This window comes from Bidens hawaiensis, unplaced genomic scaffold, assembly GCF_021521415.1.
Source record: "Bidens hawaiensis isolate Kalapana, Puna unplaced genomic scaffold, B.hawaiensis_p1.1 tig00022316_1, whole genome shotgun sequence".
NCBI classification, from domain to species: Eukaryota; Viridiplantae; Streptophyta; class Magnoliopsida; order Asterales; family Asteraceae; genus Bidens; species Bidens hawaiensis.
In genome coordinates, this window is record NW_027493470.1 from 290282 (window position 1) to 362370 (window position 72089).

The following is a 72089-nucleotide window of genomic DNA, read 5'->3' on the forward strand; positions in this document are numbered from 1 at the left end:
AAGATACACACTTTCAAAATACAATATGTCAATATATTCTTCTAAATGTTTTTGTCAATCTTATATTCAACTGACTAAACTTGCAGGTATCCAATCTACCGAATTCCCGCAGGAACGATGCTAGATGACCTGGAAGTGTGTTTTCTGACCATACATAGTATATCAACTCAAACCGGAAGTACTACTCGTTCTTTTATCTTTCGTTCATACACACACGTAGATTATTATCTAACGAGCCGTTGATGTTCAAACAGGCTTCAGTGATCCAAAGGTGGAAAACGACATGGTTAAGGTTCGCTTACCGGCAATTGGAATGGTGCCATACAAGCTAAGAGGTTCAAGAATAGCTCCGGTTGGCAACTATGAAATCGGGCAAGAAGCTGCTCTTTTTAGGTCTGCTTGCAACTGGATCAACCGTGTGAGGGCTTCTCTCCCAGATCATACCTTTTTTTTGGGCAGGCGCTGACCATGAAGACAAGTATGCGTTAAACTAATCGAACCGTTAAGGTTCGATGCGTTTTCATGACTTTTTTTTAACTTTTAGATGAACTGAAATAAGCTGCTGCTGCTACTGCTGTTGTTGTTCTAAACTTATCGATGCACCTTTTTAATTTAACTAGTACTTTTTATGTGGTATGATAATTATGGTGTTGTTTATATAGTAGTAATATAGAAATATGCTAGAAGTGAACGTTCGGTTCTATATCATCGTAAACAACTACATTGCTAACATATGACCAAACTGGTTACATTGTGTTGCAAACATGATGTGGTCCGTGTTTGGATTGGTATGTTACAAAATGTCGGTGATAATGGTGGATAATAATATCGTCTGGATGAAGTCGGATTTCTAAGCCTTCGCTTCATGGTCTTCGCAATCAGAGAAATTACTAGCTGAGATGCCACTGCGAACCGATAAAAAGAAAATTGCAACCAAAAAAGGTAACATAAGATGTGCCATTTTAATTACGGGTTTGGGTCACGGCTCAACACGAACACGACCCATTGGACCCAAATGCAAACTTTTTATCAAAACCCAAAACAAATTATTTTGATACTTTTTCATATTAATAAATGATCATTTCATTTTTATTAAAGAAAACAAATTAAAACTACAATATGATTATCGTAGTTAGTTTTAAAAATTAGAGTTTTTCCGTTTGAATGAACTGTTTTATTACCAAAGTTTTTGTTTTTATTTTAACCAAAAATGTATGCAAAAATTTTGAACAAAGAAAAATTAAAAACTTTGATGATAAATCAATTCAGTCTAGAAAAGAAAATGAAAAGTTTTGGTAATAAATCAATTCCTTTATGGTAAGCAAAATACTTATTAGAGTCATTATAGAAAGATAAATTAAAATAAAGTAACTTTTAAAACCTAAAAAGGTTAACGGATCAACCCGAACATGACATGTTTTTTAAACAGTTTCTAGTTGAAACCCAAAACCTGATTAATTTTGTATTGTGTCAGAAATTACCGCCCCTAAATTTAAACAATGTATATAACTCGGATAACAAAAAACATTCAATAAACATTCAGAAGGTTGCATGCACATTCCGAATCAGTTTTATGTGCCTTTCAACTTGTTTGACTCGTTTCCAGTTCGACTATCTTTTAGTTGTCCCGATAAAGAGAAGAACCCAACCCAAACGGACCCGATAGTTTCTGAACTGGTTGAAGATGTTACAGAAGTTGATTCCTTTTGAAGAGAGCATGAATGTTATTGCAGTTTCTTCCTTAATAATAATATTATGGTAAAAGATTCATCTTCATGAAGCTTTCTCTTGCAAAGACCTTACTCTTTTTAGTCAAAGAATTTAAATTGATCAAGCAGTCTATATAATTAACATCAATTTTCATTTCAATATGACCAAACAGTCTCGTGATTTTCTACTTAAAATTGGTTTTGTAATGAGCGTGTGGAAGTGTGAATGAGACAAACTGAGTTAACCTCGACTAGGCTTGAGCTCAGCTTGTTTTGACTTACAGGAGCTTGAATTCGGCTCGTCTATAGATCTTTTACTATAGCTCGTGATTGACTCGTGAGTTTTTTTTCAAGCGTGAGCTAGGGCTCGGCTTGTTTGTTATTTATTAGTTTATATACATTTTTTTATTAATTTTATATATTTTGAGAAAGACATTAAACAAGCCTAAGTTTGGGTGTGTAGTGTGAAACTCATACACAGAAATCCAAAATAGTTAAAACTTAATAATACACAAGGCTCGAGCTCAGACTAGATAAGTAAGCGAGCTTTATTTGAGGCTCGAGTTCAGCTCAGGACCGATAAAGCTCGACTTGTTTTAAGCCTTTCATTGATCCGATCTCGAGCAGCAGCTCGCGATCACGATCACGATCACGATCAGCTCTATGAATCTAATAGTAAAATTAGCAAATTCATGTATGGAACATTGCAAACAAATGAATAAAACAAGATCATTATTAGCTGAAACAAACGAATAAGCTTAAAAGGGATATTTTTATATAGGACACTTTCATGTTGAATGATTAAGTGGGAAATCATGTTTCTATTAGCTTGTTTTATATTAGGCATGCAAACAAATTGAACGAACACGAACAAGAGCATGTTCATATTCGTTCATTTAACTTTAACCGAACACGAACATACAATCTAACAAATATTTTTGTTCTAGTTTGTTCATTAAGAAAATGGGCATGCTCGTGTTCGTTCATTTAATTAAAACCTAAACAAACACTTCATGAACGTAAAAGAAAATAATTGAACAAACATAAACGAAAACATTCACGGACATAAATGAACGAACAAAACATTTGTTCATTTTCGTTCTTTTATCAAATGAATGAAATTAGACGAACTTCTCACCTAACAACTTATGAATGATATTGTATTATTGTTAACAAACAATAATTAAATAATAATGACACCCGAAATTCCAAACCCGAATCATCATCATCTTCCTCATCTTCACAATCCTCAAGATCTTCGATGTAACGATCAACTAACCAATCACAAATTACTAATAAAGTTAAAAGCAACATTACAACATACCCAACAATCAATTAGAACATAAACTGAAACCTGTAAGACGATTTAAAACTCGAACCTCGAACGAATCATCAGCGTCGTTGATTGAATTCCGCATGACGATTAATTTAACAGCTGATATTTACAGTTAGTTAGGATTCTTAAAACTTGAGGGATTCCCGTGTAATTTTAATATTCTGTTTATAACGACCACGACGACTTTGTTAATTTTGATAAGTGGCCTTATACTGTGCCAGATCTCGCCTAAGCTCGAGCTTAACTTGTTTAACTTGTAAGACAGTGTAAATGGTCGTTTACTATTTATTTTTAAAGTAGGAATTTACCCGGCGCGCTGCGCCAGACAGGTTGTAAAATCTGGATGGTGGTAAAACTCAAGCGTTATCGGTCTCGAGCGTTGAGACGATAAGTCAACGTGAATTAAGTCGGTTTTCTTATGATACCAGAACTAAAACAATAATGGCAGTTGGTCGGTTTTCGTTACGGTGGTACTGAAACTAAAACAAAAGGCAATGACTTTACACGAATCCCTCAATACCAGGTAGAGTTAGGCTAAGGGTATGGGGTGGCATAAAGGTGGACGAAGTGCCCAAGACCGCTAGGCAGGGGCGGACCTACATAGTAGCCGTCGGGGTCCCGGGACACCAATGTTTTTTAAAATTTATTTAGAAGCGATATAGAAAATTTTTGAAGGACCCCATATAAATTATCACTTGGACCCCATAACAATGTTACAGATCTGCTCTGCTGGGAAAGATCCTTGTTTTGGGTGTGGAATGTCCCAGGTTCAAGTCTCATCCACAATCCGTTTTTTCTATTTTCTTTTTTAGTCAAATAGTCAATATAATAATTAGGGTTTTTTAAGTTTATAACATCAACCAGAACAGATCTGAACGTTGTTGCTCAACCTCAACTCCTCAACACTGCTCAAGCCTCCGCAAGACCGCCACCAACCCACCACCTGCCGCCGCCGCCCTTCTCAGCCACCATCCATCCCTTTGGCGCTCCTCTGTCTTCATTGATTTCTGATTTTGCCACAACTTTCAGGTAATTTTAAACACTTACTCCATAAAATAAAGATATCCAATTGATTGATTTTATGCAATTATTTACTTAGATTAGTAACTGTATGTTGTATATTATTGTTAGATTACGACTTTGTTATGTCAAAAACTTAATTTTAAGGTTAGTTATGCAATAATCATTGAAAAGAATGGGGAAAGGGTTTGAAGATGGGGTATTGTTATATATATATATATACACATATATATATTATAGATTTAGAGAAGAGCCATGCTATGGAGTTAGGGTTTGAGGAGAGTAGCACGGTTTAGATCGTGCAAAAACGGTTCATTTAAGAGTGTTTCAATTTGGCTCGGGTCAAAACGATTCTTTTTTCAAAATTTTAATTTTGTTTAGGTCGAAACTGGCTTTGACCACTAGACTCTTGTTGAATAGAGTTGTAACATAATAAGTTAATTAAGCATAACTTAGATGGTCTAGCTATTTACGAGTATGAGGAATTTTGTGAGAAATGCGGTAAATATCTAAAATGGGTTTAGTCATGTTAAATTAGTAGCAAAAGAAATATTTGGAGCCCGTATTTATTTACTTTCTATTTCGTAATGGCAAAGCTTTGATTTTGCAGATGGAAGCATGTAACTTGTTCATATCATGATTGTAATGTTTTCTCTTATCGTTTCGAATGACATCGTATTGTGTGTGTTTTATTATAATGATATTGTTTTCTATTATGTTTCTCCACTCGACTCGACCCGACCCGACCCGACCCGACCCAAACAACGACCGACCCAAAAATTTGAACGCCGAAAATAACGGGACCCCGTTGTCAAAAAATCCTGGGTCCGCCACTGCCGCTAGGGGCTCCGTCCGTCCGGACTCGAGGCCGGCTCGGGTTACCTTTAGCCAATGGAGGCCGCGTACAAAGTACCTGACGTTACTTAGTTGGTCGTTCCAAAAAAAACATTAAAGGTTTGGAAGTATACATGTTTTAATATTACAAAAGTTTTTTTTAAATGCAATTATTTTATGATTATTAAACTTATTTAAATTTGAGTTAAAAAAATATAATGTATTTACATATTCATTGATAATTTGACTTATAAAAAAAGTTAGATATCTAAATGTTCTTGTATTTATCACTTACAATTTAATTAGTTTATGAATATAACAAAAAAAAATTAACATTTAGAACGAGACAAAAATAAAAAATAAAAAACTTAACCCTGTCCACACCATTCTGTCATTCAATGTTATTCACCGCATACGAGTCATCTACATATGACTTTGGACAACGCCGAAAATAGATGTCTAACACATCATTTGTTTGTGGTTTTAGGTTGTGGTCTGTGGGTAAGGGGGGGGGGGGGGGGGTGAAGGGAGGGGCGCGGTCCAGGTGGCGGGTGAGGTGGCTCGCAAACATCACTACACCTCTCAAGTGAGCAAGGGCGCGGATGAGCCCCGTGGACGGGACCGTGGAGCTTGAACGAGGTTTAAGCAAGGATTTAAATAAATTAACAATTATTTTTGAGGGTGGATCAATTAAGCCCACTACACCCTATGGGGCTTGATCCGGGGACTTGGTCACGAGCCACGTCAGCGCCTACGTGTCGTAAATGTATTGGATGACTTGGGGCTCAACCAAGGCCCATTACCCTTAGCCTTATAGCGACGTCTATTGTGAATGATTTAGTGATGGACGAAACTAAAAGTTTTTTATTTATTGATTATTTAGAGTTTACTGTAGTAAATATCATTTAACAAGTAAACGAACCTAAAAAAACTAATGATTGATTAATTAATAGTTTTAATATCACTAATAATAATAACTATAATAAAAAGAGTTGCTCCAAGGTGAGTAAATTTTTCCTCTTTTTTTTCTAAAAAAATTTATGACATACAATGTGACTAGACAAATCATTTTCTATATATAACAAATTGGATCTTAAAATTAGTATGTCTATCTGAAATTTTTAAAGGTTAATGGTTATTCGAAGTTCATCAAACAAAGTTCCGTGTTCTTTCTCCTAAAAATTAATTAATTTTCAGCTCATATGTTAGCTATAACGTAAATCTTTCCATTCACGTTCATTATCTTTTACATTTATTTTTCTAACTTATTTAGATAACAAATTTTTTCTTTTTATATTGAATGATTAAGATTAATTAATTAAAATTTCAGTAGTCTAATAGTGTTTTTAGTATAACATTTAAACTTTCAATTTTGTAAATGTTCAAATGCTTAAAAATTTTAAAACACATAACATGTATATATTTATTAAACTTATTTACTTTTAAAGTAATAACATAAGAGTATTTATAAATATAGTGTTATATGTTTTATAAAAATTTTAAATAATATATAAAGTACATTTACATTTGTAACTTATAATTTAATATTTTAACAAAAATATAAATAAGTATAAATTTACTAATTTCAGAAACTTTTAAAACGGAATATAAAAAACCCTCAAATTAAGCCCATGACACCTTAGGCTTAGTATATAGTGATTTTTCTAGTTGTAAATTAGGCTTAAAACAACTCTTATCAACCAATAGTATTTTCAACATTACAGATTGAATCTTATATGTAATGGGGCTACAATTTAGGTGATTTTGGGCGCGAAGGGGCGCGAACACCACCCCCGGGCGATTTTTGGGCGAAAAGAGACGGGGTGAGTTCTTCTCGTCGCCTGGAAGAAGAGGCGAATTTCAGGTGGTGGGGCCGGCATGCATGGATATGTGTGTGTGTTATATTGTTATATATACATATATATATATATATATATATTATATTACTGTTTGTAGCCCCTACACCATTACACTCTAAAAACAAATTCTCACCCATTGCTGACTGGGCGCCACACGGCGCAAAACGCCCCAATTTGTAGCCCCTCCACTACGCATAGCCTTATAATTTAATAGGTTGTGTTTAATGCAATGTTGTAAAAGTAGGATTACAAGACCGAGTACTCGCTACAAGGTATGTCACCGAGGCGAGTTTCAGTAAATCTGCCTAGTTACTAAAATCGGTCAAATGTGGTCAACATCAGTCAGAATCACATCTTATCGGGGAACATGGACCGATTTTGACTCAAAAAAATAAAACATAATTGTTATTTCAATAATATTAAAGAACAAATATCATTTTTTTTAATTAATGGTTAGTAATTTTTAGAATATTTTATATTTAAAAATGTATTTCTTTTATTTATATTGATATTCACCTATTTTGTTATAAATATTAGTAAACTTAAGATATTTGACATATATATAATAACCAAATATTAATTTTCTTTATATTTACCATGTCCGAGTACTCCCCGAGTACTCCGAGTACTCCCTCCAAGAGGGTCGGCCGCCTAGGAACCGCCTAGCGACTTTTGCAACATTGGTTTAATTGGTTTAATGCTTTAAGTTTAATGATTATTTCAGCTTTTAAGACTTGTTACACAGACTTCCTGTTCATTTACTGATAAATTCAATTCCGAACCTATCAATCATCTCTCACGTTTATCTTTCCATTTTATTCACATTACTCTCATACGTTATATTTGTTTTTTTTATAATTAACTAACTTATTTGTATAATAAATTATTTGTTTTTTAATACATATAAAACTTGTCAAACAAACTTCTTTACTGGTAAATTCAATTCCCAACCAATCATTCATCTTTCACGTGTATCTTTTCATTTTTTTTTCACATTACTCTCATACGTTACGTTTGTTTTTTTATAACTAACTTATTTGTATAATAAATTGTTTGTTTTTTAATATCAATTATTAAGTTCGTTTGATTCAATATTATAATTTTTCACTAACAATGTTATAAAATTAATTTAACTTATTATACAAGTTAAAATTTTAATATTATAAATCATGGTAGAAACATAGATATTACATCAACATAGCAGGTAGGCGGGCAACAAGCTGCGCCGCCACCCCTTTCTGAATTGCAAACCCTAACCTGCTAAAGACATACCCCTGCCCCTTTGGAGTCGACACATTGCTATGCACAACCCGTTGGACCCTGGTTAGGAAACGGATAGCTTCCGGTGCCAAGGAGCCAAAGGTATCAAAAGCCAGAGGGACAAAAACATGTTGGTTCTCTTCACAGGCTTTAGCATGTTTCTCCACCTTCTTCGTTTCAGCCCTTTTCATTGCTTGCCCAGCTACAAACCCATTATCCCTCAAACCAGTTAAAGGAGATACCCCTGTGAGGTCAACACAAGCGTGTTTTCCCCCGGCCCAACCAAAGACGAGCAAATCTGCCGGTCGTAGAGTGGATCTCCCTTCCGTGGGGTCTGTAAGGAAGTTTACGGGGGCTTCCTTTTTAGCTGATATCCCAGCTCGCCTTAAGATGTCCCAAAGAACGTCCCGCACCCAATCATGTCGGTATTTGAACCCAGGCATCTCCTTGCAATGAACCGCATGCTCTCCGAATTTATCCATGCAAGCCTTACGGCATATCGGACATGTTTCGTCTTCTGGGTACATTGTGACCTTCAAACGGTACTTAAGAATGGCCCTATACTCGACCGCAGACATGCTTTGGCCCAAGCCATCAATCGGGATAACGGTCAGAAAATCTTGGGCATGAGGACCTTGTAAGCATTAACATTTGTTTATTTATTAAAAAAAATACTAACATTTAAATTATTTAAATTAAGAATATATATTTATTGATAAATTGTTTTTTATAGGTGATGATTATATACATGATTTTACATTTACATTTCCAAATTAATAAGTTAAAAATATAATAATTTTTATAAATAAAAGAACAAAAATCTAAACTCAACCTTGTCACACACCATCATGCCCTTCATATCTTTCTACTAAAAAAAACACTTTTCAAATTAATTTTAAATAATTCCTTTTTAAATCAAGAATAATACAAAATTTATGAAAGTAAATAGATTATTTCTTCCAAAAATGAGTTTTTACAACAAATAATATGATCATGTAAATCTTATGCCATATATTACAAAAGTGATATCTTTGAATTTATATCTAACATATCCTTGTTAATTAGTATATATGTTTGATGACCATTTCTTAGTTCTGTCAACCAAACTTCAGCCACCCTGATCAATCATTATGAATCCATCATCTGAAGTATCTTTCATTCCCATTGTTATCACTATTCTGGTGGTATATCACGACATCAACATGCTTGTTCAGATATCGAACATGCTTCAACGTCACCATTATCAAGGTTCTTTTTATTATCCTTAAACATTTAGATGCATTACGATTATTAATTTGAATGTGTTTTTGATTTATGCAGTTACACTATGCAAGAGACCAACTGAAGCATTAAAGATAATCCGAGATGGTGAGATCAAGTTATGGTGATATCAGAAGTCAATTTCTCACATGACGATATGGCTGGACTCAAGTTCATTCAGATTGTTCAACACTAAACCAATCTACCGGTCGTTGGTAAGTCGTTTAATTTCTTTATATATGCTAACGAAATATTCATAGTTTCAATCAATGTTTTTATAAACGAACAGGACATGGAACCGGTGGCCTTACATGTTCTGTAACACTCTAGGCGAATCCCACTTAACCAAATGACTTTGTAAAAAATATAAAAAATAAAAATTATACATACATATTTAATACAAAATAAAAAGATGAACTACATTTATTTATTTATTTTTGTGTGAATTTACAATTTTAATAAAACTATCAAGACTTGAATAAATAAAAAAGTTTCGAGTAATATATGGATCATAAAACGAAATTTAAAAGGGAAAACAATTTAAAAAATTGAAACATGGTCCGTGAAAACAATGGTTTCAATGTTACTTACATCGGTTCGGTTATCAGTCATGTCAGCAGCAGAAGGCGACACTAAAGTGTTGATGGAGCATGTAACAAAGAGTCCGCGTGCTCGCTTACTAAAACCAAACCAGGTGGATGATGCAAACTTGTTACAACAACATGTTGATCGCGTAAAAATGTTGTGTTCCGAACTTCTAGTAAAAAGTGAGCCGAATCCAAGTAAGTCCAAGGTAGAAAAAGAGCGTTGTGGAAGATCAAATGAAGCTTCGATTGAAGGCGAGCAACATAAGGTCCAAGGTTTTAAGCATCGGTTGCGATGGACTCGTGAACTTCACAAAAAAATTGTGGATGCTGTGAAAGAACTTGGAAGCAAAGGTATGAACTTTTTATGAGACTATTATTGTTATATTTTATCACAAACGGGTTACGTCTGTTTTCGTTTTTCAGTATTAGATCTGTTAAATGGTTTTTTTCAATCAAACCTAATACACACATTTTGACTAGCACTAAAAAGACTTGTTTCAACATGGACTCGTTTGTTTTGTTATCCAACCTCTCAGTAGGGGTGCTAAAACGGGTCATATAGACCCGAATACAGCATAGATATTCATGAGTTAACACCAACACAACCCATTTAACCCGAATTTTTTTAATCACGTATAATACTTCAAACTTATAACCTTACAACCAAAAATGCAAATGTGTATTCAACAATAATATTTTAATTAAAAAATTTTATGTCAATTTTCTTTTTAAGCTTTAAATTTTGACATAAAACACCCAACAAGTTTAATTTATGGCATAAAACATGCTATTAAAAAATAAAATAAAAAATATATGGGTCCAACAATCAACCCGTAAACCCATCAGGTTGACCTGAACTCGCTTACGCTAAACCTAAATCCACGAAATTCGTATTAGGTTCATTTGTGTTATAAATTCGCACCCCTACATGTTGGTCATCACCGTATCACTTACAATCTCACTATATTTGAACTTGTTTGTGTGTTACTATAGATGCAGTCCCTAGAAGGATTAAGGAGTTGATGAATGTTCCCGGGCTCACTAGAGAAAACATTGCGAGCCATCTACAGGTTCTAATCACACTCCATTTTTTATGTGTGTCTTGATACTAATGGTTACGCCCATTTGTTTCGGCCACAAGATGGTTACGCCCATTTGTTTCGAGACACAACATTTTGGGGTATCCGATGTTGTCCGTGTTATATTGCAAACCACTTGCCAATTAGCAACTGCTGTTGAGCCGGCAGTAAGCCCGCTTGGATTCGGTAATCGAGTCGGGGTACCCCGTAAAGGTGGCCCACATTAGTAACTAGGGTTCATAGTCCCATTGATTCTCTAATTTTGAGGTGGGATGAGTTGAGTGCGATTTAGGTCTGGTGGCATCTTGAAAACTTGCATTGTGAAAGCCGAGACGGACTTGCTAGGGTCCGTCGATGGTGGTAACAGGGTCCCGTTCCTACAACAGAACAGGACCAATCCCAACTGTGTGTCATTTGTCTTGTCGAGCGGAAGGTCAACAATAGTCGACCTTCGTTCGTAATTCAAAGCCTTTGAAAAATCAAGTTCTTAATAAAACTCGCCTTGTCGGCCAAATATGCACTCGTTTGTGTCGACAACCGACGGGTAAGCACCCTTCATGGAGTAAATGAATTCATCGCGTGTCCAATCCCAACTTAACAGCCAATAATCGAGGCGGCCAAGAGGGTCGTGATTTGAAATTGTGACTTGTGCCATGTATTCGGTTTCTTGTGAACTGACTACATCGTGCATAATAACGACATTGCCCTCTTGTGCCATTTATTCGGTTTCTTGTGAAATAGTTGGGGGTTAAAACATAGTGCAAATCCAAATAAAAGTTCATGAAAAATATAAAATATTTATTAATAAAACACAATGCAAATCCCAATAAAATTCAAGAAAAATAACGGGCCAGATAAATCTTTTTCAACATATTAGGCTATGTGTAGTGGAGTGGTTACAAAATGGGGCGACTTGCGCCATATCCCCCCGTCAACAAAGGATGAGGTTTTTGTTTTAGGGGTGTAATGGTGTTGTAGCCCTATATATATATCACACATATATATCATCCTATATATATATACACATATATATATCACATACATAATAATATTAAACCAAAACCAAGCGACTAAAACTCATCCCCCACTCATATCGCCCCATTTTTCGGGGGGGGGGGGGGTCAAGCCAAAATCGCCCTCCTCGCCCTCCATTTCTCGCCCACTACACATATCCTAAATCGAATCTTATAATTTAATAGCTTGTGTTTAGTGCTTTAAGTTTAATGACTATTTCAGCTTTCATGACTTGTCAAACAAACCTCCTATTCATTTACTGATAATTCAATTCCCAACCTATAAATCATCGCTCACGTGTATCTTTCCATTTTTTTTCACATTACTCTCATACGTTACATTTGTTTTTTATAACTAACTTATTGGTATAATAAATTATTTGTTTTTTAATATATTTAAAACTTCATGTTCATTTACTGATAAATTCAATTCACAGCCTATCAATCATCTTTAACGTGTATCTTTTCAATTTTTTTCACATTACTCTCATACGTTACATTTGTTTTTTATAACTAACACTTATTTGTACAATAAATTATTTGTTTTTTAATAGAACTATTACGTTCGTTTGTTTCGATATTATAAACTAGGTTATTGACCCGTTTTAATATTATAAAGCTTTTGAAAAATAATAAACATTTGTTTATTTATTAAAATTTATATATTTATTGATAAATTGTTTCATTAAGGTGAAGATTATATATTTGTTTTTACATTTATATTTCCAATTTAACAAGTTTAAAAATATATCAGCATTTACGTATTTACTAATACTTTTTATAAATAAAATAACAAAAATATAAACTCAATCTTGACACACACCATCATGTCCTTCATAGTTTCTCATCACGACTCTACTAAAAAAACACAGTTGAGATTAATTTTTTTATATATTTTTTAAAAAATTCAAGAATAATACAAAAATTTTGAAAGTAGTAAATTATTTCTTTTAAAAATGAGTTTTTGCAAAGTAAATAAACCATAATTTCCCTATAAGAATTTTACAACAAATAATATGGTTATGTAAATCTTATGCAATATATTACAAAAGTGATATCTTTGAATTAATTTCTAATATATCATTGTTTAGTATATAAGTTTGATGACCATTTCATAGTTCTGTCAATCAAACTTCAGCCCCCTTTGATCAATCGTCATCATGAATCCATCATTTGAAGTATCTTTCATTCCCTTTGTTATCACTATTCTGGTGGTACACAGTGACATCAACACGCTTGTTCGAATATCGAGCATGCTTCATCGTCACCATTATCAAGGTTCTTTGGTTATCCCTAAACATTTTCATACATTACGATTATTAATTTGAATGTGTTTTTGTTTTATGCAGTTACACTCTGCAAGAAACCGGCGGAAGCTCTAAAGTTCATCCGAAATGGTGAGATCAAGTTTGATATGGTGATTAGTGATGATATGGATGGAGCCAAGTTCATTGAGATCATTCAACGCAAAACCAAACTACCGGTACTTGGTAAGTCGTTTAATTTCTTTATATATGCTAAAGAAATATTCATAGTTTCAATCAATGTTTTTATAAACGAACAAGACATGGAACTGGTCGCCTTACATGTTCTGTAACACCCTAGGCGAATCACACATAACCAGATGACTTCATTAATAATACAAAAATTAAAATCGTTACATCATCGTCATCACCGTAATCGTTACATACATAATTAATACAAAACAAAAGATGAACATAATTTATTTATTTTTTTGGTGTGAATTTGCAATTTAAATAAAATTATCAAAACTTTAATAAATAAAAGAGTTTCGAGTAATAAATGAATCATAAAACGAGATTTAAAAGGGAAAACAATTTAAAAAATTGAAATATGGTACGTGAAAACAATGGTAATGTTACTTATATCGGTTTGGTTATCAGTCATGTCAGCAGCAGAAGGCGACACTAAAGTGTTGATGGAGCATGCAACAAAGAGTCCGCGTGCTCGCTTGCTAAAACCAAACCAGGTGGATGATGCAAACTTGTTACAAAAACATGTTGCTCACGTAAAAATGTTGTGTTCTAATCTAGTAAAAAGTGAGCCGAATTCAAGTAAGTCCATGGTAGAAAAAGAGCATTGTGGAAGCTCAAATGGTGCTTCGGTTGAAGGCAAGCAACATAAGGTCCAAGGTTTTAAGCATCGGTTGGTTTGGACTCGTGAACTTCACAAAAAATTTCTGGATGCTGTGAATCAACTTGGAAGCGAAGGTATGAACTTCTTATGAGTCTATTTTTGTTATATTTTATCTCAAACGAGTTACATCTGTTTTCGCTTTTCAATATTTAATATGTTAAATGGTTTTTCATTTTTGTTCAATCAAACCTAATACACATATTTTGACTAACACTAAAATGACTTGTTTCAACCTGAACTCGTTTGTTCCGGTATCCAACCTCTCATTAGGGTGTTAAAACGGGTCATATGAACATGAATACGACATAGATATTCACGGGTTGACACAAACACGACCCGTTTAACCCGAATTTTTTTATCGCATATTTATACTTCAAATTTATAATTTTACAGCCAAAAATGCAAATAACTTTATTTCATTTTTTTAAGCCTTAAATTTTGGCATAAAACACCCAACAAGTTTAATTATGATAAAACAAATTATTAAAAAATAAAAAATAAAAAATATATGAGTCAAACCCGTTTACACCAAACCTAAATCCACGAAATTCGTATTAGGTTCGCGTGTGTTATAAATTCACACCCCTACATGTCGGTCATCACCGTCTCACTTGCAATCTCAACCTGAACTCGTTTGTTTTGTTATCCAACCTCTCAGTAGGGTGTTAAAATTGGTCACGTGAACCCAAATATAACATAGAAATTCACAGGTTGACACAAACACAACTCGTTTAACCCGAATTTTTGTATCGCATATTTATACTTCAAAATTATTATCTTACAGACAAAAATGCAAATGTGTATTCAATAATAACATTTTAATTAAAGAACTTATGTCATTTTTTAAGTCTTAAATTTTTGCATAAAAAACCCAACAAGTTTAATTTATGACATAAAATACATTATTAAAAATTAAAATTAAAAATATATGAGTCAAACCCGTTTACACCAAACCTAAATCCACGAAATTCGTATTAGGTTCGCGTGTGCTATAAATTCACACCCCTACATGTCGGTCATCACCGTCTCACTTGCAATCTCACTATATTTGAACTTATTTGTGTGTTACTATAGACATGGTCCCTACAAAGATTATGTCCCTACAAAGATTATGGAGCTGATGAATGTTCCCGGGCTCACTCGATTAAACGTTGCAAGCCATCTCCAGGTTCTAATCACACTCCATATTTTATGTGTGTTTTGATACAAATGGATAGTTTTAACAATTGTTATTTATGGTTCAGAAATATAGGGACAAACTCAAGAAGATAGAAACACTCAACGAGACTTCTTGCTCCGAGGTAGTTCCGATCAGTACGTTTAGTTCAATGGATGGATATGATGGTGCTCGTCTAAGGATTCCACCGGGTATGGAGCGTAACTAAGGTTGTTTGTGCTTTGCTATGTTGGTTGTTGTTTTATGATGTTTGTTTAAGAACAATGTTTTGTTATTGAATGTCATTTGGTGGCATAATTTTGAGAACTTTAAGTTTGTGATGTTACAAATATAATATGGAATGTGACGGGTGGAATAATAATGTTATGATCAAATTATTTATAAATAATTTTGTTTGGGAACCCGTCGCCTCAGGCCACATTGAGCCCGTTTATGTTTTCCTTAGTAAAAGAGAACTGATTGTTGTGAACCCGAAATGTGTGGATACTTTTTCGGGTTACGTTTGTTTGTTTCGGCCATGAGATAGTTTAAACCCGGACTGTAAGACGACTATCGTTGAATGAGTGCAGGTTCTCAAACCCTATCACCGCTTTGACTAACTACAGGGTCGCAAATCAATCAACAAAACTAGTTTCACCGTTTTGATTTTCACGTTTAGCACGTTAATTTAATTTGTATTTGATTCAAACTCCCGTGTGAGTGTATGTGTGTGTGTGTCTTTAATGTTTTAAGTTTGACGGTTATTTCAAGATTCGTCAAACAAAGTTTCATGTTCTATTTCTCTGAAATTAAATTTCCATCTCATACGTGAATTGTAACGTAAATCTTTATGTTCACATTCATTATCTTTTACATTTATTTTTTCTCACCAAATTATTTGAATAACAAAGTCTTTGTTTTTTATATTGTGTTATTAAGATTATATATTTTTTAAAGTACTGGCCACTCCAATTAACGGAATTTGTCAAATTTTAGATATAATCACCATGGATGCGAACAACAACATGACGCGATCTCGTGCCTTTCTAATATAAAAAAATAACACCATTAAGATTATTTTTACATAATTTATAAATAACAATCAAGAATAATACAAAAATTGTGAAAGTAAATTAAATAAATTATTTCTTATAGAAATGAGTTTTTGCATAGTAAATAAACTTTTTATTTTCTAAAAAAGTTTTACAAATAATATAGTCATGTAAATCTTATGCCATTAATGTATCCTTGTTTAGTATATAAGTTTGATGATTACTTTAAAGACGATCATCAAATAAACTTCTTTGTTCTTTCTTATGAATCAATCGCCGATCATCTCCATGTAACCTCATCCAAGCGAAGTTTCTTTTAATTCTTTATATATTATGTTAAAAAATATTCATAGTTTCGATCATTGTTTTTAGAAGGTAGAATCGAAAGCAGATGACATCGTAAATAATAAATAATTAACACTGTACATATGTATTTAATAAAAAAAACATTTCATAATAATTGTTGTTGTGTAAATTTTCAATTTTAATAAAAATAGTAAGACCAATAAATGAACTAAAAGAGAGATTTAGAATAGAAAAGAATTAAAAAATGGAAATATGGTCCGTGAAAACAATGGTTTTAGTGTTTATTGTATCAATCGATTCGATTATCAGTCGTGTTAGCAGAAAGCAAAACCAAAGTCATGGAGTATGCAACAAAGGACGTACGTGCTCACTTACAAAAACCAATCAAGGTGGATGAAGTAAAGCGTTTACTGCAACATGTTGCTCGCAACAAAATGTCGTGTTCCAAACATAAGGTAAAAAGTGAACTGAATTCGAGTCACTCTAGGAAAGAAAATCGCTTTGTTTGGACTCATGAACATCATAAAAAACTCGTGGATGTTGTAAAACAACTTGGATACCGAAGTATGAACTTTTTATGAGTCTATTTTTGTTATATGTGATAGCAAACGGGTTAAATGGGGTTAAAAGTACATATATTTTCACTTTCCAGTATTTAAATTTGTTAAATTGTTTTTATTCAATCATACCTAATAGTCTGACGCATACATTTTGACCATAACTAAAAATGTTTGTTTCAAACTGAACTCGTTTGTTTTGTTACCCAACCTCTCCGTAGGGTATTTGACCCAGCTCATGTAAACTCGAATACGACACATGTATTGCCGGTTGACACCAACACAGCCCATTTAACCCAAAAAAAAATTATTATTTATTTTTCATATTAATACTTTAAATTATAATCTTACAACCAAAAAGACAAATATTATTGAATAGTTTCACTTCTTTATAAATTCTCATTTCACGTTATCATTTAAGTTGTAAAATTTGGCATAAAACGCCCAACAAGTTTAAATTATGACATAAAACACACTTAAAACATAAATGGGCCAAACATTCAACTCATAAGCCCATCGTGTTGACACGAACACAACCCGTTTAAAAAAATGTGCTTAATGGTTCATCCCGAAACTGACCCAGGTGTTCTTGCTCTAAAACTAAATCAACAAATTTCGTGTTAGGTTTTCATGTGTTATAAATTCACAGCCCTACCTGTCGGTCAAACGTATTATGTAATCTTGCCCAAGATGAATGACATCATATCTCTTGTTTGGTGTAAAGTTCCCAAGATTTATGCCTTTCGAATTCGAGATTTGCTCGAGATGTACAAATACTCTAGGCTTTCTAAGCAGAACTTATGTGTATAATATCTAATAAATTGTTCCTTCTTAATAATGTTTGTTAAAGTTATTTTATGAAGTGTGATGGAAGAAATAAAAATGTATTAGATCAAATTATGTAGAAACAATGATAATACAAGTGTAAAAAGACTTGAACCAATGGCAATGATTGTTCGGGGACCATGACTTATAGTGATGGGAAGAGTCGAAGGAAGCGAGCACTGTAACCTGTTAAAGTAGACCTTGCTCGAAAACCCATCGCCTCGGGCCACAATGAGCCCGTCTATGTTTTTCTTAGTAAAAGAAATAACCGATTGTTGTGAACCCGGGACACATGGATCCTTTTTTGGGTTACACCCATTTGTTTCGGCCACAAGATAGTTTAAGCCTGGGAGACCATGTAGAAAAAATGTGTTATTAGAACCCGTAAGGTGACTACCATTAAACGAGAAAACATCCTCTAACCCTGACATCGCTTTGTCTAACTCTACTGCCGCGAACCAATCGGCAAAACTAGTTTCGCCCAAGTTGAAAATGGTCATTTTTGCAGTCCATCCACCTTTGAAATCCGATAGCAAGTGCAAGGGCAACGGCTCGGGCAAAGCCCAATCATTGTCCTTTGCTAAACTAACTTCCATTGAAGTCCTGTTTTCGAATGGCACCAAAAGTGAGTTCGAAGGCAGAAGAAGTGCGGGTGCAGTTGTACTGCAAGTACTTGCAGTACTACTGCACCCGCAGGCACATGCACTACAAGGTACCACTGACTTATTAAAAAATGTTGAAAACGAGACACAACATTTTGGGGTATCCGGTGTTGTCCTTGTTATATTGCAAACGACTTGCCAACTAGAAACTGTGGTTGAGTTGGCGGTAAGCCCGCTTGGATTCGGTAAGTAACCCGTAAGGGTGGCCCACATTAGTAACTAGGGTTCATAGTCCCATTGATTCTCTAATTTTGAGGTCGGATGAGTTGAGTACGGTTTAGGTCTGGTTGCATCTTAAAAACTTGCATTGTGAAAGCCGAGACGGACTTTCTAGGGTCTATCGATGGTGGTAACAGGGTCCCGTTACTACAACAGAACGGGACCAAGCCCAACTATGTGTCATTTGTCTTGTCGAGTGGAGGGTCAACAATAGTCAACCTTCGTTCGCAATTCAAATCCTTCGAAAAATCAAGTTCTTTATAAAACTTGCCTTGTCGGCCAAATACGCACTCGTTTGTGTCAACAACCGACGGGTAAGAACCGTTCATGGAGTAAATGAATTCATCGCGCATCCAATCCCAACTTAACAGCCAATAATCGAGGCGGCTAAGGGGATTGTGATTTGAAATTGTGACTTGTGCCATGTATTCGGTTTCTTGTGAACTGACTACATCGTACATAATAACGACATTGCCCTCTTGTGCCATGTATTCGGTTTCTTGTGAAATAGTTGGGGTTAAAACATAATGCAAATCCAAATAAAAGTTCACGAAAAATATGAAATAATTATTAATAAAACACAATGCAAATCCTAATATAATTCAAGAAAAATAACGGGCCAGATAATTTTTTTTCAACATATTAGGCTATGTATAGTGGATGGGCTACAAAATGGGGCGACTTGATTCATGTGGCGCTCCGTCAACAAAGGATGAGTTTTTGTTTTACGGGTGTACTGGTATTGTAGTCTTATATATATATATATATATATATATATATATATATATATATATGTTTAAGTTCAAGAGAGAAATGATATTAGTGCGAGAAATGAACATGAGCCACTAATTTTATTCTAGGTTTTAAATATTTAAAATAAAAAAAAAGATGTAAATGCAACAAATACACTTGCTCTCTTTCTCTCCAATTAATACAATTAATATAACCATAATAAATCTCTCTCTAATTAATATATCTAACTAATTTAACTATAATAATTTAAAAGATAGAAACACTACTTTAGTTTTATTTTTTATTTACACATTCTCTATTTTATTCAACATAAATACAATTTATTCATATAATACTATTTTTTATATTAAAAAAATAATTTCCACTCAATTTATTAGCATATATCAACGTGTTTTTAACACTAAATATCAAAACATAATATATATTTTTTTTCAATTGGTATGCCTATAAAAACTATTGTCATAAATAATAATTATTATAAAATTCATGCAAATGTGTTCATTAAATGTAAACAATAAATATACAATATACACAAAGTTATATAACCTACACTTGTTTTGAGCAATAAAAACGTACAACATACAAAAAGCATACAACTTACATATGTAATTCGACATCAACAATTATATAAACTACACATGCATAGGTTATATGTTTTTCCTATGTAGATTATATGTTTTCTTATTCTTAGAACAAGTGTGAGTTATATGTTTTTATGTAGGTTGTATATTTTTTATTGACATTTAATGCAAACATGTGTAAGATAGTTTTTGTATTATTCGTCACAATGTAATTAACTACGTGTTAATGGATATTGATATGTTGAGTTTGAATAAATTGGTTTTGAATAAAAAGAAATTAATGTATGAATAAATTGTATTTGTGTAAGATAAAATTTTCGTATGTAGGTTATAAGTTTTTCGTGTGTAGGTTATATGTTGTCTTATTCTTAGAACACGTGTAAATTATACGTTTTTTGTGTAAGTTTTATGTTTTTTGTTGATATCTAATGCAAACACATGTAAAATAATTTTTTGGTATTATTCATTATAATGTAAGTGTGTGTTGATGAATATTTATATATTGAGTTGGAAGAAATTAGTTTTGGATAGAAAGAAATTTTAATGTATGAATATACTTGTGTAAGATAAAAATTCAAGACACAAAAAGTAAGTTATAAAAATAAATGAGTTCTTAATATTTTTCAATTATAATAATTTAATTAGTTATATTAATTAAGTAGATAGTTATATTAATTGAAGAAAAAGAATTATTAATACTTTCTTTATTTAGCTTTAAGCATTTAAAACTTAAAACAAAACTAGAGGCTAATATTCATTTCTCGTATTTCTTGCAGTAATATCATTTCTCTCTTGAACCATCCCCTATATATATATATATCACACATATAATAATATTAAACCAAAACCAAGCGACTAAAACTCCTCCCCCCCATATCGCCCCATTTTTCGGTAGGGGGGGGGGGGTGTTCAAAGCCAAAATTGCCCTCTCCGTCCTCCATTTCTCGCCCACTACACATATCCAAAATCGAATCTTATAATTTAATAGTTTGTGTTACTGTTAAGGTTTAATGACTATTTTAGCTTTCAAGACTTGTCAAACAAACTTCCTATTCATTTACTAATAATTCAATTCCCAACCTATCAATCATCGCTCACGTGTATCTTTCCATATTTTTTTTTTCACATTACTCTTATACGTTACATTTGTTTTTTTATAACTTACTTATTGGTATAATAAATTATTTGTTTTTTAATGTATTTAAAACCAAACAAACTTCATGTTCATTTACTGATAAATTCAATTCCCAGCCTATCAATCATCTTTCACGTGTATCTTTTCAATTTTTTTTCACATTACTCTCATACGTTACATTTGTTTTTTATAACTGACACTTATTTGTATAATAAATTATTTGCTTTTTAATATGAATTATTAAGTTCGTTTGTTTCGATATTATAAACTAGGCTATTGACGCGTTTTAATATTATAAAGCTTTTGAAAAATAATAAACATTTGTTTATTTATTAAAAATTTATATATTTGTTGATAAATTGTTTCATTAAGGTGAAGATTATATACATGTTTTTACATTTATATTTCCAATTTAACAAGGTTAAAAATATATTAGCATTTACGTATTTACTAATACTTTTTATAAATAAAATAACAAAAATATAAACTGAATCTTGACACACACCATCTTGTCCTTCATAGTTTCTCATCACGACTCTACTAAAAAAACACAGTTCAGATTAATTTTATATATATATATATATATATATATATATATATATATATATATTTTAAATTCAAGAATAATACAAAAATTATGAAAGTAGTAAATTATTTCTTTTAAAAATGAGTTTTTGCAAAGTAAATAAACCATAATTTTCCTATAAGAATTTTATAACAAATAATATGGTCATGTATATCTTATGCAATATATTACAAAAGTGATCTCTTTGAATTAATATCTAATATATCATTGTTTAGTATATAAGTTGATGACCATTTCATAGTTCTGTCAATCTAACTTCAGCCACCATTTGATCAGTTGCCATGAATCCATCATCCGAACTATCTTTCATTCCCTTTGTTATCACTATTTTGGTGATACATCACGACATGAACACGCTTGTTCGGATATCGAACATGCTTCAACGTCATCATTATCAAGGTTCTTTTATTATCCCTAAACATTTTCATGCATTACGATTATTAATTTGAATGTGTTTTTGTTTTATGCAGTTACACTATGCAAGAAACCGGCGGAAGCTTTAAAGATAATCCGAAATGGTGAGATCAAATTCAATATGGTGATAACAGAGATCAATTTTTTACCTGATGATATGGATGGAGTCAAGTTCATTGAGATCGTTCAACGCAAAACCAATCTATCGGTAGTTGGTAAGTTGTTTAACTTTTTTATATAGGCTAAAAAATATTCATAGTTTCAATCAATGTTTTTTTATATATAAGAACAGGACATGGAACCGGTCGCCTTACATGTTCTGTAACACCCTAGGTGAATCCCACTTAACCAGATGACTTCATAAATAATATAAAAACTAAAATTGTACATACATAATTAATACAAAACAAAAGATGAACATAATATTTTTTGGTGTGAATTTACAATTTTAATAAAAATATCAAGACTTGAATACATAAAAGAGTATCGAGTAATAAATGAATCATAAAACGAGATTTAAAAATGAAAACAATTTAAAAAATTGAAATATGGTCTGTGAAAACATTGGTTTCAATGTTACTTACATCGGTTTGGTTATCAGTCATGTCAGCAGCATAAGGCGACACTAAAGTGTTGATGGAGCATGCAACAAAGAGTCCGCGTGCTCGCTTGCTAAAACCAAACCAGGTGGATGATGCAAACTTGTTACAGAGACATGTTGCTCACGTAAAAATGTTGTGTTCTAATCTAGTAAAAAGTGAGCCGAATTCAAGTAAGTCCATGGTAGAAAAAGAGCATTGTGGGAGCTCAAATGGTGTTCCGAATGAAGGCGAGCAACATAAGGTCCAAGGATTTAAGCATCGGTTGCGATTGACTCAAGAACTTCACAAAAAATTCGTGGATGCTGTGAAAGAACTTGGAAGTGAAGGTATGAACTTCTTATGAGTCTATTTTTGTTACATTTTATCTCAAACAGGTTACATCTGTTTTTGCTTTTCAGTATTAAATATGTTAAAACGGTTTTTCATTTTTGTTTAATCAAACCTAATATATACACATATTTTGACTAACACTAAAATGACTTGTTTCAACCTGAACTCGTTTGTTTTGTTATCCAACCTCTCAGTAGGGTGTTAAAATTGGTCACGTGAACCCAAATATAACATAGATATTCACAGGTTGACACAAACACAACTCGTTTAACCCGAATTTTTGTATCGCATATTTATACTTCAAAATTATTATCTTACAGACAAAAATGCAAATGTGTATTCAATAATAACATTTTAATTAAAGAACTTATGTCATTTTTTAAGTCTTAAATTTTTGCATAAAAAACCCAACAAGTTTAATTTATGACATAAAATACATTATTAAAAAATAAAATTAAAAATATATGAGTCAAACCCGTTTACACCAAACCTAAATCCACGAAATTCGTATTAGGTTCGCGTGTGCTATAAATTCACACCCCTACATGTCGGTCATCACCGTCTCACTTGCAATCTCACTATATTTGAACTTATTTGTGTGTTACTATAGACATGGTCCCTACAAAGATTATGGAGCTGATGAATGTTCCCGGGCTCACTCGATTAAACGTTGCAAGCCATCTCCAGGTTCTAATCACACTCCATTTTTTATGTGTGTTTTGATACAAATGGATAGTTTTAACAATTGTTATTTATGGTTCAGAAATATAGGGACAAACTCAAGAAGATGGAAAAACTCAACGAGACTTCTTGCTCCGAGGTAGTTCCGATCAGTACGTTTAGTTCAATGGATGGATATGATGGTGCTCGTCTAAGGATTCCACCGGGTATGGAGCGTAACTAAGGTTGTTTGTGTTTTGCTATGTTGGTTGTTGTTTTATGAACTTTATTTAAGAACAATGTTTTGTTATTGATTATCATTTGATGGCATAATTTTGAGAACTTTTAAATTTGTGATATTACAATATATTATTGAATGTGATGGGTGAAATAATAATAATGTTTTGGATCAAATTATGTATAAATAATTTTGTTTGGGAACCGTCACATCGGGCCACATTGAGTCCATCTATGTTTTTCGTCTCTTGCCGTAGTGACGTCTCCGATTCGTAGTTAGCATATGCTAAACTAATTAAAGAATTTGATTTAGTAAAACTGGCATGAAAGCATTCGGCATGCATTGCTACAGAAGCTAAGCTTCATGAAAGTGTACCATCATGTATAGACTTAATTTAAAGGTTGGAATTAAATATAGCTTCTAATGCGTAAAACAAGGTTTATTACATGTTGTGTCGCACATACTCTCTGATCGTGGAAAGATTCGGTTTCTTCTCTCTTTTAATCGGCAATGATTGTGGCGTGGCAACCTCGGTTGCAGCCGTACTTTGTTTGAAATGAGTAGTGTTAGTATTTTTAGATGTTTATGGGTTTGGTGGCTTGAGTCGATGATGATGACCATAAGCTCATCTGAGACCAGTTTATCTGTTGATTTTTTTGGCATCTAAACTAAATTTGGGCATCTATTTGTGTTTGATGATTGATGTTTGTTGTCTTGCTCCGTCATAATCAAAGTGAAAGGAAGATTTGAAATATTTATAATAAGTTCTGGTACGGAAGTAGGCTGATATTTGGAGTCTTTGTTAACGGGCTAACACGTTGTGAACTGATCATGTTCACCTCAGTTGGTGATAAGGCTATTTTTGGAAATTTTGGCAGATTATTTTTGGTTAACAACGGGTTAGACATGGTTTTTGCTTGATTTTGGGTTATGTGGAAGTAGTATTGTATTCAACAGTTGTTGCAAGGGTATTTCAGGTATTTATGACTTAACTGACAGCTGGCAAATTGATATTTAGTTATTCTCGATCTCGATCTCGATCAAGATCTTTTAAACAAATGGGATCAAAGCCTAAAAGGTAGCCCGTTTCGCGTTGAAAGTAGGTTGTCCTGACTCAAAATAATATCTGTACATAACAAAATAAATAAGGAAAATAAAAAGGATTTCTATTAGTTTGGATTATTGTTTGCTAATGTAGTGGTGATCTATTTGTTTCAAGGTTTTGAGAGTCTTGAGTGAAGACGTCAACAAACAAGGTCTCGGAAAGACCCCTATTCGTGTTGCTAAAGCCCTTCGTGAAGGCACTAGAGGTAAACTTTTGTTTCCTTTTAGGAGTTGATCTGTCTTTGAAAATGATGTGGGCCCAAGTATTGAAGACCGGGCTATTATGTTTCTGAAGGCCCAAGATCGCGCAACAAAGGGTGGCCCACGAAAACGGGCATAACTTAGCCCACGAAGCTCCGTTTCAGGCCATTACCAGTCAAATCGAAGCTTGAGACGAGGAGCACATTGTGGCAAACCGCCGTGGCTCCTGTCTGAAGCCCAAAAACGACTCCTAAATAAAGTTATGGGCCATTTTATGTTTTTTTTGTCAGTTTTTATGTTTTTGTTTTTGGGTTTGTGTTTGGCCCATGACCCATTTTAGGCCAATTTCGTATTTGAAACTCTATTTATATTATGTTGATGTAATCTGAAGAAGGAGACTTGATTATTAATAAATTTGATTTTTCTCTTCATTTTCCCTAGACCTTTGGGTGGGATTTGGGGTTACTTGAAGTTCATCACGGGAATTCGTAGAATCAACGTGATTTGATCTTCGTTATCATTTTACCGCTACATCAGAAAATTACTATATAAACATGATTGTAAGTTAACTGGACTTGAAATGAGAGTAATTGAGTTGAATCTATGAAATGATAATGATAAGTCATATGAGCCACACAGATAAGAGTATTTTGTTGTTCTTTTTTAACATTTGTGTAGTTATAAAAAGTCTTTGTTCATTTTCCTTTTCAGGTGGACTACATATTAAAAGGTATCATATATGATATGATATGTCACAAATTGACGAAGAAGACTCATATAAGCACTCGAAGCCCCCATCGTTTATGAAATTTGTTTATACATTTTGAGTCCACGTGAAGTTTCTTTCACTCATCGTATTTTCAAAGCTCTCATAGTTAGTAATGACATCACTACTCTTGTTTGTCTTACAAACATGCTTCAACATTGGCATTATCAAGGTTCCTTCTTATTATTGTCCTAACATTCTCACCCATTACAACTATTAATTTGTATTTGTTCTTGATTTATGCGGTTACCCTATGCACGCAACCAACTGAAGGTTTGATGGTCCTCCAGAAAGGTGACATGTTCAAGTTCGATATGTTCATAACATAAGTCAATTTCTCACCAGATATGACCGGACCAATATTCATAGTTTCGATCATTGTTTTTAGAAGGTAGGATTGAAAATCCGATGGCGTCGTAAATAATAAATAAATTAAAACTATACATATGTATTTAATAAAAAATAAAAGTTGATAATAATTTTTTTTATGTGAATTTACAATTTTAAACAAAATAGTAAGACTTAAAAGAATTAAGTAATAAATGACTCATAAAAGGAGATTTAGAATGGAAAAAAAATATTTAAAAAATGGAAATATGGTCCGTGAAAACAATGGTTTTAGACTTTTTAGTGTTTCTTATATCAATCGATTCGATTATCAGTCGTGTCAGCAGAAAACAAAACCAAAGTCATTATGGAGTATGCAACAAAGGGATGGTGTAAAGCGTTTATCGCAACATGTTGCTCGCAACAAAATGTCGTGTTCCAAACATAAGGTAAAAAGTGTATCGTGGAAGCTCAAATGGTGTTACGATTGAGGGCAAGCAACGTAAGGTTAGCCGTTTTAAGCATCGGTTGGTTTGGACTCACGAACTTCATAAAAAACTCGAGGATGTTATAAAACAACTTGGATACCGAAGTATGAACTTTTTATGAGTCTATTTTTGTTATATGTGATAGCAATTAGCAAACGGGTTAAATGGGGGTTAAAAGTACGCTTATTTTCACTTTTCAGTATTTAAATCTGTTAACTTGTTTTTATTCAATCATACATAATAGTGTAATACATACATTTTGACCAGAACTAAAAACGCTTATTTCAACCTGAACTCGTTTGTTTTGTTACCCAACCTCTCACTAGGGTATTTGAGGTATTTGAAACTGGTCATGTAAACCCGAATACGACACATGTATTGCCGGTTGACACCAACAATGCCCATTTAATTCAAAGTAATTATTTTTTTATTTCCATATTAATACTTTAAATTATAATCTTACAACCAAAAAAGACAAATTTTATTAAATAGTTTCATTTCTTTATAAAATCTCATTTCACTTAAAAAATAAATGAACCAAACATTCAACTCACAAACCCACCGTGTTGACAAGAACACAACTCGTTTAGAAAAGCGAGCTCAACAGTTCATCCCAAACTGGCCTAGACATGTTTACGCTAAACCTAAATCCACGAACATCGTGCTAGGTTCGCATGTGTTAGAAATTCACAGCCCTACTTGTCGGTACGTATCGTGTAATCTTCCCCGAGATGTATGGCATAGTATCTCTCGTTGGTGTAAAGTTGTCGCGATCTATGCCTTTCGAATTCGAGATTTTATCGAGATGTACAAATACTCTAGGCTTTCTAAGAAGAACTTATGTGTATAATATTTAATAAAATGTACCTTTTCAATAATGTATGTTAAAGTTATTTTATGAAGTGTGATGGAAGAAATAAAAATGTATTAGATCAAATTATGTAGAAACAATAATAATACAAGTGTAAAAAGACTTAAACCAACTGCAACGGTTGTTTCAGGACCATGACTTGTGATAGGAAGAGTCGAAGGAAGCGAGCACTCTAACCCGTTAAAGTAGACCTTGCTCGGAAACCCATCGCCTCGGGCCACATTGAGCCCGTCTATGTTTTTCTTAGTAAAAGAAATAACCGATTGTTGTGAACCCGGGACACGTGGATCCTTTTTCGGGTTACGCCCATTTGTTTCGGCTACGAGATAGTTTAATCCTGGGAGACCTTGTAGAAAAATTGTGTTATTAGAACCCGTGAGGCGACTACCATTAAACGAGAACACATCCTCGAACCCTGGCATCGCTTTGTCTAACTCCACTGCCGCAAACCAATCAGCAAAATTAGTTTCGCCCCAATTGAAAATGGTCATTCTAGCGGTCCATCCACCTTTGAAATCCGATAGCAAGTGCCAGTTGATGCTAACACCGCAGTTATCTGCACAGGGCAATGGATTGGGCAAAGCCCAATCATTGTCCTTTGCAAAACTAACTGCCATGGAAGTCCTGTCTTCGAATGGCACCAAAAGTGCCTTCGAAGGCAGAAGAAGTGCAGGTGCAGTCGTACTGCAAGTACTTGCAGTACTACTGCACCCGCATGCACATGTACTACAAGGTACCACAGACTTGTTAAAAAATGTTGAAAATGAGACACAACATTTTGGTGTGTTTGGTGTTGTTTGTGTCATATTGCAAACCACTTGCCAACTAGCAACTGCGGTTGAGTCGGTGGTAAGCCCACTTGGATTCGGTAACCTGGTCGGGGTAACCCGTAAGGGTGGCCCACATTGGTAACTAGGGTTCATAGTCCCATTGATTCTCCAATTTTGAGGTGGGATGAGTTGCGTGCGGTTTAGGTCCGGTGGCATCTTGAAAACTTGCATTGTGAAAGCCGAGACGGACTTGCTAGGGTCCATCGATGGTGGTAACAGGGTCCCATTCCTACAACATAACGGGACCAGTCCCAATTGTGTGTCATTTGTCTTGTCTAGCGGAAGGTCAACAATAGTCGGCCTTCGCTCGCAATTCAAAGCCTTTGAAAAATCAAGTTCTTTATAAAACTCGCCTTGTCGGCCAAATATGCATGCGTTTGTGTCGACAACCGATGGGTAAGCTCCCTTCATGGAGTAAATGAATTCATCTCGCATCCAATCCCAACTTAACTGCCAATAATCGAGGCGGCTAAGGGGATTGTGATTTGAAACCGTGACTTGTGCCATGTATTCGGTTTCTTGTGAACTTACTACATCGTACATAATAACGACATCGCCCTCTTGTCGAGCCTCAAATATTTCTTCTTCTACGTCTTTAGGTGTCGCGTTCGGGTCCTTTTCGCAACAGACATGTGTCTCGTTGTTTGCTGCATGAAATTCGTCTTGCAAGTTAGAATATACATCTAATAAAACTGTGTTTATAATCATCAATAATAAATTCATGTTGCAAAGCACTAAAATGTTAGGAAAGGAAAAATTCTTAAAATGACCCAATTTAAGAGAAAGACACGTAAAATAGCCCTACTTTTTTTCAAGATTCCTTAAAGTCTCTTCGAAACTTTTTGGCGGAGACAAATTTTAAACCATATCCGTCTTACCCGACGAGTTTTGTTTGAGCTAATCAAAACCATTCCCTCGTTTTAAATCTGTCTTCGCCGATGAGTTTTGAACGAAATTTGTCTTTTACGACAACTTTTGAACCAAACTTAGTATTCTTCTTTTTTTATTATTTAATTATTATAACTATTAATCATATTTAGGTTTTCTTTTATAACTTTTGAAATATAAGATTTTAAACAAAATTCGAATATACCGTTGAAACAAGCATATTTTTATCTACGTGTCGATATATATTTTACTCAAAATCAAGTTAGGTCAACTTTATGTCGCATCGTTCAATAAAAACTTGACCCAACTTGGTTTTGAATAAAATTTGTGTTATATCGGCACGTAGATAAAAATAAGTACGTCTTAACGGTATATTCAAAATTTTATGAAACTTTATATTTCAAAAGTTATAAAAGAAACACAAAATATAAATAAAACTAATTATTCTAATATAATATTAAAATGAAACTTGAAAAGTTTTATTGGAATTTGAATTTGGTTCAAAAGTTGTCAGACAGATTTCGTCCAAAACTTGTCGGCGAAGATAAATTTGGAATAAGTGGTTGGTTTTGATTAACTTAAACAAAACTCATCGACAGAGACGGATTTGATTCAAAACTTGTTTTCACCAACGAGTTTTAGAGGAACTTTATGGAAATGTAAAAAAAGTAGGGTTGTTTTAAAGACCATTTGGTACGACGAAAACATACATGTGGGCCCGCATTAGAGTTATGCAAACTCATATAAATATACTAAAACCAGCTTATGTGTTAGTGGTGTATTGTGCCAAAAATGATCATATGAGTCATATGATAAAAAAAAATATTGCTTTATACGCCTCATACGATGTGACATATAAGACAAGTCTGTGGTATGTAAAAAACACACAGGTCAGGTTCAAAAGTCATATGAGCCATATAAGATCTATACTTTACAAAACTGGTACATACCTGGAGTAGTTAGATCCGAACACAAGAACCCATCATTAACAAGATACATATTCGCCGGCAACGAAGCATTAGGTGGCGTGACACCAAACTCGGTCCCCATCAACTGAACCCGAGCCTGCATTTGATTAAAATCACCGGCAGTCTCAACCGCGGTCTTAAGATCAGTAACCGGAAACCCAACAAAGACAGCCCCACCATTGACATTGGCAGGAAAAGATGTCCCATTAGCAAGTATGGCATTAGAAGCCGAGACCAAGACGTCTCGGTGTTGGAAACCGACAAATACTCGCCATGAGTTGAGCCGCTCGGCAGCGTTGTTAGTGAGAATGAGAGTAGATTGGAAGTTGTAGGCTTGATCGGCCGCGTTGGTGGCCGTTGGTGGGATTCGGAAGCCCGAGTTGTATGTGTAGGATATTGAGATACCATTGCATGTTGTAGATTGAGAAAATATTGTTGGGATTGAAGTGAATGTTAAGGAAACCATGAAGATGTAAACAATGATCATTTTGAGGTTTGTTTGTTTAAAACATAGTAATGAGTCTTTGGAACAAGAAGTTATATATATGATATATGATATATGTTTAGATGAAGAGTTGACCGGTTCATAGGTTGTTTAATTGTTTTAGTGCCGGCTTATGGTCGGCTTTTGGACATAAAATGGTGTACGTGCATGTGTTATCATTGTAAAGGAAAAGGATAAAATAAGTGTTTGAATTACTATTAGGATTAAGAAAGTATAAGTTTAAACCGTTAGTGGTTTGTTTTTGAATAAATTGGTTACACAAAAGTTAATAGGGTTGTATAATTTATATGGTTATAGGTTGGTACGAATAAAAATATGGGTTGTGTAAGGATTAGTTAACTAAAACATGTTTGCCCGACATGGTCGTGCACGTATATATTTTGTCTCACTTTAGGTTACATGTACGAGCGCAAGCCTATGTAGGACAAATACGCTATGCGCATGCACCGAAACATGGTGGCGTTTTGGGGGCAAGTTGTGGGCACAAAACAAGCGTGCTCACCGAAATTTGATTTAGACTTATGATCATTAACAACTATGGTGCGATGATCATTTAGTTAAATGTTTTCTGTTAGTACTATACTACTATATGCCATGCCGTTTGGATATCCACATGATATTCGGCTAGCTTTCTTTCTTATGGGCCTGTTCTCATTTGTTCAGCCTAACTATTAAAAACCATATATTTATTTATGGGCTATATTACATTTTAATTCTAGCTCAGAACAAAATCTTGATTTAATGAAGCCCATGTGGTTGATTAACCTGATGACTCATTAATAGAGGTGCAAAAAAAAACCCGAACCCAGAATCGGACCTGAAAAAATCTAAAACCGGATTTTTTATACCCAGGTTTTTAATAACCGTACCCGACCCTACCCATAGAGTATTGACAGGGTATGCATTTCAGTGCCAAAACCCGTACCCGAACCACGCCCGATTTGTACCCGGTAATACCCGAAAACCGGAATCGGTTCCATACCCGGAATCGGGTTTTTCCAATACCCGAAACCGAGTTTTTCAAATACCCGAAAAATAACTGAAAATTATTCGAAAAATGACCCTAAAAAGTGCAACTCCTTAAAAATCCAATCTGTACTCGAAAAAAAGCCCGAAAAACCCGAAAACAGGGATTTTTCAATGCCCGGAAATTGGGTATTCAAATACCCGGTTTTAGAATATATACCCGGTTCTATACCCTACCCAAACCCGATACATATGTATGGTTTTTAGAGACAATACCCGGACCCGGACCCGATCCAGGTATTGTCAATACTCGATTTTCCAATACCCGGTCATACCCGAACCTGGTTCTATACCCGAACCTGGGTATTTGAAAAATCCGGTTTGTGCACCTCTACCCATTAACTCTAACTTAACGTTTATTTTCACTTAAAGCACTTGATTAACCATTAATTTGGCCATTAATCTCAAATATGAACATGTATATATCCTTGAATGTTTATCTCCGACCCATTCGGCACCTAAAAAACCAATAAAACCATCTAAAGTTGATTTCGTTCAACTGAACAAGTATTGCACAAAATCATGAGATGTGTGTATGATAAGCGCATGATATTCGATAAAATATTTAATGTTTAAGTGCTATAACATATGCCAAAAAATGCAACTAACTTTTATAAACTTTAAAAATATTATTTAAATTCAACAACCAAAACTATTTTTTAAAATGGAGTGGAACCATTACACACCTAAATGGAAAAGCCCTTCGTCCCACATGACGGTGACGCGACGGGACTTTTTTCAATCTAAAAAACTTCTATAAATGGGGTCGCAAGTTGTTTCCGCTGATTTAACACATATATATTGATCTAGTCACTGCTCATTGCATGCTAAAATTGTAAGTTATATAAAGTTAGAACTTAGAATACATCTAACTTCAAATATAAATTTGTAATGGTAACATAAAGTCAGAATTTTATTTTTATAGTAATTTTAAGTCAATTTGAATATGACATGCATGGAAGGAAGACCGAAGACTTATGACTTTCCACTGTTATTTGTTTAAAGTTATTACGTGTGAACTACCAGAAAATAAATTAAGTTTAATACTACCGGATATGTGTGACTAAAACGTGGATGATGATATAAGTAACGTTTAAAAATAATTTTTTGACCCTAACTATGTTTTTAAAATATATCTTTTGGTACAACTAACTTTTCAGTGGTCTTTTGTCTTGAACATCTGGAACCAGGTGAAATTTATTAAGACTTGGTAAATATATATATGTTTTTATACTTCGTGGTTCATTTAGAAAACTAGAGATGCAAGGTGCTTCAAGCCTTCAACAAAGAAATGCGATTCGAGTTGAAAGTTGTTGAAGAGATTAAAAGTAGGGTATTTAAGTGGATAAGCCATAGAGATCGACACAATTTAGAAGCGATACGTTGGATATGGAATGGTGTTGTGCATCTCTTTCGTGTTTCGAGTAGTTTAGGACTTGGTTTCCTGATGGTTCGTTTTGGTATTTGATGTTTCGTGTTTCATTTTGTGTTGATCTCTCTATTGCAATATCTGAAAACATTATGTAGAATTAGGCGATCCTTATGGTTCTATATATTTAAAACTGATTATATATTAGACGTGCTTAGGTATGAATATCGTCATAAAACTTAATAAAACTCTAATTAGTTATTAGTTAATATTAAGGTCATCATAAAAATAGTATTATTTCACAAAATTTCGGAAAATATTTCAACTTTATTTATAATTTATGATGTTTTTTTATTTTAATTTTTAGGTCAAATGTATATAGAACATTAGAACGTAATTAATTAAGTTCAAAAACATTTTCAATTCATTGACTGCGTGTCCGAAAACTTGAGGGACATGACCATAACTATTATGATATATATACGATATTTTTAGTTTTTGAGATACTATTTATTTATACCTATAGAATTACTAGACACACCATTGATGCGATTCTTTTATTTCTTAAAAGTTATACAATATTCTTTTAATTTTTATAACTTTTAGTGTATAATATTATATGTAATTTTGAATGCACCAATGTGATGAAATTGTTTTTATTTACATAAAATACTAGAAATAGTAGATGGTTTCACATAGTGACCTAACGAGTTTTAGGACATATTGTCAGCCATGTGTTGATATTTATTAATGTCGGAGTATGCAACCCGTACCTAGTTGTAAGATTAATAATACATATGCTAATTTCATATTTCATATTTTTGTCTTCAAGCATGTAACATAATGTTTTTTTTTCTTGGTTAAACAATATTATATGAGAAATACATGGATGGATGCATATTATTTTCTATACATTGATTTTTTTTCTCACTTTTGATGCAATACAGCTGAAGTTACTTCTCGTATACACGTTTTCTTCGTAACGATGACACCTTTCAATTGATAATGGACAAATTATGGCATATTCTTTCGACAAGTATAAAATATATATGCATGTATATACAGGGCCGGCTCCGAAAAAATGAATTTTTTTTGGGTCAAAGATGAAAAAAATTTTAGACCTTAAGTTAAAAAATATTTTTTTTTGTTTAAACAATTTAATTTTAAGTGAGCAGCCACTTCATAAACCTTCTTCCAATTCCTTCATGTCACGGAGCCTACATCTTCATACGTATTTCTATTTCAACAAAAAAATTTCAATTTTAAAGCCTCCCATTCGCATATTCACAATCTGGAAAAAAATCAAAATCACTATGTGGTATGAAATTACACTATTAATTTGATTTTAGTATTGCGAACGATGTTTCGTGTATTTAGGTTCTTATATTCGATTTTGATTTCATATATGTATACAGTCTATCAAATTTCATTTCATCGGCAGCTAACTAATTCTCATCAGCGATCACTTCAATTTTCAGGACTTCCATTATCTGGTACTTTATTCTTTTTTCCAAATCCAGTATATATTTTGTTAATTAGGGATTATAATTAATTTCTACCGTATATACAGTGCAATATTACCTTGTGTTTCATTAGAGTTTCATTTTGTAATTAGTCAATCAGAATTTGCACCACCAGATTACCTATCCTTAGAGGTGGGTAAATAAATTGGTTAACCGAACCGAAACCGGACCGGTTTTGTAGAAACCGGTTTGGAACCCATTGAAACCGTAAGTTCAGAACCGGTTTGTATTTTTTTTCCATCAAAACCGGTTAACTAAACCGAAACCGGCCGAAAACTGGTCAAAACCCGAACCCAAACCGATCGTAACTTGTCAAGAAACCAGTTTTAACCTGAACCGAAAGCGATCATAAACCGGTTTTGACTTTTGTTGACCAAACCGAACGGGTTTCAAACCAAACCGGTTTATAGTTTTAAACTGAACCGATAGGCTATACTAACTTGGAAACCTGAAATAACTACACTAGAATTAACATTACACACAATTCTGACCCGTATCGAATGGCCATTATCTGAACCAATTTGTTTATGCATGTTGCATTTAATATTTCTTTATTCTTATGTTTTGAATCTTACCAAATTAGCTGAACTAACCAAACCCAAGTAAAATCAACTAAACCTTACCAGATTACATATCCAACTCAACACAGCAACCTGAACTAACCAAACCTGATTAAACATTAGACCCAACTCAAACCAGTATCCAATGCCTAACGTAACCCAAGTCCCAACCCTACTAAGCATTATTAATAGAACCAATGATAAATTCATCAAACCCGCATCACAACATAGACCCATGCCTAATGACCAGCTATTGTAACCCGTTTAGATTTTAAAAATACTAATTCTAATATATTAATACTTATGTGTCTTTAAAAACCACAAAATGTTAAAAAAATAAATAAATTTGGACTACAGAAACCCACCCTTAGATTTTTATCATTTTAGCATTATTCCAATAATACCCGCTTTACAAGATTTTACCAATAATCTCTTTTGAGTTCAAACAACAAACAGCTTTAGGAATGGCATGAAGCATATATAACATTTGCATGTAACACATAGTGTAGGGGTATGGTACTAAAACCCGGTTCTACGACCCTAAATCTATTATCTTTGGCTTATTTCATTACATGGACTAATACGATGTTATTGGGCCGAGGGGGTTTTGTGGAGGTAACCCTAACTGGGCTAGGCCCATTAGGGTACCATGATGGTGGCCATGAGACTCTATATAAGGAGGTCTCCACCTCCTTATCATGGGTCATGCTCAGTAAGAGCCACCACCACTTTTTGTGTCTGTGAACAAGAAATCCTCAGGATATCTTAGCAGTCGCCTCCACACCCCCGAAACCATTGCAGGTCTCGACATTGCAGGTCGCCGGCGCGGCCGCCGTAGAAGAAGAAGATCAAGACGTGGTTCGTTCATCTCGAAAATCCGTGGAAACATCGTCATGGATCAGGTAAGATTCGTTTCGTGTTTCGACATTGGCGCCATCCGTGGGACGGCAACGAACTGCCCTTCGATCTTCATCTCGGCTGTCAGATCTCTCCCAAGAAAAACGCAGATCTGGAAGTTTACAGAAAAAGGCTTCAAAGCTTGTTCTATTTAAAGCTCAAAGAGATCCATAGATCTAAAAAGAGGCTTCCAGATCTGGGCAAGAAGGAAAATCCGTGATTAGAATGATCAGATCTCCGAATCTGTGAATCTGTGATTCAGGATCTCCGAATCTGTGATGGTTTTAAATCTGCTCCGAATCTTCAGATCTGTCCAGATCTGATTTACAGATCTAGGTCTAGATTACAGACCTGGATTTTAGGTCTAAAGTTGCAGATCTGACTCTTAAATTGCAGATCCAGAAGATTACTAGACTTCCGCCGCCATGTACGCACGCCCGGGGGTTCTCACTCCGCAGCCGTGCATGTGCAGCCGCGGAAACCACCATCTGGGTTTTGCGCAAGAGACCTCCGCCATGCACACGCACTCGCGAGTCACCACTCTATCGCCGTGCATGCGCGCATCAGGCTACGCGCCAAACTTCAAGGTTGGGAATCCTCCTAATATCCCATATGGCTACGCGCCAAGGTTGGGAATCCTCCTAATATCCCATATGGCTACGCGCCAAACTTCAAGGTTGGGAATCCTCCTAATATCCCAAATGGCTACGCGCCAAGGTTGGGAATCCTCCTAATATCCCATATGGCTACGCGCCAAGGTTGGGAATCCTCCTAATATCCCATATGGCTACGCGCCAAACTTCAAGGTTGGGAATCCTCCTAATATCCCATATGGCTACGCGCCAAGGTTGGGAATCCTCCTAATATCCCATATGGCTACGCGCCAAACTTCAAGGTTGGGAATCCTCCTAATATCCCATATGGCTACGCGCCAAGGTTGGGAATCCTCCTAATATCCCATATGGCTACGCGTCAAACTTCAAGGTTGGGAATCCTCCTAATATCCCATATGGCTACGCGCCAAGGTTGGGAATCCTCCTAATATCCCATATGGCTACGCGCCAAGGTTGGGAATCCTCCTAATATCCCATATGGCTACACGCCAAGGTTGGGAATCCTCCTAATATCCCATATGGCTACGCGCCAAACTTCAAGGTTGGGAATCCCCCTAATATCCCATATGGCTACGCGCCAAACTGCAAGGTTGGGAATCCTCATAAGATCCCATATGGCTACACGCCAAACTTAGGGGTTGGGAATCCTCATACCATATGTTCATGCATCACATATGCTCACGCATATTACACATGCTTACGCATCACATGCTTACGCATCACATGCTTACGCATCACATGCTTACGCATCACATGCTCGCACATGTCACAGACTACACGCACGCGCACGCAACATCTGCGCGTGGCGCATAACACAAAACCACCTCTACGCGCACGTGCATGCAACATCTGCACGTGGCGCGTGACATAAAGTAGCCCGTAAGTCGCCTCACGCGCTGGCTTTATTATTCACACAGCTCATAAGACGCCTCGCGCGCAAGCTGTTATTATTCTTACAGCCCGTAAGTCGCCTCACGCGCTGGCTTTATTATTCACACAGCTCATAAGACGCCTCGCGCGCAAGCTGTTATTATTCTTACAGCCCGTAAGTCGCCTCACGCGCTGGCTTTATTATTCACACAGCTCATAAGACGCCTCGCGCGCAAGCTGTTATTATTCTTACAGCCCGTAAGTCGCCTCACGCGGTGGCTTTATTATTCACACAGCTCATAAGACGCCTCGCGCGCAAGCTGTTATTATTCTTACAGCCCGTAAGTCGCCTCACGCGCTGGCTTTATTATTCACACAGCTCATAAGACGCCTCGCGCGCAAGCTGTTATTATTCTTACAGCCCGTAAGTCGCCTCACGCGCTGGCTTTATTATTCACACAGCTCATAAGACGCCTCGCGCGCAAGCTGTTATTATTCTTACAGCCCGTAAGTCGCCTCACGCGCTGGCTTTATTATTCACACAGCTCATAAGACGCCTCGCGCGCAAGCTGTTATTATTCTTATGGCCCGTAAGTCGCCTCACGCGCTGGCTTTATTATTCACACAGCTCATAAGACGCCTCGCGTGCAAGCTGTTATTATTCTTATGGCCCGTAAGTCGCCTCACGCGCAGGCCTTTATTATTCACATCTCATAAGACGCCTCGCGCGCAAGCTGTTATTATTCTTATGGCCCGTAAGTCGCCTCACGCGCAGGCCTTTATTATTCACAGCTCATAAGACGCCTCGCGCGCAAGCTGTTATTATTCTTATGGCCCGTAAGTCGCCTCACGCGCAGGCCTTTATTGTTCACACAGCTCATAAGACGCCTCGCGCGCAAGCTGTTATTATTATTACAGCTCGTAAGTCGCCATGCGCGCAGGCTCTCATTATTCTACAAGCTCGTAAGTCGCCTCGCGCGCCAGCTTCTTTATTATTACAGCTCGTAAGTCGCCATGCGCGCAGGCTCTCATTATTCTACAAGCTCGTAAGTCGCCTCGCGCGCCAGCTTCTTTATTATTACAGCTCGTAAGTCGCCATGCGCGCAGGCTCTCATTATTCTACAAGCTCGTAAGTCGCCTCGCGCGCCAGCTTCTTTATTATTACAGCTCGTAAGTCGCCATGCGCGCAGGCTCTCATTATTCTACAGGCTCGTAAGTCGCCTCACGCGCCAGCTCAATTATTATTCTTATAGCTCATAAGACGCCTCTCGCGCGCAAGCTTTATTACTTTCACAGCTCGTAAGCCGCCTCACGCGCCAGCTCAATTATTATTTTCAAAGCTCATAAGACGCCTCTCGCGCGCAAGCTTTATTACTTTCACAGCTCGTAAGTCGCCTCACGCGCCAGCTCAATTATTATTCTCAAAGCTCATAAGACGCCTCTCGCGCGCAGGCTTTTATTATTCTAAGCTCGTAAGACGCCTCTCGCGCGCAGGCATTATTATTATTTTAGCTCGTAAGTCGCTTCTCGCGCCAGCTCCATTATTATTATAACTCGTAAGTCGCTTCTCGCGCCAGCTCCATTATTATTATAGCTCGTAAGTCGCCTCACGCGCGAGCTTCATTATTATTATAGCTTGTAAGTCGCCTCGCGCGCAGGCTTTTATTACAACATGTCACCATCATGAAGAAAGCCTCTCAAAACTCAGACAATAAAGATAAGGCCAAAGAAAAGGGAAAAAACCGCCTCACACCTTATAAAGTCCAGCGCTCTACCTAGACGCTTGCGCGCTCAGGAGCAACACTAGACTTGGGGGGGCTTGTAGGGGTATGGTACTAAAACCCGGTTCTACGACCCTAAATCTATTATCTTTGGCTTATTTCATTACATGGACTAATACGATGTTATTGGGCCGAGGGGGTTTTGTGGAGGTAACCCTAACTGGGCTAGGCCCATTAGGGTACCATGATGGTGGCCATGAGACTCTATATAAGGAGGTCTCCACCTCCTTATCATGGGTCATGCTCAGTAAGAGCCACCACCACTTTTTGTGTCTGTGAACAAGAAATCCTCAGGATATCTTAGCAGTCGCCTCCACACCCCCGAAACCATTGCAAGTCTCGACATTGCAGGTCGCCGGCGCGGCCGCCGTAGAAGAAGAAGATCAAGACGTGGTTCGTTCATCTCGAAAATCCGTGGAAACATCGTCATGGATCAGGTAAGATTCGTTTCGTGTTTCGACACATAGTAATGTAATCTAAATTTCAATGTTACAGCTAAATAGCAATATATGACCTTATTTGTTAATTGAGGTGATAATTAGCTTACAGGATCCAGTGGTGTTTAATGCAACATCACCTGGCCTCAAGTCTCATTTGTTAGTTTTCCAACTTTTAAAGTTATTAAGTCTTTTTTTTATATATGATCTCTTAAAATTAGTAAGTCTTTCCAACATTAATTATGATTATATATTACTTGTGAAGGTTTATAGAGTTTTTATATAAAAATCAAAATTAAATTGTAGTCAATCTTTCGGATTTGCCTTAGACACAAATTTTTAATTTCAGTTCATTCCTATACTGTAGGTAGATTGATTGGTTTCTTATTTGTTGAAAAATGTTTCACTCAGATTGTGCCCTAGAACCTCGCCCATGTTTAAAGTAAACTGCCTCATTATACAGCTGAGATTAATTTATATAAAAATTGTTTATTTTTTCATCATCTACAAACTTGGTCCTTTGATTCGCAGTTTTCTATTGACAGTATTCAAACTATAAGTATAAACAAGTAGCAACGCTTTATAACATGTTTATAGTAGATTTTATAACATGTTTCTTTTAAATATCTTAAAACTTATGTTTTAGTTTTTTATTATATATGAACGGCATATGCGTCGTCATCATTCCAAAAGGTAGTAACACGTTCATAATACCATGGACTATCTGTTTTCTCATATGTTAATTTAATATAATTGTTAAAAAATGTGTTTATTGTAACAAATACCTTTTTGTACTTTTATTAAGGATAATATATCAGGCACAAGTGAGAATGACACCCCGTTATCTATTAAGACAACAAATCATGGGAAGAGTATCTTAACCGACGAAGCTATGCTCAAAAAATCTCTCATTCTGAACTGAAGCGTAACTTGGTCGATGTTTACGTTGTTGATGAACCTCCAATTGAATCTTCAAGTAAAACGTGTCAGCCTATTAATGTCTGAAAGTAGTCGTCAAGAAACTCCTGACTCGAAAGCTGTAAAAATAAGTTTATTTTGTTAGATTTGAAATTTTCCTTTTATTATTGTCATTATTTTGCAAGTATCGTTTAGTTTATTTCATGTTTTGAATTTAGTATCTGTGTGTTTGTAATTCTTTAATGTGTGATTGTAAATAAAACATTGTTAAATATAACTAATTTGTATTTATTTATTATAAATTTGTTATTGATATTAAACTGTTTGGTACCCAACCCCGTGTAGTACACGGGTTATAACCTAGTATAGGCATATAGCAAAAACAACAAAAGAAAAATTCAATCCCATAAAACACACTTTGGACAAAATTGAATGAAAGTAATTATAATAAATCGGTTATGTAAAATATATATGTTAGACTACCTATTGTGGTAGGCGGAGTGAGGGCACGAGCAAGGGTGGCGCGGCCACATAACTTGCGAACGCCACAAAACCCCAGTGCGAGCGGTGGCGCGGTGGCCTCCCGCAAGTTCACTAGCGTCATCAAAGGGAGAAAAAGGAGAAGGTTTGCTTATTAATTTATGGATCGCGAGTAGGGTTTTATTCACAACAAGGTCAAGCATGGGTTTTATTCGAAGCCTAGTCAGCATTCAGACACACGATTTGATGTAATATTAGAGGATGAATCCGAGATCAATAAAGTCGCACAACACATGTTATTATAAGGGGACCCGGGGCACCGCGTGATGGAGCTCCCATCACGCGTGGTGGGTTTTTTCACACCGCCGCCACTACCTTGTCACGCGAAATGGAGGAGATTTGCGTGATGGCCATCACGCGTGAGATGGGGTGGAAACCAAGAAATCTATCCATTGGGAGGGGGTGGTTATGACCGTTGGGGGGCAGCCGTCGCAGGAAATGATGGATTGTCGGAAAAATAACAGGGAAGAAAGAGTTGTGGTGCGTTTTGTTAGTAGTATTATTATTTTATTTAAATACAATTTACACATTTAACTCCTTAACTTTCACATTTCTTTTAAACAGAATTTAGAATAATTTACGAATTAAACCTTGAACTTTTGAATGCTATAAAAATGATATAAAAGTCGGCTAAGTTGGCGGAAACGTGATGAGGCCTATATCAACCATTCTTTTGTCGGTTTTTATTTATTTATTTATCTTTGTAACATTTAATCTTGCAAAAAAAAACAAAAAAATTCCATCACACACCACCACCCCTAGTAAAAAATCATCACATGTAATGGATTTGAGATTGGTGATATGACACTATTTGATTGAGTGGGGTGTGTGATGAGTGATGACACCACATCCACCACCCCTCCACCGTAAAACACATATTATTATTAGTAGTAACCAAAGAGGGAATATTCTAAACTTTTTTAAACCTGCACTTATATCCATAAAACGAGTTTTGAACTTTTGCCACTAGATTCTCTTTTATTATTTTTCAAGTGAAAGAAGACAAATATACGAACGTGAACAGGAAGCAAGGTTTAAAGTTTAAACGCCAGGTATAAACCGGTGGTCGTATTAGACCAGGTGGAAATGTGACTGAATACATTAATATCATATGCTTTGTCAGCTTTGAATTGTTCATATAATATAGAATTAAAACATAGTATTCTTGTCTTTGCTTTATTATTTAACAAAAATGTTGACCAAGTGGACCTACTTTTTGTTATACGAAAACAAGGTTTGGTTGCAGTATTGTACCTAGAATTGTCTTCACTATTTTCCTAATAACAAAAGGCTAGTAGTTTAGACCCTACACACATGGTATAAAAAAATCCGACTAATCGCTATTTAATCTCACTTATTCTTGATTAATTCTATTAATTCTTTACTAACCGCTAGTACTCATACCACCACCTGACTTTCGACAAACAATTTCTACAACACTGCCTATATACAACCATTAAAATGTTGAACTTTGATATAGTAACTTTAATAGTGTGTAAATCCTATTTTGGCCAAGTTTAACTCATGTGTTAAAATTTAAAAACTATATTTTGTAACATATTGAAAGGACGCCTAACATATATTATATAATAGATGAACAAATAAAAACAAATGTTTACAGATTTTATAATTGCATCCTTTTGTTACTAACTTAAATCTTTTTAATATGTTGAAGGCACACTTATTAGTTAATATAACATATAAGCAAATAAAAAGGATACGTGTTTGAGAAAGTAAACTTCATAAAATACAGATATATAAACAAATTCACATCTTATGCGATTTTACAAATGAAATTTTTAAGAAGTCACAAGTGTACATGACACGTAAAAGGTGTCACCTTTTTCAGGATAAAAACCCCATTTAGTAACCATAGATATCCGTGGAAAAACTGGAAGCAAGGGTGTTGTTCCCACCCGATACTAGGTTCATCCCGGACTCCACTACGACCTCTAAATACATAATAAACAAAACAATTTTACTTAAAGATGAACCATATTAGCATAAGCTATATCATGTAAATAAAAACCTTATACAGTTATACCAGTCTATTAAAAGTTAAGAACAAGTCTTATAATTTTTCATATCCTAAAGTTTTAACAATATGTAAACTCGCTTTCATGTATAGTACCATTCATTTAAAATACGTAACTAATTAAAACAATTAAGTGATTAACAACTAATCACTTATTTAATATATCTCATTTCACGCTAATAACCAAATAAATCTAATTTGCCATCCTTGGTCAAGGTCAAACTCAATAATCCAACGGTCTAGATCATAGTCTTCACATTAAAGTAAACCCTCAAGAAGTATAACACACGGCCATATAACCCTACACATGACATATCAACGTTACTTCCATTGTCACACTCACACTCTATTTATAACCCTCACTAGTCACCCCTTCCTCCTACAATTTCACGAACAACACCTCAATAACGATTCATAGTCGTACCAGGTTTACATGCATCACACCCTTCACATATTTTAACAGCAGCCTCTGCACTTTGTGAGATTTATTGTGTACTGTTATTATTGTCATACCAATATATATATCACTTTATCCCATCCTACAGATTACCTACTAATAATAGATTTTATTATTTGTGGGATTTACTAGACACACAGTTGTTTTTTGAAGAAATTGCTTTGATAAATCACTAAAATGGAACGTATCACGACTCGTGTGTACCAAGGAGTACGAGGGTACTGGCGAAGGAGACACTACGAGCGGCTAGGGGGCAAGAGCCGCGACGTGTCTAGACTAAAGTGGCGAAGGCGGTTCTGGCGGATACGAATAACTCCAAAGCTTAAGTTTAAACCAAGGTTGTCTCCAAAGAAGTTAATAATCGGGCTACGTAACGTTTATGTGAATATGATGATGCGAATCGCTAACTCGTCGTTGGTGGCTGGAACTGGTAGCTATGGAGAAGCGAGGTTCGGGATGAAACCCGCTGTGAAAGGGTATGATGAGAAGGTGATCATGGAGTTCTACAAAGCATTGGTGATGAGGCAAGCTCTAGTGGCTCCGGTTGATGGTTCACAGATTGGTGTTACTCGGTAAATCTTGGTGAAAACTTGTGAAATGTGTGTTGTATAATATTATTTAAGGGATTTAATTGAGTAATAAGTTGTTTATCAACTAGTGGTGTTTTAAGATTTGCTTAAAATTTGTAAAGATTTTAGTTTTTTTTAGCAACGTTGTTTTTCGAGTCTAAATGACGAAATTTCAACCGTCATCGGTTATCATTTTGAAAGGATTAAGAAGCACCGAAGTAATGTCTAAACCCAATGATTTAAAACCAAGATAAAGGATCCCAGAACAAGGAAATGGCACTTCAATTGTCTCACGGATCCAAATACAGAATCCAAATCTATTTTAAACGAGACGAAAAAGGGGGGGGGGGGTTAAAGACCACTCAAAAAATAAAAATATGAATATCTTTAAGATATTTTAAAGATATTTTAGAATTCTTGAACTTGAGTTATGAGTACAAATGATTTTTTTCAGGAAGAAAGCTAAAAAAAATGACTATGCGTTAAATTATAGACTAATTTATTTTATGGAGTCCTTTCCTATTTATTCTAATTTTATCCATAGACAAAACTTATAATCATTTTTTCTCGAGCCGTACGAGGAGAAAGCTTCTTATACGGTTATAGGGGGGGTTTCTTTTTCATCTACATCTATCCCGATGAGCCGTCCATCAAATCGTTGCAATTGATGTTCGAACCCGAAGAGAAGGAAGAGATATTCGGAAAGTGGGTTTTTATGATCCTATCAAGAATCAAACTTGGCTTGAAAGACCCCCTTAGGTTGAAACCCCAACAACCAGATAATCCTTTGGATGTAGGCGACGAGGCTTGAACAAGCGACTGGTTTAAGTAGAAGCAATCGGGCTACCGCTAAGCAAGAAAGCTTGTGATTTGATGTTGTGTAGTTATGCAAAGAAACACACATAAAAGCGTCGAGTAAGGCTTGAGCCACTTTTAATGGCGTAACTTAGATCACGAGTCATTTTGCGTCCATTAATTCACTAATCTTTGAGATTAGTAGGTCTTTAGGGTTTGATTTTGTGTGATTATGAGTGAAATTTTTTAAATTAAATTCGTTCTCTTGTAACTTAGGAATCCAGAAATATTATGTGTTTTTAAATGATGAAGGTTCAAGTTTTATTGATGATAGAGTGATGTAAATTTAAACGGTTAAATAAAAGGTTAATGTTTATTAAAAATTGATTGTAATGGTTATAAGAACATCCTCACATGATCATCACTTAATCTCCTTTGTTTTGTACCTACTTAATTGGTTTTTAATGGAAAAGATATATTCACTCTTAACTTTATTGCCACCCTCTTGTCTTAAACCTCACATCAATATATATTTTTTCTATTGTTAATATTATCTATCTTTTTCTTGTACTATTGTCTTTTTTTTTCTTTTTTTTTCTATAAATGTTAGTATTAATACATTACATATTTGAGAAAAATATTTATATAGAAAAGTGAATACGGTTACGACCGTTGTTTAGTTAAACTTACTTGGTTCTATTTAAGACGACGTACGTTTTATAGGTTATGCATAAAATGTTAGATGTCTAACAAAAATACAAAACCATAGATCATCGGCTCAACCGATTGTAAGTATTGAGTATGTGTACCGATAAAGATATTAGCACACTTAACATGTCTATTGGTGACATGCAAAAGCATCACTAGTATTTTGAAGCAGTTCTTTTAATCGATTTTTATTAATTACCACTTAACATTTTCTTTATATTGTAATGTATTTATATGTACGTATACTATTAAGCTAAGATAATAATATATGAAAAGGACACATGATGAAGAATACATTTAGATAGACCTTACCGACAACTATGCATTTATGTGATTGTTTATTAATAATCGGACAAAACTTATAATTATTATAATTATAATAAAACAATTAAATTAATAATACAATTATAAATTATAAGACTTGAATATTATTGTGAATTTGTGTCTTACATAACATAGAGCATGTGCCTTATATAGACAAATTACAACATAGAAGGAGCATGATTACAGGAGTAAAATATGATAACAGATTCGACAATATTATTATCAATATACATTCCATTTATGTTCCTATAATATTGTCTTTCCTTATATGCCCCCGCAAGATGGAGGAGCCGTCGGATACACCAATCTTGGATCGGTTACGTAGAAACGGTGCTCGGGTCAACGGTTTAGTTAGCATGTCAGCAAGTTGGTCTTGTGAGTTGATATGAAGGACACGTAAGCGACTAGCCGTGACTTGTTCTCTGACGAAGTGATAATCAAGGGCTACGTGTTTCATACGCGAATGGTATACCGGATTTGCACATAAATAAGTGGCACCTTTATTGTCACAAAACATAGTAAGCATGTGATTAGTATGGATACCCAGTTCTGTAAGTAGACTTTTAAGCCATGTGAGTTCTGCTGCAGCAATCGCCAATGCTTTGTATTCGGCTTCCGTAGAGGACCTAGACACCGACTTTTGACGTGTTGATTTCCATGAGACGATGTTGGTGCCAAGATAAAGGATATAACCTGTGGTTGACCGACCGGCATCATTAACACCACCCCAATCAGAATCTGAAAAGGCCGAGAGAGTGAGAGGAGAGTTACGATTTAGAAAGAGGCCATGATGAATGGTTCCTTTGAGGTACCGAAGAACACGTTTAAGGGCTTGCCAATGTGCTTGTCTAGGATTATGCATGAATTGTGAAAGTTTGTTGATTGCAAAGGATATATCTGGGCGTGAAAAGGCTAGATATTAAAGAGACCCGACGAGTTTACGATAAGGAGTGGCATCAACTGAGGGTGAAGGATCGTTAGGTGATAAGGGATCGGTAGCACTAAGAGGAGTGGTGACGTCTTTAGCATCGTCCATGTGAAAGTGATTGAGAATGTCTTGGATATAACGATGTTGAGAGAGGAAGAGACCTGTTGGCGTAGGGATGACCTCAACACCGAGAAAGTGGTGTAGCATACCAAGATCTTTGATCGAAAATTTGTTGTGTAGTGCTTGGATGAAACTACCAAGAAATTGCGGGTTGTTGCCTGTTAAGACAATGTCATCAACATACACCATGAAGTAACAAGTGACATTTGACTTTTGATAAATGAATAGCGATGCATCGGCTAAGGACTTCCGAAATCCAAACCGAAGGAGGAAGGTGGTGTGCTCGATGTACCATGCTCGAGGAGCTTGTTTTAAACCATAAAGTGATTTTTTGAGTTTGCAAACATGGTTGGGAAATTGCGGATTGACATAGCCCGGTGGTTGGGTCATATAAACATCCTCATGGAGTGTGCCGTGAAGAAAGGCGTTGTTGACGTCGAGTTGACGCAACTGCAATTTTTAGAGAGAGCTACCGAGAGAACTGTGCGAATGGTGACGGGTTTTGTTACGAGACTAAAAGTATCAAAGTAATCTTTCCCGTATTGTTGATGAAAGCCTTTCGCCACAAGACGCGCCTTGTATTTTTTAATAGAGACATCGGGATTTCGTTTGATACGAAATATCCATTTACAACCAATCGGTTTTTGAGAGTTGGAAGGCACGAGCTCCCATGTATGATTTTGGATCAGAGCATTAAACTCCGAGTCCATGGCCGTTCGCCATTGAGGGTCTTTGGATGCTTGAGTGTGATTTGTAGGTTCAAGGGTAGGTGGTAGGGGGTGGAGAGTGGTGGTATTGACTAGGTTAGGATTAAAGTATTTTGTATTGGGTTGTCGTTGACGTTTGGATCGAGTGGTGGATTTGGTAGGAGAAGGAATGGAAGTAGAGAGAACTGTAGTGTCAGCGGGAGGTGTGGTTAAAGGTAAGGTAGGTGTTGGTGGTGAGGAGTCGGTGGACGTGGGTTCGGAGGAGGATGTGGAGTTTTGGGAAACAGTTGGAGTGGATATATTTGAGGAGGTGGACTCGGATGTATTTTGAGTGGTGGGGTCAGATGCATTTGGTGGATGGTGCATGGAAGGTCTTTGATGGAAGTGAGCAGGGACATTGGAGGTTTGACTTTGGGTGTTGGAGGGTGGATTATTAGGTGGAGGGGTGGTTGGAATGATGAGTTTGAAGATAAAGGAATCGGCAGTGGGAAGGGTGATGTGAGATATATTTTTCATTTTGAAAGGAAAGATGTGTTCCACAAATTGGACGTGACGAGAATGATATAGGCGATGAGAAACGGGGTCGTAGCATTTGTAGGCGGATTTGGAGGAAGAGTATCCGAGAAAAATGCATTTGATGGATCGCGGGTGTAGCTTGGAATTTGCGTAAGGACGCAACCATGGAAAACATAAACAACCAAATGGTTTTAATTTGGTGTAAGTGGTGAGATATTGTATAGCCTTTCATAAGGTGATTTGAAATCAAGTATTTTTGTGGGAAATCGGTTTATCAGATGAACCGCGGTTTGAAAAGCATGCGATCAAAAGGTGAGGGGTAAGTTAGCATGATGAAGGAGCGAGAGACCGGTTTCGACTATATGTCGATGGTGTCTTTCGGTATGCCGTTTTGCTCTGGGGTGTGTGGTGGAGTGGTAAAGTGGGATATTCCAAGTTGTTGGAGATAAGGAATAAGTGCGATGTATTCGCCTCCATTGTCGGAGAAGAGGGAGACAAGGGGAGTATTAAAAACTTTTCAACCAAGGTTTTAAATTGTGGGAAAAAAATAGAGACATCGGATTTTCATTTCATTGGATAGAGCCACGTGTACTTGGAATAAAAGTCAACGAAGATGACATAATAAGCATATCCGTCATTAGATGTTTGAACCGGCCCCCAAACATCCGTGTAAACAAGTTCCAAGGGTTTGGACACTTTGAAGGAATTTTCACCAAAAGGTTTTTTATGGCTTTTATTGATCGAGCAATCATCACAATGAAACGAAACATTAGACAATTTATTACAATCAAGTCCTAACTTTTTAAATATAAATTTGAGAACTTGAATGGAAGGATGTCCAAGCTTGTGATGCCATGCGAGAAGTGACTCGGTTGACTTGGTAATGGAATTAACTTGAGAGAGATGTTGAAGCGAGTTAATGGCTGCATAGTAGACATTATTAATGTTGACTCCCCGCATTAGGTACGGCCCCGTTTGAAGATCCTTACAAAAAAATGAAAAGGAAAAAATTCAACCGAAACATTGTTAGATTTGCAAAGTTGTGCGACAGAAATAAGGTTGTTACGCAATTGAGGAACAAGGAAAACATTTTGTAATTTTAGTGAACGAGAAGAAGTGGGAAGAGATGTGTGACCGGTGTGAGAGATGGATAGGCCTTTACCGTTTCCTAGCACAATCTCGTCAGGTCCGCCATATTCTGAAAGGTTGTGTAACGATGATCGGTCAGATGTGACATGATGAGATGCACCAGTGTCAAACATCCATGGTGCCATAGGAATGGTTGAGGTTGCCGATGAAGAGTTAATCATTGGGTTGGTTGATGGTGTCGAGGAGATAGTGATGTTATTTTCTTGTAAAAACCTCGCTAGCTTCCTGCAATCTTTTGTGTCGTGACCTGGAATGTTATAAAATTGACAAAAAGAAGAGTTACGGTTACCACGCGATTCACAATATAGAAGGAGCATGATTACAGGAGTAAAATATGCTAACAGATTTGACAATATTATTATCAATATACAGAAGGAGCATGATTACAGGAATAAAATATGCTAACAGATTTGATAATATTATTATCAATATACATTCCATTTATGTTCCTATAATATTGTCTTTCCTTATAACAATAAGTTATTTTATATGAGAAACAAGAGACCTTAAAATATGATTGCATTCACTTAACGGATAATAAAAATAACATGACGATTTAATTAAAAAATGAAAAAAAAATTTTCTAGTTTAAATATTGTAATAGAAGAGTTAAAATAATAACACAGGAATTTGTGCTCTTTAAATAGATGATAAAACCTGGAAAAATTTCGTTGAAATATGCACTTTCAAGTCAATATCGTGTTTTTTTATAAAATTACTTTAAGTGTTAAATAACACCTTTGTTGTTAACACTAAAAAGAAGCTCTAAGAAGCGGATATATTTTTATTTTAAAGCAGCTGTACATGAAACCGCTCATGAACCCGTTTTAAATGGTATGAGTATTACACCGATCAAACTTAAACGGTGTAAATAAACCTCATTATAGCGGTTAAATAAGGCTCTGTTATAATGGTTAGAATAAAACGGCTTATCTTTCACAACGATTAATGAAGAACCCCCTTTTCAAATCACATCACTCACAACAAGGTCAAAAACCATTATATGGGTTTGGTACGTTTCATTAGGTAACATTGAAAACGAATAATGTTAAATAACCCCGTAATACGGGATGGTAAAAACTAGTATACATATATATAATATCGGTTTTAAACTTGAAAAAATATGACAGTGACAATTTTTTCCCAATTCTAGCATATTAGGTGTAACAAATTTAGTTTTCCTTATAACAACCGTCAAAAATAAACACAATAATAAAGATATAAAAGTCTATTGCATTTATTGTAACAAATTCTTTAAGCAAAACATCAAATAATATTATTTATTGTTAAAGTATATACTAGGGTACGTTAACTGCTTGAGAACGTTGTTGTTTAATGTTTATAATAATTTCGAAAACTCTTTATATGCATTAGTAAACTTTAACTATATTGTTAGGATTTGTGAAGACTTTGGGCCGGTTTCGGGTTTGAGCTCAAACTACGACAAGGAACACGAGCTCGGGCCCACATTGGTTTCTTATTCATTAAGTTATTAAACCTAATTTTATCTCAAACTATACAATGTTATGTAATTGTAATATTTGGTTCTCTGCTAATAAGAAAACTCCTAGTTACAACATGTGGATCTAGGTCCCCAGTTGAGTGTTTTAAAGAGTTGAAACGTACCGGCAACGGAGACATTGTAAGCAACAAGAGCTGTAAGAAATCTGGAGTAAAGTGGCAAATGTGGTTGTGACAAATACAAATGTCACACCATGTCAAAAGGACCATATAATATACATTACCAGTTGATGCGACACTATAATGAGTCATTTTACATAACGTGAACCAAGTGTCAAAGGCGGATATGTTTGTGCCAAGGTCAAGTAGTACTACTACCCATATATGCTTGTGGTTCAATCGGTCAACGTGGCATACACCGTAAATGTAACAACTTAAAATAAACCATGTCAAGATGTTGTATGCTTTACCCTCAATGAACTGTTCATCTAGGAACTCATAATTTTGTATTTACCCTACGAATTGCTCCTTTACGCAAAACAAGTCTTTTTATAAATAATGTTTCGTTCTTCCCCTCAACATGATGATATAATAGCTATAACGGCATGAAGAAACACTAATCGACCACGGGCAGATTACGGATAATCTGGGGGTTAAATAGATGTTTCCCACGAGGGGTTAGACCCGGCAAAGATGGTTCTTCTGATAACCTGCAAAACAGACACCGTGAGCTCGTCACTGAGAAGGGGGGGGGTACCTCCTTGTGACCACCCTCCGGCGTGAGAATCAGACTAGATTGCTCTTGAATATAAGTGTATATTAAGAGATTGCTAGAGCAGATATCAGGTATATGATATAAGATACAAGATAAGATGAGATGATCATACCATTTGGGGTATTTATAGCCGAAGGTATGTTTCCAAGAAGGTGTAGCCGGCTGAATAGTATTCCTGTTCTACCAACTGTGGCCTACGCACGTGCCATGCTGGTAGTTGGTGGGTAGGCAGTGGCTGACAGTGACCAGGCCTGCTGTGTACTATTCCTTTTCCACCAACTGCAGGCTATGCACGTGGTATGACAGGAGTTGGTGAGTAGGCAGCGGCTAATAGTGACATACAGTACAAGAGCATGCTGCTCGCCATACTGTTGTCAATGAGCTGGCGTATCTCTAGTCAGATCTTTTGCCCATACCTCGTCAGGTACAGTACAAAAGATCCTCCAGTATCGTACGGACTGGCTCATTTGGGCGGGAGAATTCCCCCTCCCGCCTTTGTGCGGGATTGTTCCCGGCTTTGCTCATTCCTTCAGGTGACTACTGAATTATTGAGAGCTAAGTGCCTTGTGCGTGTAGCCTTGCTGCGCGGGTGGCCTTCCCTGATGGCTTGTATCCGCAGCTGCGGGAACAGGCGGAGTACTTCACCATTGGGAGGCATTTCCTGCGGGAACAGCTTGCGTACTGCGCGTAAGGACGTCACGTCTCTGAGCATGGTGGGTCCTGCGGATCCAGTTGGTTTCTGCGCAGACGTCTCTCTTCAAGGTGAATCCTGCGGGTCCAACTGGGCTCTGCTGAGACCTACCTCTTCAAGTCCCCCCAGTCCAATGTTCTTCTCATGAATGTTTAATAAGTGAGGTGAACTTTTGGACTTAAGCAAAGGGTTTTTGAAAAGGGTTTAGTTTTAAGGTTTTCCATGGGGATTCTTCCCGCGGAGTCCTAATGTCACTTGCAGAAATTCCCGAATTTCCTGCTTGATCTTTGGGTATGATGCGGGTAGGTCTGTAACCTCCTCGCAAGTCAAGAGCGTTGAGTCCCACTTGTGTGGATTCTCCATGAGGTTTTGATAGTTTTGAACATAGTGATCAATTATGTTAAAATCACCAATTCCATCTTGGAGCTTCAAACAATATAGTTCTCGACGTTCCCGCTATGCGGGGATGTTATTCTCGTTTCCGCAAGCATGGCCCAGAAGATCCTTGGTTTCAATTTCCTGCGGAGCGCTAGGTATGTGAAGGGTTTTGCCTTGACACTGTACCCGCACTCGTCTTACGGTTACTTTACTTCCAAGGTGTTCCTGGCGTCAATTCCCTGCGGGTGCTAAGTATGTGAAGGGTTTTGCCTTAACACTGTACCCGCACCCGTCTTATGGTTACTTGGTTGCCGAGGTATTCTTGGCTTCAATTTCCTGCAGGTGCTAAGTATGTGAAGGGTTTTGCCTTAACACTGTACTCGCACATGTCTTATAGTTACTTGGTTGCCAAGGTAAGGGGTATTTTCCCGCTTACTTTTGAATCTTTTTTGAAATTTTGAAATTCGAAGAGTTGGTGAAAGGATAAGAACAGTCCAAACTGTTGAAACGTCATCCGACGGTTTCTTCTGACTGTGTCAGGACGTGCAGGAAGTTATGGCGACGTGACAGTACATGGTCATTCCAGACGCTTTTTCAGGCGCGTGGGCGCGATTTTTCGGGCGCGTGGCCGCGAAATTAATGGCACGCGTCCTTTCAACAGCTGTTGCCAGCTTGCACTTTGCCACGTGTCATAGTTTCATTGCACCTGCGATTTCTCTCTCTTCCGCATTAAATTCATCGCATTAATTGCGATGAGTATATAAAGGGGGAGAGGGTCTCTTGTAATTCACACTTTCACTCTTCTCTTCTTGTAATCTATTTCCGGCGAATACTTTCTGCCAAGCATTCTCCTGAAATCACTCTTCTTTACCTCCAAACCATGTCTTCTACTCACGATTTTGAAGCTGCTGCCGAAGAATCTGACGTTCACGTCGAGATCCCGACGTCAACGTCTGATAAAGACGATAAGAGCACTGCTGGCGAATGCCAGTGTGCTCTTCCGGCCGACCTCTATCGGTACGTCGTCCGAAGTTCATGCTCGAGTCGTTCGAGCCTGAGTTTTCGGAGCCACACCAGACGGTGTACGATGCCCCCAAGGGCAAGATAGGGGTGTACGCTGCATTCTTCGTTTATGGGAATCTCAGGTTCCCATTGACGAAGTTTGTATACCGTGTCTTGGAGAGGCACGGCGTGCATCTGACGGAGGTACACCCGATGGCGATCGCCAAGATCCGCCACTTTGAGTGGGTGTGCCTCATTCTGGGCGTGGAGCCCCACGTAGATCGGTTGATGACCTTCTACTCCTGGAGGTGCATCCAGGGGTGGTACACCTTGGTCAATCGGATCAAGGGGTTGAAGATCTGCGCTACCGAGCGCAGTCTTCGGTCGTGGAAGCGTGAGTTTTTTTATATCTCCGCTCGCGTCGTCCCCCTTGCGATGACCTTTAAGAATGGAAGAGCACTCCCCGCCCTTCACGCCCTCAACTACCAGGAGGCGGAGTGGTTCGCCAAGATCTCCCGGGTCCAGACTCCGGTATACCGCTTTGCGGAGTCTGGGATGGTGATGCTTGGGATGAGCCGGGTGTGGAAGGAGGGGTCGCAGGTTCCCATCGTCCTCGAATACGGTTTGAACTCTGTCCCTTACGGTATGCTCTGTCTTCTTTGTTGATATAGGTTTTTCTTCTAACTGTTTATTTTCTTTTTTTTATTTCAGAGGGGAATGACTTGCAGTCGCTCCTGCATCCGCGGGAGGCTGATGGTCCCGCTCGGATGGGTACACGTGCTCTAGATGAGAATGAGTTGCCCATCCTTGAACAGACGGCGGATCGGTTCGTGGAGGTCTACCCGCTAGGCCACGAGATCCTGAGCGCCAGGCGGCCAGGTAAGGAGTTATTCAATCCTCGACCTCTCAATGCTGAAACCTCTGCTGGAATTCCTCTAATCTTGTGTTCTGATGAGGAATCCGCAGATGGTCCTCCGTTGGTGCGGAAAAAGAAGGCTGTCTGCGGGAAGGGGAAGGCGAAGGTTGCCTCCACTGCCGATCCGGTGCATCGGTCTGATTCAGAGACCGAAAGCGAGGAGGTGGCGGGGAACCCTGATGGTGATAAGACCACTGCTCCGGAGGCTGAGACGACCGTCACCTCCGAGCAGCCCAGGACAACGACGGTGAGCGGCGTGAAGAGGCCGGCTCCATCGGGTTCGTCCCCGCCTGTTCGCACTTTTAGGCTCAAGAAAACCCGTAAGTACAAACTTTACTTTTTAACTTCATATCTTTCCGCCATTATACTTATATCTTCTTTGTGCAGGCGTGGATGCTACCGCATTCCAGGGTGGAGCGGGGAGGAGCACCTCCGGACCCATGACGGTAGGCTTGGTCAACCTACCTGAGGCGATGACCCAGGCGGCTGCGCCTGCTTCAGTTGTTGGTTCAGTTGCTCACCCAGTTGAGCCAACTGTTCCAACTGTGATGACATCTCCGCCGGCTGTCAGTGCCATATTTACTGAATCTTTCACTGAGCCGGCGGTGACTATTTCTGCGGGTACTTCCGCAGCGGCGACCACGGTTGTGAGTTCACCTCCGGTGAGTTCACCTCCGTTGGTTTCTACCGCGGCGGCCTCCATGCCTCCGACGTCGGCAGCTACAGCCGATCCATCAGGTATGCTTGGGGCTTCTCGCCAACCTCTGCCTCCTTCCCATCTGCCTGACCTCTTGGATGGATTTCCCTTGGGTTCAGGTGATGGGTTTGGCGGCTATCGGCCTGTTGTCGACCCTACAGGTGCGTAGGGTTCTTTTGGCCTTTTTTTTTATATATATCATCTTTTCCTAACTGCTTCTTGTTTTTTGCAGTGTCGGATTCCAATGAAGTGTATGTTCCACGATGGAACATCCGCCGAGGAACAACCCTTCGCACGCCTGTGGAGTGCGTGGAGTGGGCTCGTCACGCAGCTCCCAGCGGTGCGTTGGGGGAAGCAATGGCTAGCTACCAGGAGGGTAGGCTAACCAATGAGCTTCGGATTCTCCTGGCCCGGATGCAGCCGCGCGTCGAGCTGCTTTGTCGTGAAAACGACAAGTTAAAAGCAGCTCGCATCCAAGAAGTAGCTCAGGCGCGGGCTGTCCGGGAGGAGAACAAGAGGCTTACCGCAGTGGCTGCGGAAAAGGAGAAGGCCTTCAAGGCCCTCGAGGTTGAAGTTCAGGCCCGGCTCGAGGCCCGTGCCAAGGCTGCCCAAGCTGTTAACGAACAGCTTCGGCTGGCTAAGGAAACTGCACGGAACGCAACTGAGAGGGCCACCAAGGCTGAAGCTGTTGCTGAGCCTCTACGCCTCGAGAATGAGGAACTTAAAGGCAAACTAGAGGCGCTCCAACAGGCTCATGATGCCTTGGCGATGAAAGACGCCAAGAAGCTCCAAGAGATCTTGGACCAGAGGGGGGTGCTTGACCACACTGAGCGGAAGCTAAAGGGCGTTGAAGAGGCTGCGGCTAAAGAAGTATTGCTTGCCAACCTCAACAAAAGTGAAGTCGAACGCGCCCGTAACTAAGCTCAAGCTGCCCTCCAGGAGGCTCTGGTTACCAAGGAATGGCTTCTTCGAGAAGCGTTGTCGCAGGTAAGCTTAGCTTCCTAATGTCTTCACGCTTTTCTTTGTAAATAGAAAAGGTTTTGATACTACTATTTTTTCTTGTAGGTTGTGCATCGAGTCTTCACGGACACATCATACGACGATGCCATGAGCGCAGCCCTCAACGCTTCTCACGAGGATGGGGAAAAGGCCGGCTTCCTGCTTGGTCTAGGGTTCGTTGAGAAAGGCATCCCGCCTTCCAACTTCCCTTTATATGATGTTGATACTGAAGCTGTATATGACCAAGCAGTGAATCAGTATGCCGCCTTCCCGCATCCGGTGGTGGAGAAGGTGAACGAAGTTGCTGCTGCTGATGATGGGCTAGCCATTCTAAAGACCTTCCTTGAACCGCCACACTCTACTGATGGTGCTGGTCCAAGTGGAAGTGGTCCTGAAGCTTGATCCTGAAGATCCATTTCCACCATTAGAGTAGATTTTTATTTTTGTATAGCTTCTTTTGTATGCGGGTATGTACCCAGCAATCTTTGTAATATTTGAATTTCGATGGAATAAAGATTATTTGCCAATCCCTTGCCTTGTTTATTTCACGTATATTCTGATTTAACTTAGCAATTTCTTTAGTACTTAGATAAGTTAACTTTTCAACGTGGTAGATAATAAGTTAAAGTTTTGCGTCCTCTTTCATGATTGTGCGGATAAGACCGTCACTTGCACTTAGTAGGATGGCTAAACTTTACCTATATCTGACCTGCGTGGAAGTTTTCCTCATCTTTTCCTTTGAAATTTTCTAAGTGTTTAGAATAAGTTAACCTTTGAACGTGGTAGATAATAGGTTGAAGTTTTGCTTCCTCGTTCGTGATTGTGCGGGTAAGACCGTCACTTGCACTTAGTAGGATGGCTAAACTTTGCCTACATCTGACCTGCGTGAAGGTTTGCCGTTTTTTGGGTTTATGCGGGTTTTGCCGCCGTCCACACGCAACGACTTCTTTCCATATTTATGCGGTGAATACCGGCATATCCGTCCGGAAAGTTCATAAATATAAATGTAAGATCATCAGCATCAATGTTCTAAGGAGAATCATTTCCATTAGAAGTGGCTCTGGGCCTTTACAAGTTTGGAATTGATCTACATGCAAACTGTGTGATTGAGCTCCCTTCCATGTTGTTGGGATGGGAGTGCCATCGAGCCGATATGCACCTGGTTCGGGATCTCGTTGTTTACGCAGTATGTAGTCTCCAACATTGAAGCTGCAATTTTGTGTTTTCCCCAGCTGGGGTTCTACACGCATCGGCCTGCTCAGCGTTCGTTACGCCACGAGGTGCGCGAGCGTCCCATCTCTAACGAATGCTTCGACGATGTCCTTCACGTCTGTGCATTCTTCAGTGTTGTGGCCTTTTGTCCTGTGATAGTCACAGTATTTGCTCCGATCAGCATTGTGACGATGTCGGATTATTGGAGCCTTTGGCCATGGGAGCTCCTCAGTGGCGAATATCTCGGTGACGCTTTTGGTGAGTGGCATCCATCTGGAGTTTTGGTTCGACTGTACGTTATCCCTTCCGCCTAACCGATGTTGCAAGCCGGATGAGGTGTCAAAGTTTACCCTTGACTGCCAAATGCCTAGCTTCCGCTTTTTGTTTAGTCGGGCGGTAAGGATGTTGTTTTCTCTTGTTTTCTGGGTGTAGAGATTTGTGCTCTGGGGGAGATCTCTACCCAGTTGCTTTTCCGTTTCCGCAAAGCGTTTAGCTGCTGTCATGATGGCATCCCATGTGGATGGCATGCCATCTCTACCCGTTAAGGTGCGGATGAGCTCTGGGTCGTTCGCGCCCTGGATGAAGGCAGCGCGAACAAGATCTTCGCTAATATTACCCAGACTTAGCTTCTTTGAGTTGAAGCGAGTGATGAAGTCTGGCAAAGATTCATCTTCCTCTAGAATGCAATTGAGGATTGTCCATTGCTCCTCGGTATACTTTCTTTGTTGGCTGAAGTGTTGGCTAAACTTCTGCTGGAAGTCTTCCCAATCGTAGATGTGGTGGACCGGTAGACGATCGAACCACGCTCTAGCTGCCCCAACAAGCGTCATTTGGAACATGTAACACCACGTAGGTTCCGTCCAACTACCGACGGTTGCCCCCGCTATGAACTTGTTCAAATGATCGTCTGGATCAGATATACCATCGTAAGTGCCGATGTTGGACATCTGTTTGGCACTTTTCGGGACGATTGCTTCCGCAATGTCCCTTGCAAATTTGGACGTTCCCGCCTTTGCAGCAGTTGGTGTAAATGTTTTTGAGAAGTCACGTGGGTTTCCACCCGCGTTTTTTGGTTTGAAGGTTTCTCCAAAACGCCTTCTCGGTTGGGAGTCCGTTTCCTTACGCTTCCCTTTCGCCCTATGACGAGGGTTTGCGTCACTATCGGATTCCTCCGAATCATCGTCAAAGTACTCTACGAATTCATCAGCCTGTTGGAGTAAACGTAAGCGTTCATCCAACTCAGCTTGGAATTCTTTTTGACGTGCTTCCGCCCACGCTTTAACTTCATCGAGTGTTTGGCGGGGGAGCCTCGTTCGTTGTCTCTCTAACTGGGTATCGGTGAATCCCAGTGAGCGATTATTTACTGCACTTGCCCCAGCTTGGGTAACTGGGGTAGTGTTCGTAAAATTTACTGCACTTGCCCCGGCTTGGGTAACCGGGGTAGTGTTCGTAAAAACTGTGTAGTCGCCGGTATTCCCCCCAGTAGCTGGGGTTGTGGTTACCGGAGTTTCTTTAACCATCTTTCCAGAAGTTTTGAGAAAACGGAAAAAGATTAAGTTCTAGCTTTTATGCACGGATGGCGCCAATGAAGAAACACTAATGGACCCCGGGCAGATTACGGATAATCTGGGGGTTAAATAGATGTTTCCCACGAGGGGTTAGACCCGGCAAAGATGGTTCTTCTGATAACCTGCAAAACAGACACCGTGAGCTCGTCACTGAGAAGGGGGGGGTACCTCCTTGTGACCACCCTCCGGCGTGAGAATCAGACTAGATTGCTCTTGAATATAAGTGTATATTAAGAGATTGCTAGAGCAGATATCAGGTATATGATATAAGATACAAGATAATATGAGATGATCATACCATTTGGGGTATTTATAGCCGAAGGTAGGTTTCCAAGAAGGTGTAGTCGGCTGAATAGTATTCCTGTTCTACCAACTGTGGCCTACGCACGTGCCATGCTGGTAGTTGGTGGGTAGGCAGTGGCTGACAGTGACCAGGCCTGCTGTGTACTATTCCTTTTCCACCTACTGCAGGCTATGCACGTGGTATGACAGGAGTTGGTGAGTAGGCAGCGGCTAATAGTGACATACAGTACAAGAGCATGCTGCTCGCCATACTGTTGTCAATGAGCTGTCGTATCTCTGGTCAGATCTTTTGCCCATACCTCGTCAGGTACAGTACAAAAGATCCTCCAGTATCGTACGGACTGGCTCATTTGGGCGGGAGAATTCCCCCTCCCGCCTTTGTGCGGGATTGTTCCCGACTTTGCTCATTCCTTCAGGTAACTACTGAATTATTGAGAGCTAAGTGCCTTGTGCGTGTAGCCTTGCTGCGCGGGTGGCCTTCCCTGATGGCTTGTATCCGCAGCTGCGGGAACAGGCGGAGTACTTCACCATTGGGAGGCATTTCCTGCGGGAACAGCTTGCGTACTGCGCGTAAGGACGTCACGTCTCTGAGCATGGTGGGTCCTGCGGATCCAGTTGGTTTCTGCGCAGACGTCTCTCTTCAAGGTGAGTCCTGCGGGTCCAACTGGGCTCTGCTGGGACCTACCTCTTCACGGCAAATTATCATTTTCTAAATTCTCCATATTTTACGGTTATTAATCCAACAATTAAATGATGTTTTGCTTCAAATAGTGTCTCATAAATAAATGTGGGGCTTACACCCTTCTTTTATATATGACTAAAATGGAAAAAGGTCCTTTGTTGATAAAACATGGAATCTTTAGTCCTTTTCTAGTTTTCCAAGTCACATGCGTTTGGTAAGTTTCATAAGGTATCAATATATAGACCGTAAAATAAAACGTTTATCGGATTAATATTAATAAACTTAGATGTAGAGGTGCACAAATCGGTTTTTTTAAAAAAACCGGTTCGGTTAATAACCGGACCGGTTTTTCTTGGCCTGGAAAAAAACCGGTTTTTAAATAACCGGACCGGTTTATTAATCGGTTTTTTTGGTGCAAAACTCGGACCGGTCTAACCGGTTAGGACCGGTTTAGAAACCGGTTAGAACCGGTTAATAACCGGTTTTTTTAATTAACCGATTTTTTTTTAAAATAACCGGTTAATAACCGGTTTTTTTCATAATAGCCGGTTTTAAAATTAACCGGTTTTTTCCATAACCGGTTCAGTAACCGGTTTTTTTCTCTAGAACTTGTAACCGATATACGAACCGGCGGTTACTAAACCGGTCAAACCGGTTTTTAAATAACCGGTTTTCGGTTTAAACCGTTGAACCGGTTCACCAACCGGTTTTTTTGCCCATCTCTACTTAGATGTTTTATATTTTATATTGTTAGTATTTACTGAGTTCCATTTGTTATATTCAAAAAATACTATTTGTGAATCAACGGTTTCTCTCGTACTTATTTAATTGTATTGTCGTCTCGTTTATAATATTAATATCTCATTATGTGAATTAATTAACAACCATCACTAAATGGTTGGGTGTCAATTCTAACACTTATACGCATGTTTTTGTTGTTTTATCGTGTGCGTGTTTTTAAGGCTAAACCTTTTTTCGATATTTATAACTTTGAATTTACTTATAATCATCTGAACTTAAAAAAATCTTATATTGAAGATGATCTAATAGCTATGATTAGAGGACCGACTTTACAAAGCGAATCGGACGAAAGATTTACGGTAACTTACTGTTAGGTTTTGCTAACATAAGGATTAAGAGATTAACACAAAACATCAATTTAGAAGAGTTAAATGTATTTAGAAATATGACTTACAAAAGTAAATGACACAAAAATTTTAAGTTTGAATGCATTGAAAGTTGAGTTTAATTATCAAAAAAATTTGAATAACTAAAAAGTAAAAACTCATTGTCCTCAGCATTGGACCAAACCTAAGTTGTCTTGTCATATTAAGAACACTTATACAACCTGTATAGTTAAATACTCTCGAACAATTTGCCTTTAAGTGAACAGATTATTATTAAATGGTACAAAAGCAAGTTGGTTTTTGTCACATGTATGATATATTGTATAATTAAATAGCAGAAAAGGGGGAATGTTATGTTAAATAAACATGAAGATTAGAAGAATGATAATTAGTAGCAAAATAATAATAAATAATTATAATAATAATATCTTTATATTTAAAGAAACTTTAGATTTATAAAATAAATGAAAAGGGATAGACATGCTAGCCTATATGCCAAATTATAAATAGTAAAGTTACCGAAGAACAACAATAGGTAGTCTTATAAACAAATTAAAACGATATAACAATATATAGCAACTATGGCATGTCTTGTGGTCCGGTGGATGTGTCATCCATATCATATAGGCATGATAGAGCCTGCTACACCGCGCCAGAAAATTTATATGGGGCGCCATAGGTGGAGAGCGCCACCCCCAACAACAACGTTATACAAAACAAATTGTGGGTCCACCCCACTAAAAATCAAAGAATTTATATTATATAAACCAATAATAAAAATCCATCTAATCCCACTTTATCACTTTCTTTTTAATTTTTTTTTAATTGTTTAACTATTATTTAACGAGTATTGACTAGTTAACCCATAATGTTTAAATTATCGAAATGGCTAGTTACCTACGTTGTCGAGACGAGGCGCAATAACTAGCTTTGTTAGATATTTCCCAACACATGGCATTATAGTATTTTAAAATTGTGAGATTATGGCCATGAAAAATCACTATGATGTCTATATATACCTAGTGATAAACACTACTTACCGGCCCAACCCAATCCAACCGAACCCAACCCAACCATATAAACTCAAAATACCTACGTCATCCATGTTTTACAACTTAAATGCCTACGGTTTACAACATAAATGCCTACGAATTGTCAAATAGTTAGATAATGTCACCAAGAACAGTCTACTTATAAATTGGCTTATTTTATATAACCAAATTAAAGTGCACGAGGTTTCGACAATCTGCATACTCAAGTTCGGAAAGGTGTCGGCCCGACTTGGATTTTCTAACTAAATCGAGAATTCATAAATTATGAAGGAAAGACCTTCACAATTTTGGCGAACCCATGATCTTTTTTTTCATCTGAGACAATCAGAAGGTTTATCGGGATTTTCAGATATAAGTAACATTAAATAAATTATGGAGGGCAACTACCAATCATAATATATGAATAGGCTTACCCACCCCTGACTTTTAATCATATCAGTCAAAATCTCAAGATCATTTGAATAGGCTTACCCACCCCTGACTTTTAATCATATCAGTCAAAATCTCAAGATCATTTGAAATGCAAATTATTTCATCATGTATCAATCATTACTTTAAAGAAACCAATAAAATTATAAAGCAATAATAACATGCCTCTCATTGTCACACATGAGCCAAAAGTGGTGTTGAACACATTATTAGAGTGTTGAACCATGATCTAAGAACAGTTACAAAGATTATATAATACGTTGTGAGGGAAAGCCTATCAATACAAATTTTGATGATTTGATCATAACCCCATAAGATCCAATTTATTCTATATATTAAAAAAAAGGAAGAGGAACAAAAAACATAAAATATGACGTAAAGCAAAGTAACGGCAGTTGATAATTTATCAACTCAAACACAATTCGTCTTTAAACGGGTTACATATGTCAGCCAAAACCTGATTATTTTCATTCGTATCTGGTTTTGAATGTTGTCAGAAATTACCATTTGTACAAGCTAAAAGTAAACAATACATGTAAGGCTACGATGTATATGTTTAATTTAAAAGAAATATGTAGACATGCATTATGCAATTTTTACGGTTCTCAACATATTGTTGGTTATGAAATAAACGTGAAATATTTTAGTTACTAACTTTTGACTCTCTCTCTCTCTCTCTCTCTCTCTCTTCTTTAATATCACAGTATTGGGCTAGTTTAAGCACTCTTATTTGGGCTAACTGATGTAGACCTTATAAGCCCTTTTGTGTCAGTTGATCTGAGTCTGACTACGGTCTAATATGTTTGGGCTTGCCTATCTAACTTAACAATATGAAAAAGTAAATGGCCATTTATGACAACTTTAACTTAAATTTTCCGATATAAAAAATGTAGATTAATTATCAAATTTGTTTTAGTGGATGGTAGTTTTAACATAACAGTGAAAATGCACTTAAATTTCAGAGGTCAAATTATTGTATAAAATTATAATTACATGCTAGGCGGATCTAGCATAGGTTGAGGGGTAGCCCGCACTACCCTCCAATGGTGAAGATTGGACAAAAACTGCCCCAATGGGGGAGAGGCTCAATTTTTTGAATGAAAATAGGTAAATTTACACTACGTATACAAATTTTTGGGCGAAATACGAGTTAATTTACACTCTTGCGCAATAATACAGGGGTGTCGGAACCACCCATGACCCTCACTATGCTTCGTCCCTGCTACCCTCGACTTTCTTGGCAAATGATATTATTAGTGCAATTTTTCTTCGTTTTTTGTATTGGCCACACATAAACAAAAATATTTTAACCGCATTATTCCTCAACTTCTTCTAGATCTGTCACGGTTATATATCTTCTAAAGTGCTAAACTCTCATTGTAATAATTATTTTTTCCTGCACAGCAACTACTTTTCTCACAAAAATTATAATACTAATATTTGACATAAAGCATCACAAACATTTATTTGACGAATTTATATGTTGATATAGGCATTGATTTGACGTTGGTAATTGTATCATCCAAGTATTCAATAACACCATTATTTTGTTTTAACTATTTCCAATTTAGTGAAATTACATAGTTGAACCGTAACTCATTGCATGTGTTTGGTGAAATTGAGCTTTCAACACTTACAAGGGTGAGAAAAAAACAAGAAAAAGTGTGGACGATTATTATATGAATAAGTAGAAGGAAGAACCAAGATAAGAGAAAACACATTAATGTACACATCTTCTTAAAGAGGCAACAAGCAACTAAAAAAGTAATACTTGTGCTATTAATTTGTATTATTGATTGCATAATTTAAAAAAAAATTGTTTTTTTTAGTTAATTATTGTGGTCCAACACATTTGTTGATAATCGATCATTGAAACCGAAACGATTTTAATTTTTAAAATTCATCCTCATTAGAAGAATAAGCTCAACATAGGGATGAGAAAATCGGAACCGATACTAAAACGAGCGTTTCGTTACCGGTATCGTTAGTGGTGTAAACGAGCCGAGCTTATCACGAGCTGCTTGAGATCGGCTTGTTAAAAAGCTCGATCGAGTCGAGCTTAATCGAGCCCAAGCGCGAGCTTAAAAGTAAGTTCATTTAATAAATGAGCTTGGGCTTCATTTATCAATCTCGAACCGGCTCACGAGCCTAAACGAGCATGTCATTTATATACATTTTTAAAATATATATTTAATAATTATTAATTAATTTTATGAAAAAATAACTAAATATATGTTATTTTATACATAAAATTATTATAGAAAAAATTATATAAAAATAATTATAATGATATTAACAAATAATTGATAAATATTAAACGAGTCAAGCTCTAGCTTGAAAATCTACTGACGAGCCAAGCTCAGGCTTTGTAAGTATAGCTCGAAACGAGCCGAGCTCGAGCTCTGTATAAGTTAAATGAGCCTAGTCGAGCTTAGGCTCGGCTCGTATGCACCCCTAGGTACTAATACCAAGTTTTAAGAAAATCGAGATCTTGAGCTTATCTCTGGTTCAACATATTTGTTTTTATATCAACAAATATATTATTTGTGTAAATGTTAAGGAAAAGTAAGTGTGAGTAGGTGTTACTTGAGGCAGACTCAAGTTAACAATTTGTTTGAAGAAGTATTATTCGGTGGGGTAAAGTGTATTATAAAGTTCGACTTTTAAAGTTGTTAAAATAAATAAGTTTGGAAAATTTAAAGCTGGAAATCCAAAATCAAAATACTCTAGTAGGACCTGGCCGAATATTAGAGACGCAACCGGTCACAGTTGGACTGGATTTAAAAACCGGATGACGTTGTAAGTAATATAAAAATATAAAATTGAATATATGTTTATGAAGTCGTTATAAGTAACTGAATAGTCGTTCAAAATACTCTGGTAAGATTTGAACCCAATATCTCTTCTTATTTAAATGAAGTCTTTGGATGTTTCCCCTCAACCTCTTGAACTGGGAATCATCCCCTATCAAAGTAAAATTTATTAATTTTTAATACATTACATATTTAAAATAATATGACAACTAATTTTATAGTAAAAACTGTAAAACATATGGATCGTTTACTCTTAGGTTGTACGGATGAAAAATTTTGATAAGATTCGAAACCTAACATGAAAATAATGGTGGTTTGGACTGACGTTTGTAACTCATTTAAAATGAGTTTTCAGTTGTGCTTGGATTGTTATATTTAACTCGTCAACTTGTATAATTAAACAGGTTGACCCATAAACTTGCTTAAACCATTTTTTACAACCATATAATTGCTTGGTTTCGAGCAATGACAACAAGGCAGGAGAGACAAGAGATAACCGGTTATAACTCAAATTAAAGTAAATCCTATAATATATCTGGTTATAACTATGGGTTATATCAATTAAGAAGAATAGAGATTAAAAACTAGAACGGAAATTAAACCTATGATTCATTGAATGTGGTTATGACATATCATTCTCATTATTTTTGTATATTAATATAGTACTAGACGGGTGCCCGCGCGATGCTGCGGGAAACCAAAATCCTAGTAATCATGTAACAATTACGGATGTTCAAAGTTCGTTTGAAATCTTGAAATCATTTAAACCAGTCGCCACTTTTGATTAGCTGGTTTCTGAATGTTCAAACCATAGAAAACAGTTCGGTTTACGGTTTATACCAAAAACAGGCCATGTAAAACCGGATCGGACTGTAAACTTATTATTGAAACTCAATGCGTGAAACCAAACCATTAGTAACGATTCAGTTTAAATTTTTGACGCTTTAGTTTTCGTTTTCAATGAAAAAAAATCAAACCAACGGTTTAGCTCACTATTTAACTGAGAAACCGTTAAAACTGAATTATGAACGCCTATATGTAACATGTTAATTTTTTAATTGAAAAAAACTATAGCAATACCATACCCAAATTAAAGACAATAAAATGCTCGTTTTTATGGTGTAATTTTTAAAAAAATGTATTAACGTATGAAAAAGTTACGGCCGTTGGAAAATTGTTGGTGGGAAGTTGGTTACAATTAAAATAAAAAAGAATACATAGTTAAGATGAAGGTTCAAAGTTGTATTACTTTTTTAAATTTACAAAAGTTGAGTAAAGATGAGGGGGCAATGTTGTAACTTTTTTCATGTATATTTTCTAATGGACAAGTTTGTCCCTATCTTACATGCTATAGAAGGTGTACCTTAAGCTTTACAAGTTGTGAATTACTTAAAATATATGTGTCTTAATTTGCCCATGTTTCATGCATTATATATAGTATAGATATTGTGAATTGATGGTGCTATTATTATCGTATTTTAAGTCCTTTTTATGAGTTAGAATTTGGTTTCGAATTAACTAAGTCTTAACATGAAGTTTAACCGTCTAAGAGAATAAATAAAATTACCAAATTTAATCGTCCGTGGTTTTATTTTATTTTTCTAAACAGTAAAATTCGAGACATCCGGAATCACCCTAACAAATAAATTACCCTCCCGCCTGAAAAAACAGAGCGATGAAAATCTTTATATTTTATAACAAGATATAAATTATTAATATACATAAGCCTATGTGTTTATGACGTCCTAGTGTGATTGTTCAATTGTGAAAGGAGTTAAAGTGTTTGTGGAAAATAATGGTGGCGTATACTTCAACCCACCGACTCCTGCCTCCCACTTTCCTCTTTATACCTTTTCATCATCTACATTTGTGAATTGCTTAACTTACTCATTTACATAATTACATTTAACAACTTATATAACAATTTATATAGAGCAAATTATCAAAATAGCCCATTTCATGAGAGGTAAAACATCAAATAGCACGTGAGATTTCAAATTCCAAAAATAGCCCACCAAATCCAACGTCTTCGTGAGTTTTTGAGATTCCCCGTGAGTTTTCGTGAACAAATCAAAATCTACCATGTGTCATGCATTCTCACCTACCACGCAAGTTTTCATTCCAAATCCTACTTAAACGTTACTTTTCACATCAAATCTAATCTGATGAAAACCAACTTTAACATGATGTTTCAAGCTGTTTCCGTCTCCGACGTGAGTTTTCAAAAAAGATGGTTTTTGTTTTTTTTTAAATTCATCTTCAAAAATGAATTTAATTTGAATTTCGTCTTTAAAAAAATCATATTCATAATCTTGTACATCTTCTTCTTCATATTCACCTTAATCATCTTTCACATCCATTAATCTTCAACCCAGTTACCAAGACTTGGTCTACCGGACCCCCACTTCAAAAACCACGACGGTGGTGCGCCGCCGTGGTCGTCGCGAGTGAGATAGGTGTGGGATGAAAAGAGAAGCTTTATATAATTAATGGTGGTAAAGAAGGTGTTGTTTATGATGTGAATTCCGATGAGTGGTTGCCGATGCCGGAGGGGATGGTGGGTGATTGGAGAGGTCCGGCGGCGGCGATGGATGAGGAGGTGATATATATGGTGGATGAGTTAAAAGGTGTGTTGAGTAAGTATGATGATGTGGTTGATGTATGGGTGGATGTTATGGAGGTTGAGATGCTTAAAGATGATGAAGGTGATAAATATGATGAAGAAGATGAAGATGCTTTAGGTTTTTTGAAATTTACAAAATTCATTTGAGAGATGAATTTCAAAATAACTTTAAAAACCATAACTTTGAAAACTCACGTTGCAGATGAAAACAACTTGAAACATCACGTTAAAGTTGGTTTTTTTTCAGGTTATATTTGGTGTCAAAAGTTACGTTTCCGACAGATTTGGGATGAAAAATATCGTGGTAGGTGGGAGTGAAACACACTTGGCAGAATCTGATTGGACCACGAAAAGTCACGGGGAATCTCACAAACTCACGTGTACGTGAGATCTGAAGGGTTATTTTGGGAATTTCAAATCTCACGTGCTATTTGAGGTGGATCAAATACAAATTAACAACTTGTACGAAGCGTACGATGTGAGGGACGGAAATGATGCAGTGACATATTTATAATTATGCACATACCGTAATTATGTTATAACACAATATATAACTAGTGTAATAAAATTACGCTATAGTATTTACAACTAACGTAATATTATTACGATAGTTGTAAATACTATAACGAAATAAAACTACACTAGTTGACTTTTATGGTTTAGCATAATTTAACTATGCACGTAATTATCAAATTGCCAATGTGTCGTTTTCAATACTCACTTCATACGCTTTGTATGTTAATTTTATTTGTATTTTAACTCAACCCTACAAATCTATATATTTGCATATAGCAGTTAACTATTTTACAAAAAATAATAAATAACATATCATATCATATAAAATTACACATATATTGACATAAAAACAATTAAATAATTAATTTCAAACTTTTGACCTCCTATAAAACCACCACTTCTCCCAACTGTCCATCCCTTGCTTCATTTTCAAACCCACATTCCTACCAATGATTCAACTTTCATTAATTTCACTCTTCTTTACTATTTTAATCATAGCCGGAAACCATAATTTCCGGCCAGCCACCGCCACCGCCACCACAACCCGAGACCAAGTCTCTTGCACCATGTGCGACGAATGCGAAAACCCATGCCAACCCCCTCCATCACAACCTCCACCACCACCTTCAGCGGACACAAACTGTCCACCCCCACCCTCCCAGTCCCCACCAAGTTATGGCGGGAACCCCCCTCCCGTCACTCCCTCAGTTCCCAATTTCCCATATTATTCCCCACCTCCTCCAGCTCCTGGAGCTGGAGGAGGTGGAGGGGGAGGTGGTGGTGGAGGTGGATACGGATACCCAGCTCCACCACCACCCAACCCGATCCTCCCATACTTCCCATTCTACTACTACAATCCACCACCCCAACAAATTTCACCATCCGAACAAATAAACACCAACCGGATGCATATCATCGTCTCGCTTTCATTTATCGTGTTATTATTCATATGAGAAGTGATAAAATGGAGTCCTAATTTTAGTTTTCTGACATTTTATGATTCATCATCAAAGAATTCGAGAAGTATGATCAACCAAGAATGAAGAATCTGTAATTTTCCTTGATTAATTGTAGCTTTACTATCTTAAATAATAATAATGAGACTATATATTTTTTTTATCAAGTATTGTCAACAGTTAACTCATTGATCAATGATTGGAGCTAACTTTGATGCACATTATATGCATTTATCACCCATATCCTTCTCATCACTTTTTGTTAGTGGGTGTAATCAAACTGAGCCCAAGCTCATTAAGGCTCGAGCTCGGCTCTTTCTAACTTAAGAGAGCTAAAACTTAAGCTCGGTTTGTGAGTAGCTTCTTAAACTCGAGTTCGGCTTTGAGTCGGAACGTTTTATTATTTATTAATAGTTATTTAATTGTTTCTTATATATATTTTTATAACTATTTATCTACATTTTACAGTTGTAACTTTTATATGAAATATAATATATAATTATATCGTAATTTTGTACATAATAATAGTTTTTATAGAAATATATTAAATAAAAGTATACATAAAGGAAAAACTTGATTAGTCTCATGAGCCGGCTCGAGCTTGATATGTAAAATTGGGCTCGTGCTCGTTTATGAAATGGGCTTCTGTAAAAGCTCGGGCTCATTTAAAATCAAATAGATTCGAGTTTTAAGGAGCTGATCTCGAGTAGCTCATGAGCAGTTCGGCTCACTTTGTATTACTTGTTAGTCCTATAGTTCATAAACAATTTGGACAAGTATGTGAGAATTTGTGTTCTAACATATATTGAACGAATAATTTAAAAATAATATTGTTAATGCGGATTACATTTTTTTAAAGTGTTATGTACATTAGGATCTGATTAGTGATTGACTGATTGTATTTATTTTGTGAAAATCAATTTAAAAAACAAATATATTGTTCAATCATTATGGAAATGTATATGGCAAGCTGTCAAAAGCATAAAGTGGCACTCAGCAACATTTGGGCTTCAAATTATATTCGCTTTTGGGTTACCTTTGAAATAAATGGGCCAGGAAAAAAAGGAAAAGAAGGTTTTTTTCTTTTTAATTGTTTAGCATAGAAGCAAGTTAAAAAAGCTTTGTTTCAAAAGTGGACAGTCAACATATTTTACTGAAGGTTTATTTGTGCATGGTTAATTGTATTTTACTAAAGGTTTATATGTTTTGATTTTGTTTCTTGTTTTTGCTTTTATGTTTGTTTGTTTTTGAGTTACTTTTATTTTGTAATTGATTACCGACCCGTTAACCCCGTCATTGCTACGGCGAATGCAACCCAAAGACAACAAGTTCGGCACCATTTCCGCCATTCCGATCTTCAAAACCGGAATGCCCAAACGCCGTTACCCGCCTCATCCCAGCGACCATCTCGGTCTAACAGGTTTCAACCGGGTCCATCTAGTAATCGTACAAATAAGTTTTGCAACTTTTGTAACATCTCGGGTCACGACACTCGTGACTGTCGAAAGCTCGCCAGGTTTCTAAAAGATAATCAGATCACCTTCAACAATCACTCGTCCAACCCTGTTGCCAATGCCGTCACCTCTACTCCGGGATCTCAAATGTGGATGATGGACAGTGGTGCCTCGCATCATCTCACTTCTTGTCCAGCCACACTCTCCTCTGTTTCGGAATATGGCGGTCCCGATGAAATCGTTCTAGGTGATGGTACGGGTCTCCCTATATCTCATACTGGTTCAACTCAATTTTCTACTAAAACCAAACCTTTATCCTTACCTAATATTTTATGTGTCCCTAACATACACACCAATTTAATATCGGTTGCTAAACTATGTCGTACTAATCAAGTTTCTGTTGAATTTTTTCCTTTTCATTTTTTTTGTGAAGGATCTCAAAACGGGGGCGCCT

The 72089-nt window shown here is 36.7% G+C and overlaps 3 protein-coding genes and 1 pseudogene across 3 annotated transcripts; 2 read left to right on the top strand and 2 right to left on the bottom strand.

Annotated features, from left to right (window-relative positions):
* Nucleotides 1-18072: 18072 nt before the first annotated feature.
* On the bottom strand, nucleotides 18073-19486 carry LOC143565316 (COBRA-like protein 7 pseudogene; annotated as a pseudogene).
* A 77-nt stretch (nucleotides 19487-19563) lies between these two features.
* Nucleotides 19564-24196, top strand: LOC143565317 (two-component response regulator ARR10-like). Its single transcript, XM_077052314.1, has 5 exons — nucleotides 19564-19630; nucleotides 22417-22575; nucleotides 23112-23288; nucleotides 23903-23979; nucleotides 24056-24196. Exons 1-5 carry the CDS (start codon nucleotides 19564-19566, stop codon nucleotides 24194-24196), a joined length of 621 nt encoding a protein of 206 aa, XP_076908429.1.
* A 3657-nt stretch (nucleotides 24197-27853) lies between these two features.
* Nucleotides 27854-31131, bottom strand: LOC143565310 (COBRA-like protein 7). The gene is made up of 2 exons (XM_077052311.1): nucleotides 30616-31131; nucleotides 27854-29424 (listed from the first exon to the last, which is right to left on the bottom strand). Exons 1-2 carry the CDS (start codon nucleotides 31118-31120, stop codon nucleotides 28004-28006), a joined length of 1926 nt encoding a protein of 641 aa, XP_076908426.1. The 5' UTR covers nucleotides 31121-31131; the 3' UTR covers nucleotides 27854-28003.
* A 13211-nt stretch (nucleotides 31132-44342) lies between these two features.
* On the top strand, nucleotides 44343-44741 carry LOC143565318 (uncharacterized). The gene has a single exon (XM_077052315.1). The coding sequence runs from the start codon at nucleotides 44343-44345 to the stop codon at nucleotides 44739-44741; it is 399 nt and encodes a 132-aa protein (XP_076908430.1).
* Nucleotides 44742-72089: the final 27348 nt, after the last annotated feature.

What these genes read in the sequence shown, in the direction of transcription:
- LOC143565310 (XM_077052311.1), bottom strand. Translation starts at nt 31,120, where the DNA reads ATGATCATTGTTTACATCTTCATGGTTTCCTTAACATTCACTTCAATC. An exon ending in TTCGGATCTAACTACTCCAG is followed by an intron (nt 29,425 to 30,615) that starts GTATGTACCAGT and finishes AATTTCATGCAG; the next exon opens with CAAACAACGAGACACATGTC.
- LOC143565317 (XM_077052314.1), top strand. Translation starts at nt 19,564, where the DNA reads ATGGGGCGACTTGATTCATGTGGCGCTCCGTCAACAAAGGATGAGTTT. An exon ending in TTTGTTTTACGGGTGTACTG is followed by an intron (nt 19,631 to 22,416) that starts GTATTGTAGTCT and finishes TGTTTTATGCAG; the next exon opens with TTACACTATGCAAGAAACCG. An exon ending in ACGTTGCAAGCCATCTCCAG is followed by an intron (nt 23,980 to 24,055) that starts GTTCTAATCACA and finishes TTTATGGTTCAG; the next exon opens with AAATATAGGGACAAACTCAA.
- LOC143565318 (XM_077052315.1), top strand. Translation starts at nt 44,343, where the DNA reads ATGGAACGTATCACGACTCGTGTGTACCAAGGAGTACGAGGGTACTGG.